The sequence below is a fragment of the Suncus etruscus genome, chromosome 4 (assembly GCF_024139225.1).
Source record: "Suncus etruscus isolate mSunEtr1 chromosome 4, mSunEtr1.pri.cur, whole genome shotgun sequence".
NCBI classification, from domain to species: Eukaryota; Metazoa; Chordata; class Mammalia; order Eulipotyphla; family Soricidae; genus Suncus; species Suncus etruscus.
Window position 1 is genome coordinate 155707268 of NC_064851.1, and position 60948 is coordinate 155768215.

General features: G+C 40.6%; 1 protein-coding gene across 1 annotated transcript; it reads left to right on the forward strand.

Annotated features, from left to right (window-relative positions):
* The first annotated feature begins 14992 nt into the window (after positions 1 to 14992).
* On the forward strand, positions 14993 to 60697 carry MARCHF3 (membrane associated ring-CH-type finger 3). Its single transcript, XM_049771891.1, has 4 exons — positions 14993 to 15231; positions 20312 to 20516; positions 53370 to 53579; positions 59770 to 60697. The coding sequence occupies exons 1-4, from the start codon at positions 15044 to 15046 to the stop codon at positions 59926 to 59928; spliced, it is 762 nt and encodes a 253-aa protein (XP_049627848.1). The 5' UTR covers positions 14993 to 15043; the 3' UTR covers positions 59929 to 60697.
* The last annotated feature ends 251 nt before the right edge of the window (positions 60698 to 60948 follow it).

Consider the following 60948-nt stretch of genomic DNA (forward strand, 5'->3'; position numbering starts at 1 on the left):
TATATGCCACAACCTGGATACCTAGAGGTGGTAGATGTAAACCCTTGCCCTCTTTTAACCTCCGCTAGCCTTCTTCTTTGGAGGATGGGGCTCACACCCAGAAATGCTCAGAGGTACTCTTGGCTTTAACACTCAGGGAATCACTTCTGGGTGGTCCTAGGGGAATCTGTGGGATGCCAGGAATTGATACCTGGATCTACCATGTGTAAAGTAAATGCCTCATTACCCCTCTGTTGTATCACTACTGGCCATTATCCCTCTCTTTCTCATAAAAGAGAAATTATTTATCTAAGAATACTAAGTAAGGATGTATAATTAGAAGAGGATAGGTAGGGGCCAGGGCAATAGCACAGTGGTAGGGCCATTTGCCTTGCATGCAGCTAACCCAGGATGAACTCAGGTATCAAATCCCAAACATCCCAATATGGTCCCCCCAAGTATATAACCCCTGAGCACTACCAGGTGTGCCCAAACGCCCCCCCACCCCCAGAAAAAGGAAAAGGCTCTGTAGTGCAAATGCTCAGAACAACTGTCCCATAGATGTAAGCAATCATCAAATCTTTAGAAATGTTAATAGGATGGCTGGGAATGCCTGGGCTCAAGTGATAGAGCATTTGCCTTGCCTATTTGAGGTCTTGGTTTGGTTTTGGATCTCCAGCACCACATTGTCAGATAAATTAAATAAAGAACAGGCACAAAAGCAAATATTGGTGGGGAACTTCTCAGTATAGAAATTGGTTGCCATCACCTCGAGCCCATTAATAGGAAAAAGAACAATCCCATATGAGGTGCTTTCTGAGGTGTGATGAGATGCACATGTGCCACTGTCACTATCGAGCCTGTGTTGCCTCAAAGTCCAGCTTAAATCACTCACTCTCGTCATTAAATTTTCACAAAATTAAAAGGTGATAGACAAATTACATGATACTATGACAAAACAAATGAACTTGCAATTAATGCTGAGACTCAAAGGGAACCCTATGTGAGTTACTTTAATAAGGACAATGTATAGATGAAAACCTGAGAGAGTATGTATAATAACCAAACATATATGTCATTACATCATTCAGCTGTTCATTGGATATTCTAAACAAATGCACATCAAATATGTTTAAGACAAGTGGGAGGAAACTTGAATCGGAAAGAGCATTTAGATGATGCCAAGGAACTTTTAAGTTTGTGCAAAGTTTACTAAGTGATTATATAGGTAAATGCTCATTATATTAGATATTCAACACCTAAGAGTGTAGAGATAACATTGCTTTAGTTGCTGGTATCTCTTAGGAAAAAAAAATCAGTAAGATGAAAGGAAGGAAAAGGGGGAAGAAGGGTAGAAGAGAGAAAGAGGGTATGAAGAAATGAGAAAAAAAAATCTTAACTAATTATTAGATTGGAATGATGGACGGTATGTAGACTTACTGTAGTGTTCTCTACTAGATCTTAAATTTTTAAGAGGAAAATACTAAGGAAAGAATGGAGAGATAGATCAGAGGTTAAGGAGTTTTCCTTGCATACAGCCAATTCCAGTTTGATCCCCGATACCACATATTGTCCCCCTGAATACAGATTCAGAAGTAGTTAGCCCCTGAGCACTGCTAGGTATGGCCCAGTGCATGGCTCTCCCCTCCCAAAAAAAAGCAAGTAAAAGAAGTTCTCTCTCAGGGATGGTAGCAGGAGTTCGTTGGAGCTCCTGATTAGAAAAGTATCATCTTCTGATGAAATATTTGGGGGATTATTTGCATATTTAAAACATAACCTTTATTTTATAAATCTAAAATGTTAAAATAGTACTATGTGGGGCCGGGCGGTGGCGCTCGAGGTAAGGTGCCTGCCTTACCTGCGCTAGCCTAGGAGACGGACCGCGGCTCGATCCCCCGGCGTCCCATAGGGTCCCCCAAGCCAGGAGCGACTTCTGAGCGCATAGCCAGGAGTAACCCCTGAGCGTCAGCGGGTGTGGCCCAAAAACCAAAAAAAAAAAAAATAGTACTATGTGTATGTTAGTCACTAGAAAGAAATTCATTGCCTTACTTCAAGCAGTTGGAGGGGAATTTGGGAAACAAATAAGTCTCCAGTGAGAAAGTGAGTGCTGATCTTAGCTGGAATAACTTGCTTTCTTCAGCATCTACAGTGGCTGGTCTCCAGGGACTTATCTAGCTACATGTGTTTTTCACATTTATTAGTGAAATTGGAGATTCAAGACTAAAATATAGTCTATTGGAACAATGTGTTAATTTGTGACACGCTAGAGAATTTTTGGTCCATAAAGCAAATGAATGAGCTCCATGGGGGTATAGCTGTTATTTTCACCCTGGAAGTCATTAAAAAAAAAAAAAAAAACATTGTATTTATTAAGCACATAGAGAATGGAAAACAAATAGTACTTAAGAAATAGAGAAATATTTCACACTATTTCTATTAATGGTGTAATTAATTTTGTCTGTTCTATACTATCAGATGAAAATTTAAAAGTACAGTTAGAGCTCATAATATTTGATGGTTTCATCGTGGAGCCACCAAGTAATTAAACTCAGTGTCAGAATAAAGCTGTTTTGTTTCACACAGGTTTAATCAAGTTAAAGAGCTTTTCCATCATGTTTTAGTAGTAATGCACCAATCTGATGTTTGACTCAGGACTTTAAGAGTGGCTGAGCAACCTAGGTGTTCCTGTGGGACTTAGCCCTCCTTGTAAGCTGATCCTTGGGCTTCTAACAGGCTTCAGTACTCTCCCCTGGTTGCTGAGGGACACAGGAGGCTGGAACACACACTGGAAAAGCCAGCTACCAGGAGGGTGGCTGTTGCAGGGGTCTCAAACTCAATTGACCTGGGGGCCGCAGGAGGCAAAGTCGGGGTGATCCTTGAGTGCAAAGTCAGTAGTAAGCCTTGAACATTGGGGGGTGTGACCCAAACAACTAAAACAAAACAAAACAAAAAAGATTCCTCTAGGGCAGGGCCACAGAATGTTGTATGGAGGGCCGCAAACGGCCCGCAGGCCCTGAGTTTGAGACCCCTGCAGTGTAAAGGATGCAAGATCCAACACCAAAAGTCATGCTACCTGGTGAGCCGAGCCAGCAAAGGAGCAGTGCAGGAAGGCATATGCTCTGATTAAAGAAAAGAATGCCTGGAGGTCCTTTGAAGGGTTTTCTAAGTGCCTTGCACTAAAGTAAGAAGAAAGTAATGAAAAAGTCTCAGTCCTCATTAATTCATGGTCAGTGAGAATCCAGGACATACAACTGTGAAGAGATCAAGTGATAAAAGTGGTCTCAGATAAATGTAGCCTTTTCTAGTGTTTATTGGTGTCTGTATATTGGGGTGAGGGGTTGATTTCATCTGGTGGTGCTTGCAGATTACTTCTGGCCTTGTGCTCCGGATAATTTTCAACAGTACATGTAATACAGTGTGGTACTGGGGACTGAACACTTGAACCACATGTAGCATAGTGCCTTAACCCCTGTACTATGTCTCCCTTTGTTCATATATTTTGATGATCTAAAGACATGAACCCTTATATATATGTGTCATGGAGGAACAAAGGAGCAAATCTAAGAGCCTAGAAGAGTCATTTCAGGGCCATTTCTATGCTCTCCCTTTCTTTGCATTATACAGACTGTCAAAGTAGATGGCAACTATTCTGCTGCCATGAGATATTTGCTAAGGAAGATGGGGGGAGGATAGCAGAGAGGACCACAGAGTAAGAGTTCGGTGAACTCCCCTAAAAGAACCTAGAAATAGGGTCAGGAATTGCCTCTTTTACTACCCTACCCCACATTCCATACTGTAAAAGGACAACTTAATAATTGGGGGTACATGTGTTAAAAAGCACCATCCCCCAGCTTACCCAGATCCTCAGCTTACAAGATGAAATCAGGACTGAGTGCCAAGAACTCTTTTTCATTGATAAGAGCCTGGTGCATTTCAAAGCCTGGCCTCCCTGATTCAAAGCCAGAGTTCTTGTCTCATTTCCCCTAAAGCTCTCAAAGGACCCTTGAATACAAAGCCAAATATGTACAAAGTGTATAAACACGCTGTATGACATGTGAAAGAGCAAGTGGGATTTGGAAGACCTTTGGTACTATTTGGTACTATTAAGTTTGTAGCAGGAAGGTTAGCAATAATGCTAAAGACAGAACTGAAAAGCAAAATCCTATTGTTTTTTTTAACCATTCTGCACATGCATATTTCTTGGCAATCTGAGTTACTTTGGTTATCCTGGTGTGTAAGTGGAGATAAATGTAACCAAATGTCTCTTGAGAACTCATGATCCTATAAGTGTTGAAGCTAAATCTGCCTCAGCCCTACCCTACCCCCAGATTCCTGCAGGGAAGAATAAGGAGCTTGGACAAGTTGCAATCTCCCCTTAGTCTGCAGCAAAGTGCAGATGGAGAAAGCCATAGGAAATAAGGCAGCAACTGAGTTTATTGTAGGGTGCAAGAGGCGTGTAAGAGCCAGCACATCAAGTATTAGATAAATAGTACAGTAGATAGGATGCTTGCCTTACATGTAACAGATCCAGATTCAATCCCTGATATCCTATATGTTCTCTGACCCCCATATAGTGATCCCAAAGTGCAGAACCAGGAGTAAGTTCTGAGCACCGCTGGTTATGACCTTCAAAGAATAAAAAATAAATATTCAGCACATTTGTACATTCTTTTCATGTAGGTCTTGATTGATCCTTGATACTGAATGATCCCCAACTCAGGATAAGTATATCCCAAGTCCAGGTTAGGTGTGCCCCCACCAAAATATATATATTTTATATGTGTAAGTATATTATAAATAATGTAAATATATGCTATACATTTATATGTATATGTATGTGTGTATATATACACAAGGACCAGAAAAACAGCACAACAGCAGAGCACATTCTTATCATGTTTAAGGACCTGATTTCCATACCTAACATCACAGGAGCAAGAATTAGTACATCTGTATGCTGAGTTAGTGGTATATGAGGGTAAAGTATCCCAAATAGAATAAATTCCCAAACAATTTTCTTTTTGGTGGTTTATGCAATCACTTGAATGCTAATACAAAATGTTTATGAACCTAATAACAGATCTGGAACTTCCAGTTCTCAGAACATATTCTGCTTTCTTTTTTAAAATTTAAAGAAAATGCATCACATAAGTTACATAGTTGATCGTTATACATTTGTTTCCAGATAACTGAAAGCAAAGTTATTAAAAAAATGAAAAAATAAAGAAGAAAAGAAAGAAAAAAGAAAAAGTACAGTACCAAGCACATTTGTGAAACGTTTGTATCTCCAATGAAGTCATTAATATAAATGACAGAAGGTTTAGTAAGCTCTTGTTAGCTGTCCACTCTGTTAAACTGGGCATTGCTTTAGGGAGGATAGCATAAAACAAATGAAGTTGTTCAGAAATTCAAAGCACTATTACTGATACTATGACTTTTAGGGGTATGTACTCAGCTGGCAGGCCTTCTGGAAGAAGGAAGATACAGGGGGGAAGGTAACCATACTCTCTCCAAAAAGCCTGGTGATATCAGGTGATATCAAAAATGGTGTACCTGAACTGTGGTCAGATTGGTGTTCTCACAGGAAATCGTATAGCATTAGTGATGAGAAAGGGCCTTTGGGAAAATGGTGATTCTGGATGAAGGAGGCAACAAGCATGGCTTCAGCAGGACAGAGGCTTGGCCCATACTCTCCTTCCAAGATGGCCAGTGTGCCATGATCTTTCATGGCTTGGTTTACATCTCATTCAAAAGAAAAGAAAATAGTAAATCCATGGAGCTAGCCTTGTTCAAACATGGCGACTGCATTTGTGGGCATGATTTCAGCTGCCAGTCTTCTTGGAAAAAAGAAACTATTCTTTCTTTTGCAGCTAAACGTATTTTCCTATTGTCAGATATCTGATCTGTACTTGTCATAAATATTGGACAAGTAGCTATTGGGTACTGAGGACCCTATTACTTGAGGATGTCACTTGACGGAGGGAGGGCCATCCCCAGCAGTGCTTTATGGACTGTGTGGTAACCAGGCATCAAATCCAGGACTCTTATGTATAAAGCTTGTGTACTCCAATCCTTTGAACTATCTCTCCCTAATTAAGATGTCAGTATAATTTCTGATTTCCAAGTAATATCCCATAAATACCTCATCCTATTTTTCCTGCTCACAATATCTTTCTTAAAATCTTAACATTTAAACGCTTCTTATGTGCTCAAGCCCCCAATATTTATCCCTGTAGCTCTGCTTCTCAACCAGATCCCCGACTTGGCAGGGCTTCTACATGCAGGAACCTATTGTTATTTAAAACTGTAATTCAGCTAGCGCTGTCTTTGAACACACAGGTTGTTGTAGGATTTTTAATTGCCATTTTCATCTACATAATTAAAATTAAATGAAAAATGGATAGCTTCCAAAATTCAAACTAATTTCACGAGTACTTCTTGAGGGGGAAAATATGTATAAAAAGTATAATTGTTGTTTGATTTGTCTTCAGCAGGAGTAGAGGATTTTACCTGTCTAAAGAGAAAGTATAGTAATTTTAAATGGAAAAAATTAGTCTGATACTTCTTACGACTTAGAATTAAAATTAATAAGATGAATAAGAAATACCTCTGAAAATTATTTGCAAGGAGTGACCTGGGACTATGTTACTTTCTTTCCTCCTCCAGCTTTGCTGGTCTGGCTTTAGTTTGCTTTGTTCTTCCCTTTGGTGTTTTACACAATCTGCAAGAAAATGCTGTTACCCCCAAATTAAAACCTTCTTTGTGTTCAGAAATAGGATTGCCACCTACTTCACTGCTCTGTGAGTTAACAGTGAGAGAGAGAGAGAGAGAGAGAGAGAGAGAGAGAGAGAGAGAGAGAGAGAGAGAGAGAGAGTTGTGTGACTTTTGTATGTGTGTATAATTTACTGGGTCAGTCAGTGTTTCATTCTGAAGCTTCAAGCACCTGATGGACATATTTGTAAAGACTAGGATGGTCACTTTATTTGGAATGACAAACTCTCCGCTTTACATAATGAGGTCAGTGAAGCATCCAGAAAAGAAATGTATAATTTGGCAGCGTGGCTCTGTAAGCACAGCCCTGCTGCAGCTATTTAAGTTTAATGAAGCAGCTACAGTGTGGCTATACACTCATAGCGAATAGCCTCCTTGGCATGTTTTTGAAAAACTTAAATGTTACTGGTAATCATATCCCAGCAATCTCCTTGGAGAGCCTTTGTGCCCTGTTCTTAAAAGAAATATGCTGCTTTTACATGTTAATAGTTTTTAAATTAGGCATTTGCTCCATTTTCATTGGCAGGGAAGGTCAGTGTGTGATTTCCTGCCTGCCTTCATTTTCTGAGCATTTAAGATACTACACTAAGTCACTTCATCAGCCATGCAGTGCTGGTTAGACCATGCCTGAGAAGCCAGGGAAATGTTCTATCAAAGAACATTCCTCTTCTGAGGCTCTTCTCAGAATTCAAAATCTTGAAGCCTAACTCAGAGGGGCAAAGACTTCCTGGATAGGCCATTACTATTACTTTTTCTCATTTAAATCACCCACCAACTTTTTTCTTCCATTCATTGGTCTTATTAGAGAAGGTCTTGCTCTGTGAGTGTGCAGAGATTTTTTTTTTTTTTGAAGGAGATTTGTTCAAATAAAGCCAAAATTAGACTTCAGAACCTAGACCAGTATTAATGAAGTGTAACTGTGGGAGAGAATAAAGACTTCTAACCTTTCATGGTTCTGCAGGCTCATTTCCCCAAATCTAGAACCTAGGTGGTTTCCCATGAATAGACTGTTTGGTGGCCATGGTGTTCCTTAAAATATAAAGCAGGACTTGAAATGTGTGGTCCCAAGAACTGAGTGCTGACCAAAGGTAAAGTGATATGCATGATACCCACATTGCAAATTAGTGTTTAAAAGGGAAAATGGGAGAAGAGGTCAGGGAGGGAAGGAGGAGGAGAAAAATGTCTGTACATAGAGGTATGCAAGGGGGAGACCAGAGCAAAGGGTGGGAAGCAAATTGGGGACATTGGTGGCAGAAAAAGTGCACTGGTGAAGGAATCAGTATATTGGACATTATATAACTGAAACCCTATCATGAACAACTTTGTAACTGTATCTCATGGTGTTTCAGAATAAATTTTTAAAAATCTTGTAGACATTGGGGCCAGAGAGATAGCACAGCGGTGTTTGCCTTGCAAGTAGCCGGTCCAGGATCTAAGATGATTGGTTCAAATCCCGGCATCCCATATGGTCCCCCATGCCTGCCAGGAGCTATTTCTGAGCAGACATCCAGGAGTAACCCCTGAGCACTGCCGGGTATGGCCCAAAAACCAAAAAAAAAAAAAAAAAAAAATCTTGTAGACAACTTCTGAATAAAGAAAATATTTTCCTCAGGGGAAAAAGAAAGAAAGAGAGAGAGAGAGAGTGGGTGAAAAAGAAATGTCTGGTCCCTGTAACACTAGGAACTTTCTAGAATTATGTAGTAGTTACTAAACAAATAGTTGTTTTAATTAATAAAATGGATGATGAACAAATGAATTTGCTTTCTGATCTGCTCTATTGACTAATTCTGATTGCAGAGGTGATACAGGGTCTGTCCAGGATATATTGCAATACCTAGAATAAGTATTGGGGTTGAATTCATAAGGCTAGTCTTGTACTAGCACTGCCCCTTCAAGATAGTGCTTTTTCAAACCACTGCTTAGGCAGTTCGTGGGGCCAAGTTAGTACAGTTAGCACACATTCTCTTATGCATTTTTCATTTCCATGGTGGGTGATTTTTATACCCCAACAAGTGTTGAGGTATATGATAAATTCTTCCCCCAATGAAGTATTTAACTAGCTTAATTCTAGCTCTAAAAAGAGTTAACTTGATACTGAGAACAAAATAACAGTTCTGATAGAAGACCTGAAAAAGCCATTTGGAGTTCTCTTGTGTTTTTATGTTCTAGTGTAGTTGTCACCTGCTAGATGAGCTAAGATAGTGGTTGTTGCTGTAACAAATAGACCATTTTTCTTAAGCATACTTGCAGCTTTGGATCTTATATCTCTATTAAACCTTTCATTGGAAGAGTGATACCTATATTTGCAGCTCTGAATACCAGTGGGTAAGGGGAAGTAAGAAATGCATATACAAGCAAGAGCCCTGCTTTGTTTACCCCAGCCAGAAGAGGTGGATGGTACCAGAGCCAGAGTGTGATTTAAAAGGCATAGTGTGGCAAAAGTTGATCAGCAATAGGAGAAGACAGTTTTAGAAGACAGAAGCACAAATGCAGCCTGGGATAAGTAAAGTGCAGTAAATAATGTAAGAAAATGTGGCTTTCTCTGTGCATGCTCTTTCCCATTGACTAAACACAAGCATACATTGTCTTATATAGGCCTTAATTTGGCTCAATAAATATTAGTAAAAACAATAAATATTAGAACTCACCCCAAATTTGAAATATTCCAGGAATCTTAGCAAGGTCGGGGAAGATAAGACTTGGTAAATGACCTGATCATTTACTCTGTTTTAAAAGTGTGAGGTTCTTGGGGATGAAGCAATAGCAAAGCAGGAAAGGCATTTGCCTTGCACATCGCCGAACTGGGTTTGATTACTGGCAACCGATATGGTCCCACCCGATCTCCCCACCCCCACCCCCACATCCCACCGTTTGAGCCATTTCTGAATGCCGATTTCTGAGAGTGCAGAGCCAGGAGTAACCTTGAGTACTGCTGGGTGTGGCCCAAAAACCAAAAAAAAGAAATGTGTGATGTGGGGGTTAGTGCCCCCACGCGTACAATATATATTGATAGTATTGTATGCATATAGTTTATATATGCATAATATCCATCTTGTATTGTGACCTTGATACTGCCCTACTAAGCTCATCTCTAATCTTTTACTGCCTCAGTCCCAACCATTATTTCCCCCCATTTACCCATGTAGGTGCAGCTCATGACATGAAGCTCACCACATAGAGTGATGAGTGCAGTTAGAGAAATAACTACACTGAAAACTATCATAACAATGCGAATGAATGATGGAAATAGAAAGCCTGTCTCGAGTACAGGTGTGGGTGGGATGGGGAGGAGGGATATCTGGGAAATTGGTGGTGAGAATCTTGCACTGGTGAAGGGGGGTGTTCTTCACATGACTGTAATCATACAACTACAATCATATTTGTAATCACAGTGTTTAAAGATAATTTAAAAAAAAAAAGTGTGTGAGGATCTAAATTTAATCCCAGTCCACCCTACACCACCCTACACTACTTTCTGGTAGCCCTGAAAGTTCTACCCATCTTAAAACTTAGAGGTGTAACCCCTGTGAAGTTAAAAAATAATTTAAAAAAATAATTTGTATGTTCTTTAGTATGACTGATTGTCAAAATAAGTTAATTTCCCCCATGGTACTCTGGTATGTTGTAAGGAGTCATGTAGGGAGAGCACAGACTTGGATATCCTGTGTCTGTGAACAGAGTTTTTCCCCATGACTCTATGATCCTTGTGGAGGTTCTTGGGGACTGCCAATGTAAGAGGACTGCAAAGCCAGCAGAGTTCAGTTCCCAACTTTCCTCACATCCACTGGACGCATCTTCATGATACCCGTCATGTGCTCATGAAACACACTTACCAATGGAATCTGTTCAGACACATGTTACACGTCCTAGCAGCCTGGTTGGGTGCTTGCTTTTATGAATCTATGCTCAAGCCTTTAGAAGGGTCACAATTTAACAGACTAGCCTTTTTAATTTAACAATTATTTAATCAGGCTTTTATTTAGTCCCTGTTTTCTTTTTGATTCTCCCTCTTTCCACCTATTCTCACCTTCTCAGAGTGCACAGCTGAATTTGGCCAGATCATCTTTTGTTCTCAGCCTGAGAAAGAAATTATACAAGGTGTCAAGCCAAACCTATTAAGCACCCATTCTCCTAGCACCAATGGGAAGTGTCTTCCTTACACTGACTTTATTTCCTCCCAGCATTGTGTCTCTATCCTAAGAAGTCACAGATAGCAGGACTCTGGTAGGATGAGGAGTCATCTTTTTTTTTTTTACAAAAGCTGTGGTATGGGTAAGAACACAGTTGAGTGGTGCTTAAATTTGTGCAGAAAGATCCATGGGAGACCTGTGCTAGATTGCAAAACCAACAGCTCAGCTCTTTCTAGCATCCCTGCTCTACCCTGCTGTTTTCCCAGGTGGCTCTGAATGAGACAGGAAAATACAGTGGGCCATTTGTCACTGCCCCAGGTGCCACATGTGCATGCCAATTGGTGCATGCAGCCTGAAGGCTGCTTCTGTCCCTGCCTGCAGTGAGGCTCATGAGCTTCTTTTTGATGTAGAATTGAGTAAATGTGTTCCCGTCTCTCTTTCCCCACGTGAGTCCATGATTAGATCTACCCTCTGCAAGTCAGAGGCAAGTCAGCCCTCACCATTATTTTCAAAGGAACCAAGTCTGTGTATTCCCTCTCATTTTCAGTTTGCATGGTTATCATTTAGGAGGGTTGGGTGTCCCTATTAGTCCTTCATGTTTGCATGTTTTCACATTGCAAGACTATTCTGTGTGGGACTCAGTAGCTATGTTGGACCATTGTTTGGTGAGTAATGGACTAGACCTACTATGCCAATCAGGTCAGAAGTTGAAAGTAGAGATCTGTAGAAATAGCACAAGTGATAGACTTTTGCTAGAATGCAGAAGAAGCAAGGTAGGGCTGCCTTTTTTCCCCTTTAGGCTCAGCTTGGTGCCTGGTACCCATCAGGAATGGAATATTGTTACCAGATGGCTGATAGCATTTTACCTTTGAGAAAAATAAAATAAAATAAAATGAAGTAGTTTCCCCTTCAACAAGGTGAAGTAAAGGGCTTCTCCATCCCCCACCTCCCCAGACTCACATACATACACACACCCCTCTCTGTGAGTTGAATCCATGAATGTGGAAACCACACACAGAAAAAAAAAATGTCAGAGTTGGAGTGATAGTACAGTGGTAGGGCATTTGTCTTGCACACTGCCAACCTGGTATGGACCCAGGTTCAATCCCCCGCATTCCATATGGTCCCAGAGCCTGCAAGAGTGATTTATGAGAGCAGAACCAGGAGTAAACCCCTGAGTGCTACTCAAAAACAAAAACAACAACAAAAAAATCACTTGCACACAAATCAAACCCATGTTGTTCAAGAGTTGGCTGCATGTCATCAAGAAGTAAAATTACTGAAATAGAAAATAATAAACTCTATTCTAGAATCATTTAAGAGTGTTTTACTGCAGATTTAGGTCAGTCATTCAAACCACTTTCTTTGATGAAGACTTAATCTAGGTGATAAGTGAATGAACTTGAAAACATTAGGTTCCTGACTGACAGTTCCTTCACTAACGGTAGCCTGGCTATTGGCAACCCTGATCTCATTTTCACACTCTGTGCACCTTCTTCACTTCCTTCCAGTTCCATCAACTATAAGGAAGGGAGTATTTGGCCGTCTGAGTTGGAGTTATGCAAAACCCCAAAATAGACTTTCAGAGTGCAAGCAGGCATAATGATTCCATGCAGCAAGAAGGTCACTGTGTCTGCTTTTGCTGCCAACACACCCCTGGCTCTTAATCTATGGCTGCCTTGTGAAGCAAGAGAGCTGTGCCAGGCAGTTACATTTTGTGACTGTGAGAATTTAAAATCATGTCAATGAGGTTTTATGAGGGCAAGCCAGGAGAGGGGGATTAGACACAATTTTAGAAGACAGTCTTTGAACATCCTTTGTACTTTGGCCTGAGAGCCACTATAACTCAGTTTAAAAAAAAATTAAAAATAAAAATAAAATAAAGCTCTCTAGCCCAGCTACAAATCAGCTCCACCCTACTAACTCTTCCAAAAAAAATAAATAAATAAAATAAAAGCCATCACTACAGTTTATGGTGGTTATCTGTGTGGTGAGATTTTCAGTGCGTTTACTGTTTTCTTTGTGCCTGTCCTGACTTTTCATAACAAGTATACTTCTTGTTATGAAAGAGCAGCAAATTTCTACATAAGCAAAATTCTGTCAGTTTCCTGAATGCCCAGTGCTTGGTATCACCAAAGTCCAAACTCTGACATAAAAGGGACATTCTGGTCTCTGCTTCAGATCAGGCCTCAGACCAGGGCTGCTTTTGCAATTCCATCTACACTACTTCGGTCTGAAGTCTCCCTTCAGGGGGAGGACAGTGACCACAAAGCCTGAGTGGACTGGTGACAGCCAAGGACAAGAAAAAGAACATGTGAAAAGTGACCAGCCAGACACCTCAGCACAAGGAGAAGATTCCATTCACATTCGGTTGTCCCTGACAGCCAGGCATACTTTCCATGTACTATGGGCAGAGAAACTGTGATTTCAAGTTTGTTTGGAAATATGTCCTCCTGAGAATACTCACTCGATGCGTATTTCTCTGGAAGCTGGGAAGTTCCTGAATTTCAGCCCTTAAGGATTCAAGAGAAAAATATTAAATGGAATCACATATATCTGAAAGAAAGCAACCCTTTGAGGAATTCAAAATTTCCTCTTGGGATTGGGAACCAAAGTTTGTTTAGACTTGTGGCCTTGACCACCCAGACTGGTTATTGACACGAACTCAGCTGTTAACAGATCCTATTGCTGTCTGCTGAACCCAGGCCATGTGAAGCTCAGGAACTCACACTGGGCAGAAATGGCCCATGTGGTCCACGAATTTCTCATCTCACCTTTCCACATAAATCATTCCTCCTATGAGTTTCTCCAGTGGCTTCTATTTGTTATATATCACATGTAGAACTTTACTTCCTCACCCCATTGGATTTGAATATTTTGAACTTAGGGTCATGATCCCACAGGGACTAGGAACAGAATTCCTGTATGATGGACAGTGTCAGGGGACGTAAGCGTTTAAAAAAAAAGGAAGAGAGAGAGGGAGAGAGAGGGGAGAGAGAGAGAGAGGGAGAGAGAGAGAGAGAGAGAGAGAGAGAGAGAGAGAGAGAGAGAGAGAGAGAGAGAATGTTTGCCACAGAAGCAGGCAGGGTAGAGGGCAAAGGCAAGACTGGAAACTGGGGATATTGCTGTGCCCTGGTGAAGGAAGGGTGTTATATATTGTATGAAACTCAATCATGAACATCTTTATTACTAATATCTCATGGTGATTCAATAAAATAATTTTTAAAAAGAATTTATAAAAATAACATTTTTAAACTTTAAAAATATTTTAATTAAAAATACATATTTCTCTTAAGGGTGGTAGAGATCTCATTGTCAATTTCTTGTATTTTCCTATATGTTTCTGTGTAATGATTCAGAGTCCCTTGGTTATGGGCGGTGCACAAACAGCCAAAACTGCTAAGGCATTTTTTAATAATGTTCATTAGAAAAAAACTACAGCAAACTCAGAAATCTATCACTTCATGAATAACTTTTAAGGCAAGCCTAAAACGGATTAAGTTTTAAAAGGAAGTTCATTTTCAAAACATGATAGATCGATAATTATATTAGAAGACACATATAGAAAAAGTCAGAAAGGTGTTACATGATTTGAATGATTCATATTTGGCAAATTGTGTTCTAGAAGGAACTGTTGGGTCAAATTCATTTTTGTTTTTTCTTTTTCCTTTTTTAATCTTAGTATCTCCGAATGAAGCTGCATGGAGTATAAATTGCTTGCAAGAAAGAGTAGTTGGGAACGGTTTTAATAATGAATCTAGTAAGTTTCAGAGTGTCAACAAAGACTTATTGCTTCTCCGGGCCAGAGCAGGAGAATTGCTTATCTTCTCTTCAGATCTGGCTTCAGAGCTATCATTCCTGCCCCTCTCAGAGAGCAGGGCTCCTTAGTGTTGATGTACACAGACATGCTAGCTATCTTGTTCAGATCTGCACCCTCTGGTTGTGTATGTGTGTGCATGCGCACATGCTAAATGGTGGCAAGAAAATGTGACACATCTAGGCTTCCCCTGTTATTTATATTAAATAATGGCAGGATGATGTTGGTGGCTTGTAATTCTCCCTTGTCTATTAACCACCCAAAGTAAACTGTTTTTTGATCTCTCTTAGATGGAAATCCTATATGAATGTGGAAGCCATTAGCAGAGTAATTGCTGTCTGTTACCATGACAACCAGCCGCTGCAGTCACCTGCCCGAAGTGTTGCCAGACTGCACCAGCTCAGCTGCACCCGTGGTGAAGACTGTGGAGGATTGTGGCAGCCTAGTGAATGGGCAGCCACAGTATGTCATGCAAGTTTCAGCCAAGGATGGGCAGCTGCTGTCAACAGTAGTTCGGACTCTCGCCACCCAGAGGTAGTAGCCCATATTCAAGAACTGAATCTGTAATTGATCCAAAGGACTCTTTGTCAGATGGAAAATGCTAACGGGGGTGTAATTAGTGCTCAACTCTTTGTGTCAGGTGAGAAGAGGTCCTGGAGAAAAGAAAGACTACACAAATTCTGTCATAGCTGTTTCTATAGTAATAGGGTATAAAGCTAAATCCATGTTTTCAAGTTCTCTACTTAAAGTCACACTATCAGGGAGCCAGGCCAGGATGGATTCTTTTCCACAAGAAGCGGGGTCTCTTGTTTTAACATGTGTTATTTTGACATTGCTACAGTATGTTGTTGTCTCCGGGCACTAACAAAGGAAACTCCTAGTTCAAATAGAATGAAGGAGAGAGCTGATTTCAGATGACTGAGACAAAGCAATTGGATTTATGAGGCTAACTTTGGAAGAGCCATTACTGCTCAACCTGTTAATGTGTATCACTAAAGACGTCCCTCTCCAGGCTACTTCCAGAAGTCTCTTCTCTAACACATCCCATCTCAGGGCCTTTTCAGTTGCCTTTAGATTGATTCCCATAGGCCCTGCCATTATGCTTAATGTATATCCTGCCCTATGAAATGTTATTGTTAAAATTCCCTCAGGTTATCTCCCTTGAGTGATGAACCAAAGCAAGTCTAACTCTACTATTCAGAGAGGGCTTCTTCAGACCAGCTGTTTGTCCCTGGTGGGATGGGAGCACAGGACCTCTTTTTTGCTGCCCAATGGCAGATTGAGAGCCACATGCTGCCCAGCCAGTAGCTGTTCCTTGGCTTCACCAGTTTTCTTTCAGAATTGGTATGTGGTACCCTACTCTATGGGTGTAAACTATGTGGCAACACAGGACTTGATACCTTATATTGGTACTGACACTTTTTTATTTCAAGCTGGGGTCTTGAACCCAGGGCCTCACACAAGTACAAAGCAAAAAATACACAACAGAAATATATCCCTGTCCCAACACTGACATTTCTGACCTGTATATATTGGATCCATCATTCACACCTTAGACACTTACCTTGATCTAGGCAATTTAGACAACCTCAGGAATAGATACAGATTCCTATACCCAACTGCAGCAGGAATGCAAGTGGCGCCACAGCCTGAATGAGGTGGCCTTCAGGTCGGGACTCACACCCCTACATGTTGTAAACTTTGTTCTTGTACCATCAATTTTAACCTGTGAAGATAATTAAAAGAAAGAAAGGAAAGGAAAGGAAGGTCAATGTATTTTTTTTCCTCCCTCTTTAAGATCTTCTAGCATGTCCTAATTGTTTAGGACATGGAATATGGTGTACAAGCACCATTGCTTATCAGGAACTGAGAATTCAGACTGCATATATATATATATATATCCCTCATTCTTTTTGTTTGTTTATTTGTTTGTTTTGTTTTTGTTTTTGGGTCACAACCGGCAGTGCTTAGGGATTACTCCTGGCTCCACACTCAGAAATTGCTCCTGGCAGGCTCGGGGGACCATATGGGATGCTGGGATTTGAACCACTGACCTCCTGCATGAAAGGCAAACGCCTTACCTCCATGCTGTCTCTCCGGCCCCATATCCCTCATTCTTGATCAAACATTCCATTTCACCAGGAGGAACAGACTGCAGATATGAAAAACTGAGGGGTGGGCCGGGTAGGTGGCGCTGGAGGTAAGGTGTCTGCCTTGCAAGCGCTAGCCAAGGAAGGACCGCGGTTCGATCCCCCGGCGTCCCATATGGTCCCCCCAAGCCAGGGGCGATTTATGAGCACATAGCCAGGAGTAACCCCTGAGCATCAAACGGGTGTGGCCCAAAAACCAAAAAAAAAAGAAAAACTGAGGGGTGTGTGATACGTGTGTGTGTGTGTGTGTGTGTGTGTGTGTGTGTGTGTGTTCTGCCAGGCTATAATGTAAACTAGAAGTATTCAGAGTTTCACACACATATGGCCCAATATGAATGAAAAATGCCAAGAATAATAAGAAAAGTCAATTCTTTCCACATTTTTTCCAGCTTCTCAATACATGTGGATCTTTTTCTGGCAAGTGGGAAAAGGAGACTTTCCTCTTTTAATCCTATTTAAGCCTTCATTCATCCCAGTATCATTTCCAGATAAGCTTTGAAAAATAAGTGTTGCTTTGGATTTTTCCATTTGGACCAAAAAGTAGTGTCAGGAGATGGATGAGTCTGGATCACTTTCATGTTCAGTGAGAAAGAGATGAGGCTGGTTCTTTAATTGGTATATATATCAAGGATGTATTTTATCATCTAATGCTTATAGAAGAAAAGTTCAAGCAATAGAAGGCCGTCATAAGACATAACATCCAATTGGAAATGAGACCATCTTACATGGAGACTTTTTGTGATGAGGACCATGTTCTTTGATTCACCCTGGCTTGAGTCTTGTCCCATATCAAAATAGAAGGCATTAACCAGACTCCATGTTGGTCATTGTTCTAAACTTATTATTTTTTGGGGGTCACACCTGGCAGTGCTTAGGGGTTACTCCTAGCTGCAGGCTCAGAAATCGCTCCTGGCAGACTCAGGGGACCATATGGGATGCCGGGATTCGAACCAATGCCTTCTGCATGCAAAGCAAATGCCTTGCCTCCATGCTATCTCTTCAGTCCCTGTTCTAAACTTTTTTGTTTGTTTTTTGGGTTTTTTGGGGTCACACCCAGCAGTGCTCAGGAGTTACTCCTGGCTCTATGCTCAGAAATCACCCCTGGCAGGCATAGGGGACCATATGGGATGCCGAGATTCGAACCACCATCCTCTGCATGGAAGGCCAACGCCTTACCTCCATGCTATCTTTTCGGTCCCTGTTCTAAACTTTTTTTGTTTGTTTTTTGGGTGTTTTGGGGTCACACCCAGCAGCGCTCAGGTGTTACTCCTGGCTCTATGCTCAGAAATCGCCCCTGGCAGGCACAGGGGACCATATGGGAAGCCAAGATTCGAACCACCATCCTTCTGCATGGAAGGCAAATGCCTTACCTCCATGCTATCTCTCCGGCCCCTGTTCTAAACTTCTTATCTGAACTCTTCTGATCCTCATAGTCACCAGCTGAGGAAAACACCATTCATTGTGTCCATCTCGGAAATAAGGAGATTAAAGTATAGACCAGGTTATTTACCTATAATTAAGTAGATGGAAAGCAGTAAGACTGGGACTTCAGGCCAAGGCTTTCAAACCTACCTAATGAACCTACACTGTGCCCTTCTTGAAATGTTCTTATTATTCTTGGCATTCTTTATTCATATGTATGTGAAACTCTGAATACTTATGGTTTACATTATTGCCTGGCAGAACACACACACACACACACACACACACACACCCCTCTAAGTTTCGTTCAGACACACACACACACACACACACACACACACACACACACACACACACACACACCCCTCTAAGTTTCGTTCAGCTCTGCAGTCTGTTTCTCCTGATGAAATGGTATGTTTGATCAAACAGAAGTGGAGCTCTATACTGAGACAGCTTACACAGGACATACTCTTACTTGTTTTCAACTCTAGCATCTTTGGTATCCCAGAGAGCTTCCCAGAAAAATTCCAAGAAACATCATGCCACCCAGCTTGTTCTCTTTCTATGTGGCATATGCAGTGCTTGCTGACAGTCAGTCCATTTTACCTCCCTATTGAATGAAGAAATGGAAGGAGCCTCTGGATATACAAACATGTCCTGGATTGATTTAAAAAAAAGACTCACTATGTCTAAAAAACTACAATTAATATCATTTCAAAGCAATTTTTTTTTGGGAGGGGGCATCACACCCAACAGCACTCAGGTGTTACTCCTGGCTCTATGCTCAGAAATCGCTCCTGGCAGGCTCAGGGACCACATGAGATGCTGGGATTTGAACCACCGTCCTTCTGCATGCAAAGCAAATGCCTTACCTCCATGCTATCTCTCTGGCCCTTCAAAGCAATTTCTATTCTTTTTTTTTTTTTTTTTTGTGGTTTTTGGGTTACACCTGGCAGTGCTCAGGGGTTATTCCTGGCTCCATGCTCAGAAATTGCTCCTGGCAGGCACGGGGGACCATATGGGATGCTGGGATTCGAACGGATGACCTCCTGCATGAAAGGCAAACGCCTTACCTCCATGCTATCTCTCCAGCCCCAGCAATTTCTATTCTTAATGGCATAAGATTTTTATTTTGGATGGAACCAAGGGTCTCACACATCCAAATTACATGTAAATGTTACACAACACTGATTTGGGGAAGAATATGGTTGCTGGGAATCCCACAGCCTAATACATGAAAAATGGATACTTTACCTTTGAGCCACATCCCTAGCATGGTTTTTTCACTTTTTGTTTTTTGTTTTGTTTTGTTTTCTTGCCACTTTTTGTAGTTTTCAAGCTTTACTCCTGACTCTGTGCTCAGGGGTCAGTACTGGTCATGCCCAAGGGACCATATGCGGTTGCCAGAGATCAAACTGGTATCAGCAACATACAAAGCACTTACTTAACCCCTATACTATTTCTCCAACGCATTAAGAAGAGTTATCACAAATGGTTCCCCCTTAGTTTTATTGAGATCCTAGATGAGAGACCTTTTTTCTGTTTTCTTTTCTTTTCCTTTTTCTTTTTAGTTTTTGGGTCATGCTTTGGCAGTGCTCATAATTTATTGCTGGCTCTGTGCTCAGCAGTCATTTCTGGCAAGACTCTGAGGACTACATGGGGGTGTTGGTAATTGGAACCGAATCAGCTACTTGCAAGGCTAGCACCCTACCTGCTATACTATCTTTCCAGCCCCACAAGGGATATTTTTTCCCTTTGATACATCTCTTTTCAAAACACAAATAACACATTGGCTACTCTGATACACTATTCTTTCCACACCTGGCTGCTTTGATACACTCTTATTTTGGCAAAAATTGATACTCAAAGACCTCTGCAAGTTGCCCCTACTGCCAAGGACAAATATAGATACCACTTTAAAGCAGGTGTTTTTCTGAGCAGTTGCCACTAGTGAGGAAGGCCCAAAGGACACAGCAGAAAACGGTGCAGATGGCCCTACTTTCCAACCCAGTGACTTACAGGTGCCCTTCCTTCTCTTATAGCCCCTTCAATGACCGGCCCATGTGCAGAATATGCCATGAAGGAAGCAGCCAAGAAGACTTGCTTTCTCCATGTGAATGTACTGGGACCTTGGGGACAATTCATCGAAGCTGCCTGGAGCATTGGCTTTCATCCTCAAACACCACTTACTGTGAACTCTGCCACTATAGGTTTGCAGTGGAGCGCAAACCCAGGCCATTAGTGGAGGTCAGTAATTGGGGCATGTCTTAAAATCTTAGCTCTAATGAGCAAATGATGCCTGCTTTTATGCCAGAATTCCAAAGCCTGTGGAGAATCACTGCACTGAAGTAGTGACTCTGTGATGTGTATGTGTGTGAAAGAAAGTAACAGACAGTCTAAGATCACTTACTGACTCAAGTACCATCAGTAGAAAGGCAATATCCATGAGGTGAAGCAAGAGTAGAGGAAATCTGAGGCCAGAGTGGTAGCACAGTGGTAGACATTTGCCTTGTACATGGCTGACTCAGGACTGATGCGATTTTGATCCCCAGCATCTCATATGGTCTTCCGAAGTAGGAGCAATTTCTGAGTGCAGAGCCAGGAGTAACCCCTGAGCAATGTCAGATGTGACCAAAAAAAAAAAAAGCAAGAGTAGAGAAAATCTGTATGAGAGGAATGGAGAAGTTAATAGATTTGATAGCCGTTTTCTCACTTTGTGAAATGGAGAAAATACATTAAATATGTTTCTCTTTAAAAACCATCTGGTCATCATGAAGCAACTAATAATGGGCATTAAGGTTGTATGTTCTGAGAGTCTTCATTAAAAAAAAAAAGTTAATATAATTTAAAGGCTACAAACCTAGACTTCCTGGGTTTGAGTAGGTCTGTGAATTTTGGTAAGTTACTTCACCTCTTGGAATTATTATGAAGAGTAAATGAGTTAATATTTGCAAATCCCTTAGAATAATACCAGATATATAAGTAAGTGTTTCAGTGGGGGGAAAAAAGAATACTAGGAAATTATACACAATTGTTGTTTGGCTAACAAACTTTTTTTTTTTTTTTTTTTTTTTTTTTTGGTTTTTGGGTCACACCCGGCAGTGCTCAGGAGTTACTTACTCCTGGCTCTGTGTTCAGAAATCATTTCTGGCAGGCACAGGGGACCATATGGGATGCTGAGATTTGAAGCAGAGTCCATCCTGTGTTGAGTGCATGCAAGGCAAACGCCTTACTGCTGTGCTAATACTCCAGCCCCAACAAACTATTATTTTAATCTCTTTTCTTAAAGTCAGTCCATGGCAACATAGGGACCAAAGCGATAGATAGTTGGTAAACTGCTTGCCTTGCACATGGCCAACCTGGTTTCTATCCCTGGCACCCCACATGGTCCCTAAACACTGTCAGGGGTGATTCCAAGCACCATAGGATATGGACTAAAAACATAAACAAAAATTTAGCTTAATTAAAAATAGCAGGACATGAGCCAAGGAGATGGATTGTGAACATGTTTTGCATGCAGGGGACCCAAGTTTATTCCTTGCCTCACTTGGATCCCCGAGCACCACAAGGAGTAATCCTTTAGCAACACACTTACAGGTGTGGCCTGAATATAAAAATGAAAATAGCAGGACATTTCACTCACGTTTTGAGAGCCACAGTATTCTTCCTTAGACCCAGAGTCTGGTATTGTGTTAGAGAAGAGAACTGGAATACAATTATTTTTTCTTTCTCTCCTACCCCAATTTGTATAAGTCAGTTATTGGCCCTCAATCACTGCCAGAAATAGTTCTGGTGGCTCCCAGCCTCCTGGCCTTGATCAGAACTGCACCTCCAGGCCCTAGTATAAACCCACCCTATAGAGCCAAAAATCTCTGGGAGTGGCCTTTCTCCCCCAAGCACCATTGGAGAGCACCCCTCAAAAAAATGAATATCAGGGGGCCGGGCGGTGGCGCTGGAGGTAAGGTGCCTGCCTTGCCTGCACTAGCCCAGGACGGACCGCGGTTCGATCCCCCGGCATCCCATATGGTCCCCCAAGAAGCCAGGAGCAACTTCTGAGCGCATAGCCAGGAGTAACCCCTGAGCGTCACAGGGTGTGGCCCAAAAAACAAAACAAAAAAAATGAATATCAGGCAATAAATTTATATTTATAAATTTATATTATGAGCTAGAGCTAGCTGAAAAGCACAAGTTACTGTGCCTATCATCAGAGCTGCAGATAACCTCCTTATTTTAGTCAGCTAAAGTTTGGCCTTAAATTAGAGCTAGAAACTGAGAAGTCCTGTGTGGAGTTGATTTAAAATAGTATGTTTGCATCTTAACCCTAAGGCTCTGGAGAGGTCTGTATACACTTTCTCTTGGTTTTGACCTTGAAATTTTCAACAGGACTCATCACTGTGTTTGATTGTGATTAGCTTGCCAAATGGCACAAAATTTATTTGACTTGCCCCCCCCCCAATAGACTATGCTTTTTTAAGACACTGGATCAAGTGACCTCTTAATTTAGCTGTCTTTCTGCTTGACATTGGCTTTCAGAAATTCATATTCTAGAGTATCCATCATGGCTCTATGCCATAGTCATTGGGATTTCCATTTCAGAAGTTATCTGCAGAGGGGGAAATATAATTAAATATGAAAGGAGATGAAGACTTTTCAAGCCCAATGGCAAAAGTTAAAAAGAAGCCTATTTCTCCTTTCCAGAAACTTTTTGGAGCCACACCAAATTGATGTTGCAGCTTCTCCAGGGAAGCTGGCTTCCCAGAATAAAAAGCTGTTTTCAATGGGTTGCATCCAGTGTCTGCTTTAGTAGGCACTCCCAGGAAAGATGACTTGTACTGTGACTGATCTAAAAAAAAAAAAAAGTGTACAGCATGTGCATAGTATATAACAAAAGATGGAAGGTGTACATTCATGACACACATCTCAGATAATGTGCCTCTGTTCTGTCACCCAGAGAAAAACATATCCCACACAGAAGTATCTTTAAAGTAATCTATGTCAGGCCACATACAGACTCCAAGATCTTAGACAGCTGTCATTAAACAAGGAAACAGGGGAAATGACCTTGAGAATGTGTGAGGTGCTCTGCAAGATTTAGGACCTTGCCTACAAAAACTTTCCCCAAACAGTCACTGGTGGGGAAATTTTCATTGCACAAATGGAATGTGACATTTTTCAGAGTTAATGATGATTGAACAAGTTGAGAGTGAAAGGCAAAACTCCTCAAGCTGAGGGAGGCTAGCCGTTTGATCATCCCATGGTGAAATGAACTTGCTGTTTGACCACAAGCAATAAAAAGAAGTTGTCTTTGGTTTCTCAGTTAGAGGACAAATGAGAACCAGGTGCTCAAAGTTTTTAAACAAATAACATTAATAATGGACTTTGCTCCAAAAGGCAGTTCTTTTCATATTCTTAATACTTTTACCTCAAGATAAATGAATGAGTAAGTCAGCAAAACCTTCCTATTTGGGAAAAGCACTAAGAGTGTTATATTTTATTTCTCACTTTTACTCTTTTAATTGTTTTAATCATTATTTTATTTATCATTTGTATATGCCTACTCATTAAAACAAGTAAGTTCCATAACATTTCATTAAAAATCAATGTGATAATAACTTTTGTTGCTAGAGGAGGCAGTTGAAAAGTCATTTCTAAATTGTATTTGTCATCATCAAGACATCAAATGAATTGAAATTGTTTTAACACCTCAGATTTCCACTCTTAAGTAAACTTTTGTTTTTTTTAAATATATATTTTAATTTTTACCAAATTGTTCATAATACAGTTGTTTCAGGTATTAACTGTTCAAACACTAATCCCACTCCCAATATGACCTTGCCTCTACCAGTGTACCAGTTTCCAACTCACCACCCTACCCTGCCCTCTTGCATACACAAATTTATTTCATACTGTGTGTTACAAAACAAAGGTAAATAGAATTACCAAAACTTAGATCAATAAGAATCAATTGAAATAATGGTTATATTTTTCAGTGTTGTTTCTAAAGTCATTATCTGAGGATTTACTGGTTCTGGTTGAGTCCTCTGTATGACTGTTAGACTCACTGAGTTTAGTTCTTCAATCCCATCAGATTCACTCTAATCCAACTGGTTTGACACTTGTACAACCCAGGAACTTGTACAACATATGGATCTGGAACAAATTTGGTGGTGTGGCATTTTGTTAATGTTTAATTGTGGAGCTGGGCCTTTTCTGTCTAGGGTGTCAGGTGTGGTGGTGGGCTGCTATGGCATCAGGCAGAAAGGAGAATCTGTCCTCACCCATTCCAAGAAGGCCTCAGAGATTTCAGACTGGACCAGCTTCCCTTCTCTGCAACCAGCACAAAGGCATCCATTTTGAACAAGTCAGGAACCCAGGCTAATCACTAATAAGAAAAGTATTTGCTCTCCCATCACTCCTGGGATAGGATGTCCAACTCTTAATAACTGAATCATTGGACTGGTTTGAATTGGCACCTCAAAACTGGGTATTATCTCCCTACTATTTCTGATGTTCTAGATGGAATGACCCAGTTTCTCTTAAATATGGCATGGAAAACATCCTCAATATATTTTAATTTCTATAAAGCTAAAATTTTTATGCCAAAAAATACATTCTAAACTTAAATTGGTACATTGTATCATATGAAATATAAAAAGATCAATAATTGGAGTTGTGTATGTGGCATTGTGAGTGTGCATATCTACTTATATGGTCAGCATATATACTTTGTTTATTTTGAAATTTTATTTGTTAATTTTATACACTAAATATTTTATCAATGCTAAGTAAACCAGTGCAATAGAAGCTTATTACTACCAAAGAAACTACATTGCAATCATCTAGAGAAGCATTTCTCAGCCAGAGACCAGGTGGCCTTCTATGAGGCCCCAGAATATTTCAGAGGGGCCTACAGATTAAAAGTGTGTCAATGGATACTATGGCACAAAATTAGGAGGTCGACCTGTAGGATAAGGAGACCCCAGTCCAAAAAAAAGTTGAGAAAAATTATGTAAAATATTCAAAAGTGGGCAAATCTCTTCTATAGATAAATTTCCATACATCTCAGGAGGTCTGAGTATTCAGAAGTGGGCAGATCTCTATGGATAAACCTCCATATATCTCATGAAGTCTGCATCCAACCAAGCAAAGCTTGAAAGAAATGAAGTCAAGTTATATGTGGCAAAATGGAAGATCAGATAGTATACATATACTTTTGATACCTTCATAGATAGCACTTTTCTCTTGAAAACAAATTTTTGTTGTTGATGCTGATGGAAAATGTACCCAGTGACAATTTATTAGATGAATTAGCCCAAGAATAATGACCTGGTACAATGAAGTAAATAAACACTATCCATAAAAGGATTCACTGAAGACCAGCCTTAGTAGTTTTATGGTCTCTTTCCTGCTCACTTTTAGTTTTTCTCATTTCTCTCTGTAAGTTGAACTCCAATACTATTCTTTTATAATGATCAGTAAAATACAGCAAACCAATAAAAAAAAATACTATGATTTGTTTCCAAAAATGTGTACTTCGAGTCTAGCCTATTGTATTGCCATGACTGCATATCTGACTAAGCAGTTTGCCAAGAAAGTCCATTTTACTGTGTGCAAATAGCTTGCTTGCAACATTCATTTTGGGGTTGATGAATGTGGCTCTCTGCCAACAGACTCCTCAGCCATGTATCAATAACATACACCCTTGCCCAGAAAACTCATGAAATAATAGATTGGCTCAACAATGTCTTGGTTAAAATGAAACAGCCAGGAATCTGTGGAAATCTGCAGTAGAGGCTTCTCAGGATCTGATTCCCCTCTGATTGGGAGCCATAGTGATTTTTCACAGAAGGAGTGATTAGGTTGCCTTATTCCTATTTTCTTTGCACAGGCCCAGCTGATTGATAAGAATTGTAGCCAGGACTTAAAAGCTGCTCCCTGTGAGTTTAGCTAAATTGAAACTGGAAGTGTTTGCACAAACATCAGCTCCCCAAAATAATAGGATGTAAAGCTAAGGGGATAGTAGGATTAAGGGTTTTATGTTTTTGTTTTTGTTTTTAAACTCGTATTTATATTCTTTAATAAGTAAAGTACTTCAATAAGCAAAGGAAAGATTGTAGAAGAAAATGGTTTCTTTTTTTTTTTCTTGGTTTTGCTTTGTTTTGGAGAATTGCCCAGGTTGAATCCACACCTTACGCATAGGAAATTGGTTTTAAAATGTGCCCTGGATTCACATAGTCTCCAGCACCATTACAGTGAACAGAGTATAACTAAGGTGGAGAATTCACTTTGTACCTGGGCTATTTAATAGATATAAGACTTCATATGCAGACATATGCTATGTAGATATCAGACATTGCTTTACTCTGATTGTACTTTTGTTTTTATTTTTAGTATGTAATCTTTGTTTTTGTTCTGGGGTACTCAGGGATTACTTCTGGTTCTGCAATTAGGTATCATTTCTGGTGGGCTCTGAAGACCAAATGGATGCCCAGAATAGAACCCAAGTTGGTTTTATGCAAGGCAGGTGCCCTACCCACTGTACTATCTCTCCAACTCCTTATGCATTTTAATAGAATGATGAGTTTCTTTGTTTTAGAGTGTTTATTCTCATCATATGCACCCATTTTAGCATTGGGGAAAGTTTAGTAATGGCGTCACAGAATATAAATACATTCAAGGAGTTTCACAGGGGACAGACCCTGTGAAACATGATGTTTTCCTCAGAGGAAGGTGAACAAAGTCCCTCTTTGGCCAGTTCCTGAACAATTTACTGAATAATGTAGTTCGACCACAATAACTGTGTACTAGGCCACCACCAGGAAGCATCTATATATTAACTATAAAGGATGCATGCCCAATCCTTCTCCCCTAATAACAAGTCATATTGTGAATTTTCTGTGTCTAATTGTAAATCATGCACACAGTTTGGACAGGGCACATATACATATACACAATTTTGAGCCACACAATTCATACTGTGGTTCTGAAAAATTCTGGCTCCTACCCAGTCATCAATCCTCAATCAGGTTTTGAGGAATGGCAGCTGGCTGGAACTCTGTTCTCACTGTAGCCAGAGACAGGGAAAGGTGTGCTTCTTGGCTTGGCAAGGAAACATTAGCCTGAGTTGGAGAAATGAGGTTGGAGATTGTCAGATTGGGCCATATCAGAAAGATCCAGGTCCAGCTAGCAATTTGTTAAGCTTTTAGTATTTCAAGTGCTGTGCAAACAAGCCTTTCATCAAAGTCTTTCAGGGGAGGGACAATATTGTGGTAGGAGGAAGTCCACATTGGTAGATGAAAAAATAGGGTTTTCATATTAAGGACTAGAAAAATAGTACAGAGGTTAAGGTACTTGCCTTGCATCCCATCAATGTTGATTTGAATCCAGGACACCACAAAGGTTTCCCCAAGCACTTCCAGGAGTCACTCCCGAACTTAGAAATAGGCCCAGCCCTGAGCACCACTAGGTGTGGCCCAAACCACCAAAATTATTCAGTGGGGAAGAATCATATCTCCAAGAATTGTTTTCAAGCATGTCCCACTCCAGGTTGAGTTCTCTAGAGACAATAAATAAATAAATAAATAAATAAATAGCTGACCACTTTTTCAGGACTGTAACAAAAAATGCAGCCTGGATTTGGTTTAATTCTGAGAATTCCCACTTCCCACTCTCATGTCCACCTGAGCTCAACGTAGGTTTTACAGGCTCTTCCTAGTCCAGTTTCCTGGGAAAACTCTCCCAGCTCCTCTGGGCAAGGCTTTTAAGGCTTCACCGTGCAGTGTAAAGAGGACTGGTAGCATCAAGGATGATGAAAATGTGGAGTAACAGAAATAATTGCACAGAGAGATTTTGTATAAATTTTGTGGGTAATGGAACAGGCCCTCCCCTATAGCAAAACCTTTGCGGTGGTTTTCCAGTCAGCCTTCCTGTCGCTGCTGTTTTGCAACATCCTGCAATGCATGGGCTTCAGGGAGCCTTGGGTTCTTATCCTGTCACCATAACCAGCAGTGAGACCTAAAGCAGCCATTTCTCTTCTTTCTGTGTCACAGTCCTCAACAGGAAAGTAAAGTAGAGCTCACAAGCTGACAACCTCCTTCATGGCCACAGTTGCACTTCAAGGAACCAATACTTCCTATGGAAGTATTTCTATGTGGACCTGCACTCTCCACTCCCACCAACCTCCTCTCACCCTGCCCATTAAGTGAGATTCCAGATCTGGATAACCTCTTCCACCTTTAGAACAGTTCTCTAATATGATTGCCTATTTTTCTACCAGCATCGTTTTTTTCAGGGGAGTGCATATTGAATTTCATGAGCTCCTTCCTTCTGTCTCGACATTGTAAACGGCCGAAATGACTACTTCCTCATGCAAGGAAAATGAATTTTGCCTCAGTCTGTGGTTTGCATTTATGTTGCTCAAGCACCTGGGGGGGGGGGGCGGCTTTTGAGTAGCCACTGGCCTCCATGAGGACTGTAGCGCCATCTTTGGTGCTGGTAGATGAGATGACCCAAGTCCAACCATCCTTGTTCAGTCTTGGACTTTTCTCTTGGGTATGGTATCTAATTTGTCTGTTGCTTTGTTACTTAAAGTTTAATATATATAGAGGCTGCTTTAAAGGTATCTATTCAAATCACAGCTTTGCTTCATTAAAAAAATCACTGCATTAAAAAAAATACACCCAGGAAAAAAATTATTCAGTTAAAATAAGAATTGAACCTCTTTTACTTCAATAAAGATGGTGAACTATATTTCAAATAGCTTACCAATTTACATTCTCCCTAGTTATAGATTCTTATTGCTTCTTAATATTAATGTTACTCATTTTTGATCTCTTGACAAAACTTCAATTGAGCTGAAATACCAAATATTTACTTTTTTTGGTTCTTCATCTAGTATGCTGTCACTACATAAATAGGTGTTTTTCTGTTCTTTTAAATCCTGTCTTTTGAAACTACTTTTTGAAACTAGTTCACAATGGTATGTACTCAATAACAAATGTTGAATGAACAAATAAATGAACCTTATTTATTTATTTTATACGAATAATACCAGTACCACAGCAAGTAGGGCTCTAGTTTTGCATGTCGCAGACCCAGATTTGGTCCCCAGCATTTGGTTCCAGGGGCCTGACAGAAATATTCCCTGGGTGTCAAACCAGAAGTTAGTCCTAAGCACCACCAGGAGTGCCCTCCCCCCAAAAAAGCAAAACAAATATATTTACTAATCTTTGCACACATTAGAATGCAGTAATAAAGACATTTGTAAGTGTTGAGGATGTATGTAAATACATTAGAGATACTTTAACATGAAGAAAAATAATGAAGGAATATAGAAATATCCAAAGTAATACTTCTAAAATTTAAAACTATTGTGTTTCATTACCAAAAAAGAAAAAGAAAAAGCCAACAACAAAAAAAAAAAGAGGGAGAGAAAAGGAGAAAAAAAAGAAAAGAATTGTGAGGGGATAGGGCCAGAGCGACAGCACAGTGGTATGGTGTTTGCCTTGCACGCGACTGACCCAGGATGGACCTTGATTTGATCCCTGGCCTCCTAGATAGTCCCCCAAGCCAGGAGCAATTTCTGAATGCAGAGCCGAGTGTAATCCCTGAATATCACTGGGTGTGGCCCAAAAACATAAAGGAAATAAATGTGACATGCTTTTATCACTACTTTATTTTTCAAATAACATGCAAATGTTGTACTCCATTGGATTTTATTTTGCTAAACTGTAAATAAAAATATGAGAACATTAAAAAAAAAATCACTTCATTAAAAAAGCAAGCCAACCAAAGTGTTCACTTGACTGTGCCAGATGGAAATAAGAGAACCTATTGCTTGGTCCTGTGTTTTCAGTCCATCTCTCCAATGCCAATAAAGGATTACATTGGAAGAAAAATTCAGTTCCAAGTGTAAATTTTAAAATGACATGATTCTATTATTTTAAGTTGTGCTAATACTTGCAGTGAACTTGGGTTGAAATGTACATGAGAATCTATGTTCTCAAGAGCACATTTTGGAGTCTCCAGAACTTCGCCTTCTAAGGATCTCAAACACTTTCAAACACCAAGAATATATTCACACAACTTTGTTTTAATTATTCTGAATTCTTTAAAATGCAAAGGAGGATAAAGAATAATATATCAAACATGCATATTCACCATTTAAAATTAGCAAATAGGAGCATCATTCACTTTCAAGGAAAATCCTAGGAGTACGGAGAGCGCAAAGGGTTGGAGCTCATGCTTTGCAGGCTGTTTGGTCCCCAGAACTATATGTTCATAACTGAGCACTGTGGTTGAATTAACCTTACCCTTTCTCTCCTGCACTGCTGAGTGTGACCAATAAATAAACAACAACAACAAAATAACCCAGCTATCAAGGGAACAATCTGGGAGTAGGGGGGAAGGATAGCACAACGTAGAGGAGAAATGGCTAAAGTCTTCTCTAATTTATTCTCAGGTAGTCTTAAGCCAGGAGAAAATTCAGCTGGATTTTCCCAAGAATGAAATGAGTAAACAAAATGAGACAGATGGCCTGAAAGACTCTGAGCCCTTCGAGCTAGCTCCAAATGTAAGAACAAATACTGCCAGTGTTGGCCTCCCAGGGGTCCAAGTCTGTGAAAGGCAGACAGTTAGAAGTTTAATGTGGGAGTGTGGGGTGGTGGCCATGGAGTTTTCCCTGGGCAGCAGGCTGGAGAGCTTAACAAAGATTTAGGTAGAGGAGCAGTGTAGTATCACTGACTGCAACTGGTAATCATCACTCTCCCAACCCCATCTTGTGAAACAACATGGCACAGTCAGTTTTCTAGGCCAGTTTCTCATGCAGGTCCAAGGCACTGGGCTGAACTGAAGGGAGACCTACATTGCAGGAGCCCAGATCCAGATTGCAGAGACAGAGACAGAGAATGTGCATGAAAACTCCCTGCTGAGGGCTCCTGCTAGCCCTCCTTTCCTGCTTCCATTTTAAGTGTCAACAACTGACACACTTAACTCCAGAGAAAGAATATATATTTTCTAAGCAAATACTGGTGTAAACTATTGTAAGCAGTCCGTGATGATGACTAAATGCTGCCTAATGAATAATCGTATTTAAATGGGCAAAGTGGAGAAGTCAGGGTGTGGGACATCAGTCAGTAACAGCGTCTAGGTCCATTTGTGTCATGAACTTCATCTTTCAATCAGGCACAGATCATGATATGAACCTCCCATCCAGTAACTTAGTTCATTTCACCTTTAGTCTACTGACTTTTGGGGTTCTGGAAACCACCCCTGGTGATGTTCAGGGATCACTCCTGACATTGTTGGAGGACAATATGTAGAGCCATAGATTTGAACTGGGGTCAGCTGTGTAAAAGGCAAAACACCTTACCCCCATACTATCTCTTTGGCCCAAAGTTCACCTTAAGATGTTCACATCCCAAATGTTTTGTCTTAAATCATTTAACCATTTCCTAGGCAAAGAGAAATACTTTATATTGACGTTTTATTTCAGTGCCTCATTTTATTTCAGTGCCTCTTTTGTAAATGAGGAAGTTGAAACTACATGATATTAAGTCACAGTCTGGAGCAATAGCACAATCGGTATGGCATTTGCCTGGAACACAGCCGACTAAGGTTCAATATCCAGCATCCCATGTGGTCCCCCAAGCCAGCCAGGAGTAATTTCTGAGCACAAAACAAGGAGTAACTTCCCAGCAATACCAGGTGTGGCCCATAAACAAACAGACAAAAAAAAAAAAAGATGTTAAATCATTTTCAGTCATCCTCTTTTGGGGGAACTAGGTGTGGGTTGGTATGATACCCATTAATGCTCAGTGGTCATTCCCAACTTTGTGCTCAGGAGTAACCCATGAGTGGTACTCAAGGGCTATATATGTCACCAGGAATTTCAACAGGGTTCAACTGTGAGCAAGGTAAGCACTTTATCTCCTGTTCTTTCTCCATCTCTTTTTTAGTAGTCTAGCTAATATGCTTGGAAGTTGAGAAACAGAGAAATCAGATGTGTCTGGCTTCACAGTCCACACTCTGTCCACAAAATCTGGTCTCTTCCTTGAAAGTATTTCAAGGGTCCAAAGCAGTCCAGCAGTAGAACACTCGCCAATAAAGTGGCCAACCTAGGTTTCATCATCCCATATGGTTCCTCGTGCATTAGTAAAGATGATTGCTGAGTCTAGAGCCAAGAGCAAACCGGGTGCTCAGAAGAAAAAGAAAAAAAATTACTCTCGACCAAGCAGCTCAAAAGGAAAAAAAAAAAAAGTACTTTCAGTGGCCACTGATGTAAGCTCACAAGCACACACAGATTTGAGGTCTTTGTTTTCAGAGGGACAAGTATACTACAGAAAAGGATAATGAAGAGGAAAAAATGATTAAAACCTTGGCTTTTTTTCTGTTAAATTTATTTGTTGAAACTTGGGTCCTTAGTAGGGAGCTTGCCACAGTGAAGGAGGATGGGAAAGGGAAGGGACCACTATGACAATAATGGGGGAAATAGTCACTCTGGACAAGAACTGGGTGCTAGAAGTAACAGTACTGCAAATAATAGTGCCTAGAAGAAAAAAAGAATTGTGGAAAGAGTGTTTGGCATAAAGGCAGGAGGAGAGACAGAGGGTAACTGGAAGACATTGGTGGATGGAAATGGACTCTGGAGAAGGGATTGGTGCTCTATTGTATGTCTGTAAACCTGTAACTCAAACATGGAGAATTTTGTAATTTTGTAATCCACAGTGATTTTTCTTTTCTTTTTTTTACTGTTAGCCTTGAGAGAAAGCTTAGAGGATTTTTAGGGCAGTGTGTCTATTCTGTAATGTATGAGACAGGACACATCAGATCTATCACCACTAAATGTAATCCTAATAGGAAATGTGGAGTTGGAGTGATAATGATAAGTCACTGTGTTACAAATGTGTTCCTCTGGCCATGGGTGTTGAAGATTTGGGAGGCTACGTGTGGGAGGGATCAAAGACACATGGGAAATCTGTCTACTTTTTCTGAATTTTACCGTGAATCTAAAACTGCTCCAAAAACTAGGGGCTGGGGAGATAGTTCAGAGGGTAAGGCCTTTGCCTTGAAAGCAGCCAACCCGGGTTTCATATCTGATATCCTACCGGGAGTAATTCCTGAGTACAGAGCATAATGAGGTGTGGCCCAAAATTTAAAATTTTGTAAGTAAAGCCAAGGATCAGAGAGTTAATACAGTGGGTAAGGCTTTTCCTTGTATGCAGCTGACCAGGTTCAATCCCAGGCACTGCAACTGGTCCCTGGAGTAAACCTGAGCAACACCAGTTGTGGCCTAAAGGACAAACACAAACAACAACAACAACAACAACAACAACAAAAGCCTTCTAAAGTAAAGAAAGCCAAAAAGAAACACCCCCCCCCCAAACCCCAAGCTGTATCATATTGCCTTGTTGAGATGGTTTTTCTTTTCTGTGGCTCTAGTCTTAGTTTTCAATTCAAAATTAAAAAACCCAGTCTTAGTTTTCATTTGGGTGGGGAGGGCCTGGGGGGGCGGTATTCCCAGCAATTCTCAGGGTCTACTTCTGGCTCTGCACTCAGGAATCACTCCTGGTGGTGCTCAGGGGACCATATGGGATGGCAGATATCAAACCCAGGTCAACCAAGCAAGTGCCCTATCCACTGTACTATCCTTTGGCCCAAAAATTCTCATTCTAAGTTTTCAATGGACTTTCTTTTCCCCTTCTCACTTACTCTTTCTCTGCAGTTGAGCCTTTATTTTTCTGGTCATTATGTCACCAATTTCTTCTGTGATTTCTCCTAAAGGAGAGATGTTATTAGAAAACCTGGTGAGCTCAAATTTGTTAAATCTACTTTTCTCTCCTTTGACAAATGTTTGTGAAGGTGACTCAACACCGGTGGGGTCAATTTCCTTAAAGACTGACTATTATCTGGGTAATTCAGGTTGATGAAAATGGGCTTTGCAACTCATAAGAGAAAACACTGGATTTTCTATGGGATTATTTGTGTAATTGCTCCAATTATTTGCCTCACTTTTGGGACACTTAGTATAGGAGGTTTGCAGAAAAAGATAAGAAAACTTTTATCTTTTTGACCCGCTGGTTGCAATGGTTGTGCTTCCGTCCTATTTTCACTCAATGTATATTTCTGTGGGCACCTCATCGCTCCTATCTTCATTCTTGAAAAAATAGAGACCCCATGTGATTGTGATATATTAAAAATAAAACACCCTATTTCTTTACAGTCCTTTGTTACAGAGTTAGAGAAATAGAGTTACACAGTGATGGATATATGTGAGAAAAATTACATTTGTGCTTAGATAATATGAAAAAGGAAGAAGATACTTTGAAGCTTTTAGTTTATAACACTGAAAACCAAGTTTAATTCTTTGTTATGCCACTTATGAAAATGTTTAAAGATCTGCTTGTGAAAACCAAAGTCAGATTAGAAGATAAAAATAAAATATTTTCTATTCATTTTATCACTACCTCATTTCCAGTGATTCTATTAGAAACAGAAAGTTAAAGTAAATGGTGAGGTTCGGAATCATTTAGGCTCTGAGGGAAATGGCTAATGGAGTATATAAGAAATTCTGGCAAATTGGAGCAGCAGAAAAGGTATAAAATATAATTTATAGCCATATAAGGACTTCTCTCTTGGAAAAGTCAGTTAAAAAGCGGAAATTAGAACATGAATATGTTCCATATCCTAGAAAATAATGCAGCCCCTACCCCAAACTACCTATCTTTTTCCAAAGGCTGCTTTTTACATTAAAACTGCTGGGGGCTGGGAGGAAAGTCATGAGATAAAAATAATAAAATAGTTCTAATATTTTTCTAAACACATACTCATCTACTTAAAATCTATGACTTTAATGTTTAAACCCAGAAATTATTCATTCATCAAAATATATGCATTTTCAGCTCTTTGTCAGACATACCTGACAGGTCTGTAAAGCTGAAAAATAGCCCTATTAGTAGAAGATGTGGCAAGGAAAAAGAACATATCTACAAACCAGAATTCATGCAAATTGGAGGGATTCTTTAGGGAAATCTACAGGACACATCAGGTTATTTTTATGAACAGGATTTTCTCATCTCCAATTTCTTAAACAGCTTTATTGAGGTATAATTCACATGCATACAGTTAACCCATTTGAAGTGTACAATTCTGTGGCATTTTGTATAAATATACAGAGATGTGTAACAATCAACACAATCTGTTTTCATCACCTTAAAAGGAAATCTCATACATTCCCACCTTCAAATTCTTACTTTCCCCGCCCTACCCACCCCTGCCCTTGGTATTGGTACCTGGAAATCTACTTTATATCTCTGTATTTGTTCTATCCTGAGCATTTCCCATAAATGGAACTCAACAGAGTATTTTTTTTTTGAGACTGACTTTTTTCATTCATTTTAATGTTTTTAAGATCCAGTCAACAGATTGAGAATACCCAGGAGTACCAATCATGACAGTCCTTAGGTAGTCCTAGCTCTGTGCTCAGGGATCACTCTTAACAGTGCTCAGGGGACCATGTTGTTGGGCTGCAGAGGATCAAACCAGGGTTGGAAGCTTACAAAAGAAGCACCTGCATTCTGTATTCTTTCCAGCACAAATTACAGATTTTATAGAAAATGTATGTTAACCTCCCTTGTTATGATTTATTGAATATCTTTTTGATTCCTCCTCAACATTCTATTTTCCTTTCTATACTACATTTGCTCCTTCCCATACCAATTTATCCTTTGCTGAGTCCTTACCCTTTGCTGAGTCTGTACCCTGTCCTTACCAGCAGAGCCAGGGATCCCCTGGGAACTAAAATAAAGTCAAGCTCACAGAATTGATGGTTACTATTCATGTACTGTTTATAAATATAAAATATTTCACATTTTAATCCCTTGCAACCAGGGTAATGATTTCTGTCTTCGGCATTATTTTTTTAAAATTCTAGTTCTGTAGATTTCTGTCTTCTTGCTCTTGAAGCATTGTCATAATCTCCTTTTACTGTTTAATCATCTCCACTTTAGAATGAGACACTGACATAGAGGTGTTAACAGTTTTCTCCCCTTTTAAACTTTGTCTTTTAAACATTATAGAGGATGGAATGAAACTCTGGGTTATTTTTGAAGGGGGGGGGGTCACTTCCAGCAGTGCTCAGGGGTTATTACTGGTTCTGAGCTTAGAAATTACTCCTAGCAAGTTTGGGGGATTATATGAAATGTCAGGGATCAAACCTGGGTTGGCTGAGTACAAGGCAAATGCCCTACCTTTTGTGTTATTGCTCTGGCCCTGGATGAAACTCCATTTAATTTTTACTCTACCATTTTATGAAAATTTGTACATTGATTTTTCTGTCTAGGTTTTTGCCTTTTGGTTCTGTTTTTGTTCAGTCTTTCTCTTTCTTAAAACTCATTAATTTAATTTGGTTGCTTTCATGATTTGGTTGACCCATAACTTTACAATTAACTTTTTTATTATCATATTTTGTGCCCTGGGATGAATATTTTTAACTAGGATCTAAGTAAAAATGATTAATTCTCAGAAGACAATAAAGTCATACTGCCCATATTTATTTTTTAAATATTTTATTGAAACCATTATGATCTACAAAGTCTCTCATAGTTGAATTTCAGATATACAGTGAGTCAGGATACTCATATTCTTTAATGTCAACAAAGCTCAGGAAACTGGATTAGACCAAGACAATTTAGGGAAATGCTCTAGAACGGAGTTCTCAACCTCAGAAATATTTTGAGAATTTGATACAAATGTGACCTCCCTCCCCTTCAATGTTCAGTGTCCAAAAACAGTTCTCAAGGGGTCACAGAGTTTCTGGAATTCTCCACTGTAGGTCGGCTCCAGTCTTGAAATACAACTATATAGTTGCAAGGAAACATTTTCCAAAAGCATTTTATTTTCTACACCCTCAATGTTTCCAATTGTTTCTACACCCTCAATGTTTCCAATTGTTGATTCCCTCTACGGTGACAAGGCTACAGTGTTATTCTGTGGGTGCCAAAACAGTGACCCTGGTGGTGTTGAAAGGAATAGAGCTAGTGATTCACTTATGCATTTGTATAGAATGGGATTAGATATTAACTAGTTAGTTCTTCATAGTTGACCTGACTGCAGTGGGGACTCTGCTATGGGGACTCTACTAAGGGGTAACGTCTCAGCTGAAAATATGTGCACCTCCTTGTTGATAGGGAACTTTTTCATAGGGAGCAATTGTGTTCATATGACCAGCCTCTGGATGTGCCAGTCCCTTGTGCTATGTATGACCCAACTGATAATGCAAGTACAGCAAGTGATACCATCCAAAGGATCTGAAAGTTAATGGTCTTGTCTTAAAATTTGAGGATAGAGATTTTTGAACAAAAATAAAGAGGTCCTATCAAACCCTAGAGCTCAGGAAGTTAAACCATTGCTGCAAGTGGTGCTTTGAGTGACTCTGGATCTCACAAGTATGTCTGCTTCAGCAAGGCCATCAGACCATCCTATGTATGTTGGTTCCTTTAAAGCAGAAACTAATGGACTAGAAACTATGTGATATAAACATTTCCCCTTTCTCAAAGTGATTGTAGTCCAGTTTCCTTTAATAGGATATGGCCTTACTGTAAGATTTTATTCTTTTTCTTCTGCTTGGCATGTGTATCATATGTCTACTCAGTCAGCTTCAGAATTGTTCATACTCAGAAATCTGAATGTTGTGGGCTCCAACCACAGACTAGCAGAGAGCATGTTAGATACCCACAGGAGAACCAGAGATCCGCTGGGAACTAAAATAAAGTCAAGCTCACAGAATTGGTGGTTACTATTCATGTACTGTTTGTAAAATATTTCACATTTTAATCTACTGCAACCCAGGGTAAATAATTTCTCTTTGGCACTGTGATTTTTGTTTTTTAATTCTAGTTCTGTAGGTTTCTGTTCTCTTGCTCCCTGTTCTTTCCTAGTTGTTTATCTCTTCTTCTTTCTTGGCTTTACATTGCTCACATATGCTACATAATTCTGTACCCTCTCATGTTTCAGATAAGCAGACTCCATTTGGCTGTGATCACTGTTACATAGCGATGATCTCAAATAATTAGAGGGAAATGATTTCCATCTTGCTTATACTGAAGTTGTAAGTGAATATATAAAATTATTTTGCCATCTAATCCTGCTGTACTGATAATTTTATCTTTGGTGAATTTCAAGCCATTGATGCTAGTGTGCACAACATTTGTTTAAATCGTGCCAGAAATAAATTATAATGTCCCAGACACAAATATTATATTTATGGAACATAATAGTCCATTAATTGACTTATTAGCTTAAGTTCTCCAGAGAGTATCGCAGATCTCCAGCATGCCCTTGAATATGACTTAGGTTTCAGCCAAATCACAGCTGTGAATGCCAGATCAACTGCTAAGAATGTGTCTGTGGTTACTATATTTGCTTCAGACAGACAGGGTGAGCAATTTTATATTGACGTATATCTATCATATACATAAAATATATATGCTACATAAGATCTCAAAAAAAAAAGATCTCTATATATTTTATTCAAATGTACCTGATTTCTGCCCAGTGATCCTCTGATTTTGAAATGTTACTTATTTATTTAATTTTATGGCTACATGTAGTGTTTGATGCTTAGGGACTAATCCTGATTCTGGTGTTTGAAGAGCCCTGAGGTACAAGGTGACTGAACTCTGGGCTTCTGCATATAAAGTATGTGCTCCCACTTTTTGAGACACTTTCCCAGTCCTTGGAAAGAATAATTCCTTTCTTTTTTTTTTTTTTTTTAATTTTATTTTATTTTTTTTTTGGTTTTTGGGCCACACCCTGTGATGCTCAGGGGTTACTCCTGGCTATGCGCTCAGAAGTTGCTCCTGGCTTCTTGGGGGACCATATGGGACGCCGGGGGATCGAACCGCGGTCCGTCCTAGGCTAGCGCAGGCAAGGCAGGCACCTTACCTCCAGCGCCACCGCCCGGCCCCGAATAATTCCTTTCTTAAGCTAATATTTATCAAGCACAAATTAAGGGTCTTAACAAATGCAGATATGACTACAGAGAGCCAGAAGAATGCATGCAAATTGTATGCAAATAAAGATTACCTGCTAGGGATAAAGGCACAGAATAAATAAGTGAATAAAGGGATTATTTCAGAGAGTGATAAAAGTTATAAAGGGAGGGGCCTGAGTAATAACACAGCAGGAAGGCCATTTGCCTTGCATGTGGCTGGCCCGGGTTCCATCCCCAGCATCCCATATGGTCCCTCGAGCCTCTAAGCACAAAGCCAGGAGTAACCCCTGAGCACCACTGGGTGTGACCTAAAAACAAAACAAAACAAAAATGTTATAAAGGGAAAAATAAGTTGTCAAATACAGTAGCTGGAGGCTCAAGAGACAGTACAGGAGTGTAGGTGCTTGTGTTGAAACTCAACATACCAGTTTGAAACCATCCTGAGCACTGCCAGGGGTCATTCCTGAGAACCATCACAGAGTTAAGAGTCTTTTGTCTAAAAGAAAGATTGAGAAAGAGATAAGGACTGGGGAGAGAACACATATGGTGCTTTGTGAAGATCCCTCAGAAGATTGACGTTTGAGCAGAGATGACTATGTATGATAAGGAAGCCATGGTGGGAAGTGTTCCAGGCTACAGAGAAACAGCCACTGCAAGACTCTGAAGCAGAAACCAGTGAGTATTTTTGAATTAGGAATAAATACTGCAACAAGGAGAGGTCAAAGATTACATGGGAGGTGAAGAAGCTAGATTCAATGGACTTAACCATCTTTGTCTTGAGTCCATGGACAATTCTCTGGCCTTTATTGATTCTCTCTTAGAATCATGGCTGCTTTCTATTTGGCTTGGTTTGGGGACCACACTAGTGGTACTTTGGCTGCTTCCAGCTCATTGCTTAGCATTCACTCCTGGCAGTGCTTAAGGAACCCTGTAATGCTGGGGACTGATCCTGAGATTCTCACATGCAAAGTATGTACTCAGCCTGTTGAGCTAACTCCCTAGCCACCAGAATTATGTTTCTCTTAGTTATATAAGCTAAAATAAGAAGGCAAAGAAAGCTAGTTGTAAAGTACAGCTATCAAAATATTGAAAAGACTAAGTTGTGAAATAAAACATGATTTTTTAATAAATTTGGTGGCAGAACTAACAACTATAAAGTAGTGATGTACCATGATATCTGCAATAATTGTAATGTTACAAGAGGAAACTGGTTTCTGCTGATGACAGACATATTTACTGAGATTTTTTCTGCCAACTCAATGAAATGCTGAATAAAGGTATGGGGTTTTATCCTAAACCAAAAAATCAAAGAGTCCATGAATCCTATCATTTTGTTCTAAGGCTCTGTAGAACCAAGGGTAGAAACCCTGGCCTAGTCACACTGGGCTTTGTGGCCAAGTAAAGGTGTCAGACTAAATGTGACGGGGAACCACTGGGGAATTCTAAACAAGAGAAACATTATCTCAATGGATTCTAGGAAAACAGGAATAGAAAAGAGGAGGAAATTGTGTGGTACATGTGAAAGATGAAGGTGGCTGAAAAAAATAGAGATGTGAGCATATTTATAATGTATCCAGCAAAGTGACAGCACCAGCTAAAAGACTGAGTAGGGGCTGTGAATGAGAAATGGTAGATGTTCTAATGGAGGCTGAGAGCAAGGGCCATCAGGTCTCCATGTTGCCATGTACTGGTGTAGGATAACCTGTGGAAGAAATAGATAGGTTTGTGAGGGCAGGTGTTATGGTGTGGGGGAATAAGGCAGTTGCCTTGCTTGTGGTTGACGCAGATTTGATTCTTAAAGTGAACCACCAGGAGTTATCCTCGAAGACAGCTAGGAGTAAGCCCTGAGTACTGCAGGGTGAGGGATCCTCCCCCATCAAAATTAAATATTTGGGGGAGAGATGAGGTGGCGGCAGGTATGAATTCAGTGTTCCATTGAAGACCTTATAACATTTGAGATGTTTACTACAAATGCAGAATTATGTAGTAAGCAGCTGGAGACTGGAGTCTGGAGCAGAAGAGAGTTGGGCTAGAGAATGATACATATACTTTTTAATTGAACCTGATGTTCTGAACAAAAGCCGACAGGTATGATAACTGGAGAGGGTCTTCACCACAGCCCTCCCAGCTGCACCTTCCACTTGCTCTTGAGTAAGGGAGACTCCCATTTTTGACTCCCAGGGAGGTGAAAGAACTTGTTAAAAATTACACAGCATGAAGGAGACAGGTGTGTGTGTGTGTGTGTGTGTGTGTGTGTGTGTGTGTGTGTGTGTGTGTGTGTGTGTGTGTGTGTGTGTGCAGGGGTTGGGGAGCAGGCACTGGAAACCGTGTTCTGTCTTCAGCTTCCAAGTCTGTGTTTTATTCCCTGCTAGCTCTCCAACCTTACCCAATGTTAGAGTAAATAAGTCAGGATAAAGTATGAAACTCTAAGCAAGCAACTCTTTAGCTGAAAGAACATTAGCCTGGAGTGTTCAAATACTGGCTCCTCAACCACAAAACCTTGAACAAGTAAACTCACTGAGGCTTAATTCAAAATGAAAATAATACCACCACCTGGTGTTATTAAATTAATTTTAAAATCCGGCACCTAACAGGCACTCAATGCCTGTTTGGGGTTGAACTAGGCTTGTATAATTTTTAAATGGATATTTGGTACTATCTTTTCTTGTATATTTCAAGGTAGTTTTCTTCTAGGAAAAAAGAGATAGTAATTATGACTGAGACAGTGCCTTGAATAATTTGCTTAATTTCTTATGCTTTCCCATGACCTATGGAAAAATAGATGGTATTTCATGGTTTTTCACATCTTCAGAAAAAACTTGAACCAAAACTACAGGTTTTAAACTTATAGCAACAAAATAGTATATAATGTTCTCTTGGAAATTTCAAAGTGATACATTAAGAGCGTACCTCTAGTCTGGAATACTAAAAGCAGTGAATTTGAGACTGTGATGTTTACGTAGGAACAAAGTTTCTCCTTATCAATCAGTTTATTCTGATTTATATTGTTAAGGTTATTTCTGAAGGGCAGAGCAATAGTATAGTAGGTAGAATTTTTGCTTTGTACACGGCTGACCCAAGATTCAATTTCCAGCATCCTTATAGTCCCCTGAGGACTAAACTATCAAGAGTAATTCTTGAGAACAGAGCCAGGAGTTAGACCTGAATATTGCTGTGTGTTTCCCCTCCCCCAGAGAAAATATTATTTCTGATAAGGATTACCAGCATCTCACTTGTTTTCTTTCTTTCTTTAGATGGGGCTGGGAGCTCTCCCAGCACAATCATGTGGTGCCAGATATCAAATCCAGGGCTTCTTCATGCAGAGCCTGCACTCAGGCTATTGAACTATCTCTCTGGCCTAAAACTCTTTTATTGTCATTAAGCACCCACTGTGCTCCAGCACTGTTCTTGGATCAGACATTCCAAAATGAACAAAACGGAAGTCCCTCTGATCATGAAACTCACACTGAAATGAGGAGCAAAAAATAAACAAGTAAAAGAGAAAGAAGTAAACAAATCATTTCACAGAATGTTCTGTGCTCTGTAGAAAATGGAGCTGAGAATGTTTGCAAGTACAGGGAGTATTTTCAATGAGAAGGTTTTATCTGAACTGAGACCTAGTGGTGAAAAGGAACCAACCTTACAAGATAAGAAGAAAAGCATTAAAGCATTTTCTCTATATGTGAATTACCACATGGAAAGATTAGGAAAGGAAAGAGAGGTAGTAGATGTGGTTAGAGAGGTCAGCAGGGATAAATCAAGTCATAGTAAAATTTTGCATTTTAGGTTGGTGACGTGATTCAAAAGGTAAAATATATGAGCATGTGAGGTACTGAGTTCGGTTCCCACCTCTACCCCCACCCAGTACCTCTGGATGTGACCCCCAATAATTACTTTTAATACTGAAAAAAAATTAAGACAATTCTAACCATTGGAGGTTTTAAGCACAAAAGCAACATGGTCTGATTTCTGTTTTTACAGTCACTATCAAACTCTGGACCATTGGGTTGACCAGAGTGGAAACAGAGAGGTTATTATTATGTCACATGTAGAAGATAACAATGGTCTAAAGAGGCAGTAATAAGCATGGAGAGTAGGACACAGAATTTAAATATATATCTGAGGCAATGCCAGTAAGTGTCAGTGGAGCTTATTGGAGGGACAGATGCATAGAGTCAGACAGTATGGAAACAGGACTGCACCACTGGTGGAAGTCATTGTCATTTACTGATATGGAGAGACCGAAGAAAAAGGGGTCATGAAGTAAACTCTGAATCAAGATTTCTGCTTTGGACTGATTACATTGGGGTTTTTTGTTTGTTTGTTTGTTTTTGTTTTTTTTTTTTGTTTTTGGGCCACACCCTTTGACGCTCAGGGGTTACTCCTGGCTATGCGCTCAGAAGTTGCTCCTGGCTTCTTGGGAGACCATATGGGACGCCGGGGGATCGAACCGCGGTCCGTCCTAGGCTAGCGCAGGCAAGGCAGGCACCTTACCTCCAGCGCCACCGCCCGGCCCCTACATTGGGGTTTTCTCCTACTCATTCAAGTGGAGCTGTTGACTGGTCTGTTAAATATACACATCTGGAGTTTTGGAAAGAGGCCAAGTCTGGAGATTGGCATTTTAGGGTCATGAGCAAATCTTCTGTAAAGTTTTCATTTAAGGTGCATTCCTTTGAGCCTAGTTTGATAGATATCTGGAGCAAGCATCTCCTGCTCCCCTGGAGTTAGAATTTCCTTCTGAGCGACTTCAGCTGGCCTGAAAACTAATCAAAAGACTCTAGAGTTCAGGGACTTAAAACACTGGTAGGAATTTGTTTGTTCTTGTTCTTTGCTGTGATTCAAGCCAACTGAAATACAGGCATTTCAGTTCTAAGTTAAGCAAAGGACCTGACACGTATCTTCTGATCATGCCACTGCCCCATTGACATTGCAGCTCTCCAGCCAGCATGACAGCTTCCTGCAGGCTGTATCAGGCTTTGAGAATAAGACCCATCCCTAGAAAGGCCAGTGCTTGGTTATTAACTCTGCCAAGTATCAAAGAAATAGGAGACACTCAGGCAGATAAACCTGAGTGAGTAAACATGTGAGACCAAACCTTCTTTTCCCCTGTTCCATAAATATATTATGGTTCTATCAGTTGTAATCCCTTCTATCAGTTTCTTTCATCCTTGTGATGGTTTCTCATTAAGGAGATTCATGGGGGAGGTTGTAATCGATCAGAGCTATTAGCCGCCAGAGTATAATCTGGTTCTAGTTCAAACTGACCTGCATAGTGTCTGTCTACCTCCAGGATTTAAGCCGATTAGCTCAGAGCCTGAGAGCCAGAATCTAAAGTCTTAAAGCACTGTACCCCCTTCACCCTACCCACCACTCGGAGATTTAACAAATCGACACTGTTATTATATCTGAACCTACAGTTAACCCACCTTGAAAGGAACCACTAGGGCCTGGCTCAGTTAAATGTACCTTCACAGTCACTGAAGGATGCTGTGTCACTAGTGGCAGGATACTGCTTTGAATCCTTGCTATTGTCTCTGGCTATTAGGTGTTGATAGTGCTGGGGTGGTCCATTATTTGCTTGGTTGGTTTTTGTGCTTATTTCCAGGACTAGGTCAATCTCGTGGTTTAGGAACAAGTAGTAAATGGAAAGAGATTGCCACAGAAAAAGAGGCCACTCCCTGCCAGGGATTTCGATAACACACTTTGGCTGCTTATTATATGTTTGATGGGACCAGACAACAAAAGGCTGGAAAGGGATTGGCTTTGGCGACCCACACAGTGTAGCAGCCTATAGTGCCTACTAGGTGACAGATATCACACAAAGGAATGCTCCTTACACACACACACACACACACACACACACACACACACACACGCACGCACACACACTTGAGGTACTATAAGACTGAATTCTTATGTTTTGGGGGTACAATTTTACCCACATGCCTATCATTATTTTATAATACCCTTCTACTTGGTATCCTTAACTGCTGAGCTCACAATCTGAGATCATTTATTTTCTACTGGATATTATCCTTTTTTTTTTTTTTTCTTTGCTTTGCTTTGCTTCTCTCTCCCCCGCCCCCAAATCTGGCTTCTGAGCCACATTGATGTACTAATACTTACTCCTGTTTCTGTACTCTGGGATCCCTCCTGGTAGAGTTCGGGGGAACATATGTGGTGTGTTCCCTAAACAAAAAAGAGAGCCACACTGACAGTGTCATACATCTCCCAGTTGAGCTGCTCCTTGACTCCCCAGCCCCCATTTATATAATGACCACTCATCTCTAGTCTGATTGTGCCACTTAGTTCTGTTGTCCAGCTCTCAGGTTCTGGTCATTTGTTATTCCCTTAATATGTTTCTATGTATCCCATATATGAATGAAGTAATTATGTAGCTCTTTCTGGTGATTTCACACAATGAATGCCCTAGTTTTTTTTCCCCATGTAGTGACAAAGTGCATGATTGCATCTTATCTAACAGCCAAATGGAAGTTCTGTGTGTATTTGTGTGTGTGTGTGTGTGTGTGTGTGTGTGTGTACACCATATCTTCTTATCCAGTCAGATCTGTCCTTGGTTGCTTGGGTTGTTTCCAAATTTTGGCAAATGTGAATAGAACTGCATTGAATAAAGTGTCTTTTCAAAATAGTGTTTTGAGCTCTTGGGCTAGATGCCAAGAAATATAATTTCAGGGTCATATGGAATTCAATTCCTAGTTTTATGAGAAGTATCCATATCTAAAGAGGTGACATTTCCACCCGCAGAAGGTGATGGTTCTTTTCCCACCTCTCCACATTCACATAAGAGTACAGTCTTTACGGCTAGACTACATGGACTCCAAGCACCACCCCTAAGCATAGAGTTGGAAGTAGCCCCTGATCACCACTATGAGTGATTCCAATTGTTTTTCAGTTTTGGTGTTATTTTTTTAATAAATAGCTATTCCCTTTTGCGGCCATCATAGAAGTAGTAACTACAAAATGAAATTCAATTCTTTTGTGACATCTGACTGAAGCGAGAACCATAAAAAGCATTACACTGCACCTTCACACATTCGCAGGAAGACTTGTCTCCTCCTCTTCCAAAGAGCTGAGACAGAAGTACAATGTCCATCCAGAAGGACAATGAGGTTCAGGTTGTGAGAGTCTGCTACAAAGGACTGAAAATTGGCAAAGAAGTCCAAGAAGAAATATGGAAGAAATATGTCATCTACATTGAACAAGTCTAGTGGAGAAAGCAAATGGCACAGCTGTCCGTGTGGGCATTTAGTTTAGTAAAGTGGTTATCATCAGAATAAAACTGGACAAAGATTGCAAAATGATCCTTAAATGCAAAGCCAAATCTCATCAAGTAGGAAAGAAAATGGAAAATTATAAGGAAGAAACTATTGAGAAGAAGCTGGAATAAAGTTATTTTATATACAACTTAATTAAATCTTATAAAATTAAAAAAAACAGCACTGTTAATGTAGGATATGCTCAGTATCAGTGATATAAAGTTAAGGGCAGGAACTTAGAAGGATCAGTGCTCTGAGCCCATGCTCTGCATGGGAGGCCCAGGTTTACTCATTAGTACTGAATGGTCCCTGAGCACTTCTAGGAGTTGCTTCCAAGCACAGAGCCAAGAATAGCCCCTAGGTACCACCAGTTCTGGCCCCAAAGATTACCCCATGAATAATTTAATTTAAAGTGATAAAAGGGAAATTAAAAAAAGAAGATGAGAGTGAAAAGCAGAAACATAAAGAAACCTGACCTGCCTTTCTGCCAAAGCCTTTTTTTGGGGGAGGGGGGCCACACCCGGCGGTGCTCAGGGGTTACTCCTGGCTATCTGCTTAGAAATAGCTCCTGGCAAGCACGGGGGACCATATGGGACACCGGGATTCGAACCAACCACCTTAGGTCCTGGATCGGCTGCTTGCAAGGCAAACACCGCTGTGCTATCTCTCCAGGCCCCAAAGCCTATTCTTTATTAAATGTTTGAGAGATGAAGAAGATACTGCTACACAATGAGTTGAATGCTCTGTGTATAATTGACAAGAGAGGTAGAAGACATATAAAAATAAGGAATGTAAGTAAATAATTGATATTAACCTTTGTCTCATATGAATTGGGCCAAAATACTTGATGATATAGCTGAAATCAAATACCCAGAAATTGGACTTGGTTGTGATTTGGTAAAAGAACTAACAGAACAGAACAGCATCATGCAAATATTAAATAAAATTACCATGGTAATATCCCTGGCAAGCCAACCATTCAGCTACCTGATGTATCCAATAGAACAACAGACTTATATCCCAATTAGCTGACATTTTTGCAAAAATATAGTGTAGGTGTGGCCATGTGCTGCATTTGGTGGCAACAATAAATGTAAACATGGTAAGCAGGCACCAGTAAAGTAAAGCCTGCTTCTATCCCTCCTCCTTTACACTCACTCATTCTCTCTCATTAAGTGAGTGACTAAACTCTCATCCTGGGGGTCTGCACATAGAGAATATGATCCTTCTTTGCATAGACACATAAAAATAGGAAAACACTATACCTACAGATAAGTTCTTATCTAATAAATCTCAGTACAATGTACCTTACACCCTGAACATTGATATAATGACCTGGCACAGGCCTCAGAAGAATGGGCATCCTCCATTCATGCCAGAACCAGGCAAGTTATCTACGAAACATCCAAGGTCTTTTATAGCAACAGCTGGAAGCAGTCCTCTACCAGGGAAGACACTACCAAGGGTCTGACATCAACCTCCTAAAAAGAGACTTCCGTTTACACTGAGAAGACTTGACAACAACAATGACCTGCTCTACAGGACATGGTTCTCTCTAGTGCCCCTTAAGTGTGAGGTGAAACGAGAGGATGCTCTGCACCATCCTGACTGCAATATGGGATATGCAGACTCCAGGACCTTTAATACAGAAGCATGATACCAAGAACAGAGACTATGTGAGGAATGAAGGTGTATTGCCACTACAGACAATGACTTGAATTGGACAAACTAGTTTGCCTGGAGCCTAGAGTCAGTCCTGTGCCAGGAAACTTCAGGGGTAGGGTCTCCTTGTATTTAGACCATAATTTTTCTTTCTATGTCCCTTATATTTTGGTGGGCCTATGCAAACAAATGCCACTCTAACACCATTTTTCACTATTTTCCCTTGACTCCAATCCTTAAGAAAAACAACCCACTAAAACTTTTGAGGTTAACTTAAACTAGTAAGCATGTGCATGGAACTAGATAAATGTACTTTGCCCTCAATGTTTAAGGAGTTACATAACTCTAATCTCTTTGGATTATATTGTGTGCTGCTAAGAAATAGTATGTAATACAACTGGGGATTTGAGGGTCAAATTAATTGTATTGTACATGGGTTCAGTTTTGTTTTTCTTAATTTTCTTTGGTTGAAAGTTCAAGGCTGGGATATCATCGATGGGACTACCGAAAATTCTGCTTATGGGTGATTGGGCTTCCACTGTAACTTTACCCTGTCCTCTTTCTTTGCATCTTTGTTGTCATAATTAAAATTAAAAAAATATTATGTTAAAAAAAAAGATAATGTTAGTACCCACTTTCTAGCAGTGTGAAAACTCTAAGATGTTGCAGAATAAGCTCAATTTTTAGCCCCAAGCTTGCTATAGATATCTTTTACTGTTCTATTTGCTATATTCATGCTAGACAACACCCCTTTTTGTTCCCCACTCTCCTGTCTCTCACTTTATGGATGTGTCTGTCTTTCTAATGTCTAGTACACAACTTATACATATGTCTATTTACAAAGCATTTTGTTAATTTTATCCACATGTTCATTGTAGAAAAAGAAGAAGCATCTATAAGAAGAAAAAAATTGAAAGCCATTTATGATTCAACCACCAAAAATTGCTTCTCTTTTGCTGGACATTCTAGTGGCCTTTGTCTGAGTAAATCTACTCTAACTGTGCAAATACCAATGCCTATGGCCATGTAAATATATCATTCTATAAGCAGAATCATATACTGCATTCTCTCTAGTAGAATTCTTTGATCTCCTCAGCAATGTAGCATGGCAGAAAATATAAAATGTGTGGTATCATTTGTAAATTCTGTAATTTCTTTAGTCACTTCCTTATTGCTAGAAATTTGAGCTATAATTCGATTTTCTCTGCTATAAACTCTGCTTGTATGAATATCTTGTGTCAGCACATTTGGATATTTTTGTAGAGTTCCATACCATTTCACAGGGTCACTTTTTTCTCTACAATAGATTGTTATCACTGGTCTTATTCATGAGGTCTGTGTCAGAGAGATGGGACAAGGGTCAAGGCACTGGCCTTGCATGTGAAAAACTCCTTTTTGATCCTCAACCCCACATATATCCTTCAAGCACTAATAGGAGTGATCCCTGAGCATGGAGCCAGTTATAATCCCTGAGCACTGCTGAGTATGACTCAAGAAAAACAGAGAGAAAGAGAGAGACAGAGAGAGAGACATACAGAGAGAGAGACATACAGAGAGAGAGAGAGAGAGAGAGAGAGAAACAAGGAAATAACAGGGTTCTGAATAAGTCACAGATTTTAGCTAGATAGTACCTGTTTAGAGAACTTCTTCCCTAAAATATTAGCAAACAACATGAAAAACAGATCCTTCTCCATCCCCAAAAGAAAATAAGGTGAATTCCTGCTTTTGGGTGATTATAGATATAGAAAATGACCTGGAAATCTTTCAGGAAAATATAAACTTGAAGAACAATTAGAAAACAGGAAGCTGAGAATAAGAAATGTGATTTCTAGTTTGCCTGGCACTTTATTTTACATCAGAGAGATAAGTGATAATTCATAATTACAAACCTGAGCCATTTCATTGGGTAATGTCAAGGGCCACATAGATAAGTAAAGTACTAAATTAGTTTTAATAAATTGCATTCAGAATTCCCAAGCAAAGAAATGGAGAGAAGTTTTAGCCAGTGAGGTTGGCCTGTCCATGCTCAGTGATTGTGTGTTTTCTAAGACCCTACTACATTCCAGCAAGTGAACTTTCTGAAAAAGTAATCGGGGCTTCCTGATTTATCTCCAGGGAAAATCTAAACTGCAAAGTGAGTTAGTTGGCTGCAGTTGGACACCATTGCTTAAGAATAGAATTCTTGACGCCGGCCCAGTGGGGCCCGACTGTGAGAACCTGTGAGTGCTGCTTGTGTGTGTTTTCTGTCCTGTTTCCTAAACCTCTTAGGAGTGGGCCGAAAAAGGACCCAGAAAATTTGTTCTCCCAGAGGCTCCAGAAGAGCACGGCCACTCGGCTTCGCTACGCGGCCTTGCACTCTTTCTAAGGAAAGAACGCCACTGCAAAAAGAAGAAAATGTCACACTAAGAACTGTGCTGGATCACTGAAGCCCAGCATTTCTCCCCGGACTGTCTTCTCTGCTGCGTGCTCGGGCCTAAGATTTGATCCTGCGTGAGGCTTCATCCACAGAGGGCTCCCCTTCCTTGGAGGCAAGTCAACTCACCCAGAAAGGGCGGAGGAGAGGAGTGTGGCCATGCACATCATTTAGCCAGTGAATACCACCATAACACGTAGAAAAACCCACAATACAAGTGTGACAATGGGGAAACCACACAGGCCAGCATCAGACATAGAGAATGAAGATGACAACTCTGATGACCAGAAAACAACCAACCAACTAATCAATCTCTCAGATAAGTAGTTTAGACAAGAAATATGGAAGACGCTCAAAGAACTCAAAGAAACCATGGATCGGATCGAGTTGAACAGAACACTAATAAGAACCAAAAAAATACGAAGACAGAAATCACAAAACTCAAAACTGAAATAACAGGTCAAATAACAGGCCTGAAAACCTCAATAAATGAATTGAATGACAAAATGGATGAGCTCTCCAACAGGCTAACAGAAGCTGAGAATAGAATTGGTGCTGTGAAAAATGAGATAAATAACAACTCCATACAGCGGGAAAGATTGGAAAAAAAACTTAAAGCATATGAACAGACAATGGAAGAATTAGTCAAAGAATGGGAACAGAGGAAAATAGAAGTTTATGATAAGCTCAACAGAAACAACTTAAGAATCATTGGAGTCCTAGATACCCAGGAAGAAAATTTCCAGGAAGAATCAATGGTCAAGAACATCATTAAAGAGAAACTTCCAGAGCTAAAGAATATATGTGATCAAATCCTGCATGCCCAAAGAGTACCGACCAAAGAGAGACCCCAGAAAAAATACCCCAGACATATCCTAGTCACAATGACGAGTCCCACAGATAGAGACAGAATTCTGAAAGCAGCAAGATCAAAAAGGGAAATTACATTCAAGGGAACATCCTTGAGATTTACAGCAGACCTATCACCAGAAACACTCAAGGCCAGAAAGCAGTGGTGGGACATAGTGATAAAACTCAATGAAATAAATGATTCACCTAGAATAACTGTGCCCAGCAAAACTCACTTTCAGGTTTGATGGAAAAAATACATGGTTTCACAGACAAACAACAGATCAGAAACTTTACAGTCTCAAAATCAGTCTTATGAGAAAAAGTAAAAGACCTAATTTAAGACAAGATTGACCAAAAGATACATCACATTTCAAAATAAAGATGGCATTAAATCCCAGGACAATTCTTTCTCTCAATGTTAATGGACTAAATGCACCAGTTAAGAGACACAGAGTGGCTAAATGGATCAAAAAAACTCAATCCAACCTTCTGCTGCCTACAAGCAATGCACCTGAATAGTCAGAACAAATATAGACTCAAAATAAAAGGCTGGAGGAAAACTATCCAAGCAAACAAAACCCATTAAAAGGCTGGAGTAGCCATACTAATATCAGATGATGCAAACTTTATACTTAGGAAAGTTGTAAGGGACAAAGATGGACATTTTGTATTAATCAAGGGATATGTACAGCAGGAAGATTTTGGACATTGGTGATAGGAATGTTGCACTGGTGATGGGTGGTATTCTTTACATGACTGAAACCCAAATACAAGGTGTTTAAATAAAATATATTTTAAAAAAAAGAATAGAATTCTTAAGTTTTTGTTTTGGTTTTGGTTTTGGTTTTTGGGTCACACTCGACAGTGCTCAGGGGTTACTCCTGGCTCTATGCTCAGAAATCCCCCCTGCCAGGCACAGGGGACCATATGAGATGTCAGGATTCGAACCACCGTCCTTCTTCATGAAAGGCAAATGCCTTACCTCCATGCTATCTCTCAAGCCCCAAGACTTGTAGTTTTAATCTTCAAATATTTCGCATTAAAATAGAGTGGAGGAAGACTCAGCCTTTTCACTTCCACATGTAAAACAACTAGGGCAATCTTTGACCTCATCAACCTCTGTAAAATTGTGCTAATCATGATCAGTTTTTACCACTCCAGGCAATGGTTCTCAGATTTAGGCAAGAAAACAATCATTTCTAAGAGCTCTTTGGATTTTTTTGAAGCTGTTGACATGTCCAAGGTGGCATGACAACACACAACAAGGTTAATATGGTTTACACTTTTTGGTACTTAAATCCAGTTCTTGTATTGCTACACTTAAATTCACAAATCAACTCCTTTAGGGTCTGTCATTAATATTTATTCAGGTTACCAGAAATGATCTCTGAGTGCAGAACCAGGAGTAATCCCTCAGAATCACCAGCTGTGGCCCCAAAACAAACAAAACCAGCAGATCACCTATAGTAAGGAAACCTATTATTTTTTTTTTTTTTTTTTTTTTTGTGGTTTTTGGGTCACACCCGGCAGTGCTCAGGGGTTATTCCTGGCTCCAGGCTCAGAAATTGCTCCTGGCAGGCACGGGAGGACCATATATGGGACGCCGGGATTCGAACCGATGACCTCCTGCATGAGAGGCAAACGCCTTACCTCCATGCTATCTCTCCGGCCCCGGAAACCTATTATTGAATATAACTTATAATCACTATTGTCATATTATTATCATACTCTTATTGGGGAGACATCAGCATAGGAATGAGCTCTTACTACTACTTCCTTTCTAACTCAGAAGAGGTCAGAAGTACCTTTGTCTAGGTTCTGAAGACAGAGACAGCTTCAGGGCCATGTGTCTCCACTCCATAGTGGGCAGAACATCAGCCTCATTCTTCTGTCTTTTTCCCTGACAGTGGCTCCGGAACCCAGGCCCCCAACATGAGAAGCGGACTCTGTTTGGAGACATGGTGTGCTTCTTGTTCATCACGCCCCTGGCCACCATCTCAGGCTGGCTCTGCCTGAGGGGCGCCGTGGACCACCTGCACTTTAGTAGTCGGCTCGAAGCCGTTGGACTGATTGCACTCACTGTCGCACTCTTCACTATTTACCTCTTTTGGACACTAGTAAGTATGGCCCAGGTTCCGGGGGGTGGGGAGTTGGTTTGGGCCACTGGAACTGGAGAATTCCCAGCTGATACAGCCGTCCTACCAATCTGCACCGTTGTCTAATAAGAAATAGGTCTTCAGATGATGGTGAGAGAGAGAAACTTCGTGTTACTGCTGGAAAAGGCAATTAAGAGAAGAAAAAAAAAAAAAGTCCTAGCTGCTTGAGAGAAACTCCAGCTTCCTTCCCCCAGAGATTTGAGGGGACTCCTCAAAGACACAAGTTGAGAGCAGAGGATAACACTGTGGCTGGGAGCAGGTTTGATGCCCAGAGCATCACTGTGTACAGCCCTGGAGATTCCCATGTACTATACAGGGAGTAAGTAGTTCAGATAACCCAGCACTGTAGAACCTGGTCAGCACCATATCCTCCAGCTTTCACATTGAACCATTGGCTTGGTTGGCTAAGAATCACACTCTCCTCTGTCTTGCCTCCTGAGCACTACTTAAGACACCACCACCTCCCAAAATATACAGCTACTGTATATTGCTCTTCTCTGCAGCTTTGGCCTCTACATAGTAGGAGGTGTAGTCTTGTTCCTTGTGTATATTGTAAGTGATGTGCTTTAATACTGTGGCTGGACTCTTCCTGCTGGTTCTTTCCTTCTTTCATCCTGATGCTTCCTTTGTTCATCCTTTGTTGAGGGAAACTGCCCTTTGTGTGTTGGGACAGTGATAGTGCATGAAGACATAAATTTATCTATCTTAAAAGCTGCCTCCCAAGGAAAAACATTTCCCAGTAAGTGTCCCTGCTGTCTGTGAGGAACAAAATTTAAACACCTGCTTCTTTTTTCTTTTAACTCCTGAGGAAGTTGATTGCTTGGGCACCAGTAGGCAGCTCCCACAACATGCATCATTTCATCTCTATGCAATCAGGAAGAATGTCACCAGCCTCTAGAATATTTTCAGAAACCAAGGCCCCTGTTTCCTGACATTACCCTCTTGGGCCTGTTCATTTCTAATCTAAACATATTCCACTGTTATTCAATATGCACTTCCTGTCTAAAGTGGACCATTCCCAGATCCCATACCTCAAAGTCAGCTTGCGGAAGCCCACTCACTCTGCTTCCTCCCTTTCTTTTGCTCCTGAGCCTTGTAGCAGCAGCTGCCAGTCCTGCCACTGAAGCATGACCCCCTGCTCACTTCCTTCTTGTTTATGGTGTTCAGACAACAAGCAAAGACCCCATTTCAGTTTCTGTGGAGCATAATTTGAAAGTTGGTAAAGGGAGCCCCATGGCTCCTTATAGGCTTTCCCACCCCCAAACTAATGAAGCCCCCCAGGCAAAACCACTGTTGCCTCTTTTTCTAAGTCTAGGCCTCAATCACGCAGTGAGGCTCCCTCAGTAGTCTGAAGGTCACTATGCCGTAAGGAAGGCTAGAAAAAAGAAATTAAATTGTCTCTGCAGCATCATCTGAAGTCATTTTCCTTCTCTGAGCCTGTGTCTTCACTACCAAATAAGGGTGAAAGTAACCTTCATCCTGCGCCCTTGCCCTAGAGATCAGAGATTGAAATGAAAGCAGATAGGAGAGAGTACTGCTGAAATGGATTAAGTGTGTTTTTACCATGTTTAGAAATGTACTTGTTTTAGAGAGGCTGGAGTGGTAGCACAGCGGTAGGGCATTTGCCTTGCACATGGCTGACCTAGGATGGACTGTGATTCGATCCCCTGGCAGTCTAAATGGTCCCCCAAGCCAGGAGAGATTTCCGAACGCATAGCCAGGTGTAACTGAGTGTCACCAGGTATGGCCCAAAAACAAAACAAAAAAAAAATGTACTCGTTTATAATTTTTCTCAGAAGACATCCTAGGATGAAGGTGTAAAGCACAATGTTAGATTTTCAAACCAATTCAAGACACTTTGGTAAACCTGTTCTGAAAAGCATGCACTTATCTAAAGGAAAACAGAGAAAGAGATGGGAGAGGCAGAAGGGACAAAGGCAAAAAATATATATTTTCTAGATACCTTGCTCCATCTCTAATCTCATGTGAAAGAAAAGTTTGAGTAGGAAAAAATACCTCAAGTAGCATTTTCAGGAGAAAACTGGAAGGAAAATGGCATGTTTCATCCCAGAAACACTTATAGATGGCATAGGAAACAGTGCCCACAGGCAGAATCTGAGGAACCTGACTTTCAGTCCAAGGTTGAGCATCCTAAGAGCCTCTCTAAGGGTCCATCTTCTGATGCATAGCCTGGGAGAAACATGGACAGCTCTGGGTCAGAGGATTATTGGGAAGACTTGGTGGGATGCATCAGACACACACACAACCACCTAGCATTGACACAGACTCTCTCCTGATAGATAACTGGCCCTCTCCACTCTCTAAATCCCCAAACCTACAAAATGCAAAGGCATGTCTTTGTGAAAATGCTTCATGAAAATGCTCAGCAATTGGTTACTGGATCTAGACTAAGACTTTCCCAGACAAGTGCCCTGGTAAGAGCTGTAATTCAGACGCTGACAGCACTTGGAAACTGCCCACCGGCAGAAATGCATTGTAAACAAGCTGTCAAGCTTAAGGAGAATATGCTGTGAAAATGTCTCAGATAAGCAAACATGCTGTCAGTCCTGGCCGGGTTCCTCACAGGAGCTTTCCACAAGAGCTTTGGTAGCACTGCATGAAGAGGGCCACACTCCCCTGCCATGGCACCCAGAAGCACCATTCGATCTCTTCACCCTCCCGCAGGGACACATGGACTCTGTCTTGATGCAACCTCCCATAGTCCATCGTTCCAGGATCTGTACAGTTTCTGGGGGAGGAGACCAAGGCCCCACCCACCCCCACTGTGTTAGTGGGATGTCACAAACTATCCAAAGCCAGTTTATGGTTATCCTAAGAGCTAACTGAGAACTGAGTACACCTTAAGTATTAAGAAATCCTCTGTAATGGAATTTGTATTATTCCCAGATGAGCAATCTAAGTATAGGGGTGATGTGGTTCAGTGAGCTCCCCTCCCCAGAAATCCTTCCATTTCTTGTGTACCTGGTAACAATGAGCAGCACAGGAAATTACCAGATCAAAGGGAAAAAATGAGCATTGAGCTCCTCTGGCTGACTTTTGGACCCTTGGATTAATCAGTTAAGTTCTCCTTATGCTGGATGGCTTGTTGGCACAACCCACTGAGGAGCTGGGTTTGACACCGCCAGCAGCCTCACAGATGAGTGCAGTGCGCTGGGTATCTGGGATTTCTCTGCTGCCTGTTTGCTTCCAGTTCTCTTCTCTGCCACGCGGCCGTCAGAGATCAGTGAGCCAGGATGTTTCTGGAAAGGATTTATGAAGCCTTGGCCTTATCACTGTGTTTCAGGGGCACCATAACCTCCAGAGAAAGAGAGGGCAGAATCAAAATACATAATGAGCAGCTTGTTTCCAAGCCTTCTCTGACTTTATGGCAAAACTTCAACCATAGTGTCACTCACTGATGTGGAGAGAGGGATGCTAATGTGTCCAAACTCTTCTGGGCCGTCCATGTGACCATGGCCCTTGGTGCAGAGCTGACCCATCCAGGAGGTTAATAAATACCTTTGGATGAATAAATGAATCTACTTCAAGAAGCCCATCGCATAGGAATATTTTTAGAACAGTGCTCATTCTTCCTCTCCTCACCTAAAGTCTCAGAAATTAAAAAACTTCCTAAACAAAGTTCCCCACTACACTTTTGCTGTCACTTCCGTTTGGCTAGCATTTATTTTTCTGAGTGATTTTCTCTTTAGTTCTCTAAGTCAAACATCCTTTTCTGCTCTTCTACCCCCACTGCAAGAGGAAGTGTCTTGGAGGTGGCCTAAACCCAGGGCAGGTACAAGCCTGTGCCCCTTCTGCAATGGAGCCAGGTTCTCTCATGTTGTGATAAACACAGTCACTTCCTAGGATGCATTCCTCTGATTAAGGGAATTTGCCTCCACAGTGGTGGTTAACAGCAATTAATATAGATTCCTGCATAATAAGATTTCGCTTTTTGTCTGAATTAGTGAGCTGATCTCCATGTTTCCTGGCTAGGAATTCAGTAGGCTCTCCATGCTCCTCGAAACACTGCTCCTCGTGCTCAAATGTGTGAGCGTCACCTGGGGATCTTGTTAAAATGCTCTGATTCCTTAGATTTGGGGGAATCCCCAAATTCTGAGAGTCTAACAAGCTCCCTACCAGAACCTGTCCCACTGAGCAAAGGCCATAAGGGAAACCTTATTTTCCACCAGTTTTTCTTAGCTAACAAGAAGTATCACAAAGTAATTATCTTTTTCATATGTAACACTATAAAAATAATAGGCCAAGAGCACTACTAGATGTGTGTAACATTGTGCTAAGTGTTTTCCATGCTTTCTCTCAAAAATCATTACCCACTTTTACAAACGGGGCAACTGCAGCTTGGAGACACCATACCACCTTCCTCCTCAGGGGAAGATTTGGGTTCAAGTTCTATGAGTTTGTTTTTAAACCTCACTTCCACGTTGTTCACAAAGGGCACCTCCTTGTACCCTCAGCAGCTTCTCTGCTAATAGACAAATGCCCAACGCACTAAACTCTTCACAGTCATGGAGAAACAACTCTTGATCTGAAATCCAGCTCTTATAATCTTTGCAGATTCCGGACTTCTAGCAGTGCCAAAGCTCTGCATTAGTGTTTTACTTTTACCTCTTCCATGCTGTTGATCTGAATCACTGGTTTTCCAACCTGCCTCTTTCTCATTCATTAATTGCACCATGTATCACAAGCCAGACCAATACAAGACTGATATCAAATTTACACACACACACACACACACACACACACACACACACACACACACACACACACACACACACACACACACTCTGGATGTTCAGAGCATTTGGGGGAAAAGCACATCTGCTTGAATTTAAAAGCTTGTATTTTCATACACAAATCTCTCTGGCACCCCGCCAGTGGCATCTGCTCTCTAGCCTCAAAAATCTGAGTGATTAGCCCTGAATTGCACGATCCTGCTATGAAGACTAACAATCTTTCTGATCAAGGGCTAGTACTCTTCTCTGCTTTCAAGAAACACTAACCTCAAACTGCAGGTTCAGCCACTTTTCTGACCACTATGAACCCACATCAGAGGCAACAGCGTCCACCAGGCCCAGATGCTCACTGCCCTTTGTCATCGTGAGGCCATGGACACCCCTTCATAGGACATCCCTAGTTATTGGGATCAGTTCACAATGCTACCAACATTATCTTTAGAGGTATTAGGAGATGCCCATCTTCCAAAGGACTGACTGAATTTCCAGAGGAATTCTTAAACATCAGGTTTGCTTTCTCCAGAAATCACACAGATGTCAGCATCCATTCCATTTGTCTGATAATGAAGCTCTTTTGGAAACCTGGTATCACAATGACCATCAGCTTACCACCCATACTGCAGTGCAGTATACAAAAAGCTTACCTTTGAAACATACATCTATTGCTATCAGAAATCATAAACTAGCTATCACTCATTCAGCAAACTCTGCTGAGCAACTTTTTTTTACTCAATCAGCACTGAGGCAGGCAAAGATGAATATTCCATAAGCCCTGCTGCTAAAGTGCATGGTGAGGAAAAAACATGGACACTTGATGCAGGGCCCTTGATGCCATACTGAGGTAGGCACAAGCACCCTGGCTGGTGCTTGTGGGACATGCCTTTGCCTTGAGGCTCAAGAGGAACAATGCAGGGGACTTGTGCCCACTGGAAGCCATGGGATTCTGGAGTTGGAAGCAATTACCCATTCAGGTTGTGTGTAGGATCCTCTGAGTTGTTCAGTGTCCATTCTGCTGGAGGGTAGCTGCATCCCTTGTGTTTCTCTTATTAGCAAAAATGAATCTATTGCCCAGGTCCCAGCACTGCGCATAGGCTCCAACTTAGACCTCATGGAAGAATAAAACGTAAAGGAAATTCAACTCAACAGGAGCCTCGGTTCCTACTGCTGCTCTAGGTTTATGTCACTGGGAGGAGGAAGAGGCCATCCCAGGAGTTCTGCCAACTCATTCACTGGAGGGGCCTCTTCAGTTGGTGTCCAAACCACCGACACTCTTTGCTTGCCCAGCTGAACTACTGCCAGTTATTTGGTGGTAATTTAATTGACTTATTTGTTTCTTGGATAGGTTTCCAGGTCTCACTTACCTGAAACTTTCCCTTATGTTTCCTCTCAAACCCCAGGTATCATTTAGGTACCACTGTCGATTGTACAACGAATGGCGTCGGACCAATCAGAGGGTGATTCTACTCATTCCAAAGTCTGTCAACATACCTTCTACCCAGCAGTCCTTACTGGGCCTCCATTCTATCAAGAGGAACTCAAAAGAGACCATTGTTTGATATTTGTGTGGTGGGTTAGTTGATTCGATGTTTTGGGTTTGGTCATTTATGCACTGGGGTCATGCACTGAGCCACCTCAAACCCTTCCTTAAGCCCATGGGCCTCCGAATATCCAGAGCCTTGTGAGTGCATCTCCCTGAGCAACAAACCCTGCCAGAAGAAGGCAAATGCTGTTTTCCTTCAATCCATGGATGCTGCAATCATATGATATTTGCTAAGTTGCCAAACATGTTTATTTAGCAGATACTGTATGGAATTTTCTGAACACCTCTTTAACATATGGGGAAGGTTGGCCTGCTGAGGATGCGACACAACTCTTCCTTTTTTATTACTATTTCAAAGATATATAAATATATATTAAACTTAGATGATAATCAAAATTGAAAAGCCAATGTTAAAACTGGTTTCTTGGTTTGGATGGGTTTTGCTTGAGTTAGTTGATTTGTTTTCCGGTTTCTACTATACATTATTTGGGGTGATTTGATAGCTTGAGTGTCTTTTTTCATCTCTTTCCTATCCCTGCCTCAAGTCAGTGCAACTACTACAGATTAAGTCATATTTGAAGGATGTTTTTACTAAACTTTATTTAATTATTCAGTTTATAAAGGGAAAAAAATGGGTGGCAACTCTCCCCACCATAAGCTGTTTATTTAAATTTCATTAAGGAGAGAAAAAAATGGTGAGAAGCACGCTCCTTTCAACTTATTTGGTACTGACAGCTGATAGAAGCTATTTTCTAATAATAAATATCCAGTGTGTGAAAGACAAACCCCAGTGATTGCAGTATTCTTTTTTTTAATCATAAAACCTGTAACGTTTCCCAAAGTAGGTTTGAAAACAACAACAAAAAAAAAAGGTTATGTTTTACTTTCTCTCAGTTGGTACATGTCTTAATTCTGCATTCACAAGGAATGGGAGGATCATTAGGCATTTCTAGGAACCTTGAACCTGTTTTGCATTTCAATTAGCATTCCCATTGCTCTATTGAATTTCCAACTTGACAGGTAGATATGGCAAGTG

What these genes read in the sequence shown, in the direction of transcription:
- MARCHF3 (XM_049771891.1), top strand. Translation starts at nt 15,044, where the DNA reads ATGACAACCAGCCGCTGCAGTCACCTGCCCGAAGTGTTGCCAGACTGC. An exon ending in AACCCAGGCCATTAGTGGAG is followed by an intron (nt 20,517 to 53,369) that starts GTCAGTAATTGG and finishes TTTCCCTGACAG; the next exon opens with TGGCTCCGGAACCCAGGCCC. An exon ending in TTTACCTCTTTTGGACACTA is followed by an intron (nt 53,580 to 59,769) that starts GTAAGTATGGCC and finishes CTCAAACCCCAG; the next exon opens with GTATCATTTAGGTACCACTG.